At 32.9% G+C, this 66019-nt stretch overlaps 7 protein-coding genes, 1 long non-coding RNA gene and 1 other non-coding gene across 10 annotated transcripts in view; 7 read left to right on the top strand and 2 right to left on the bottom strand.

Annotated features, from left to right (window-relative positions):
* Positions 1–5674: 5674 nt before the first annotated feature.
* On the bottom strand, positions 5675–18011 carry LOC145584628 (crossover junction endonuclease MUS81-like). The gene is made up of 13 exons (XM_081641445.1): positions 17769–18011; positions 17097–17185; positions 16902–16980; positions 16016–16102; positions 15745–15870; positions 13792–14005; positions 10200–10342; positions 9207–9264; positions 8263–8421; positions 6969–7048; positions 6431–6668; positions 6204–6290; positions 5675–5953 (listed from the first exon to the last, which is right to left on the bottom strand). Exons 1-13 carry the CDS (start codon positions 17963–17965, stop codon positions 5843–5845), a joined length of 1668 nt encoding a protein of 555 aa, XP_081497571.1. The 5' UTR covers positions 17966–18011; the 3' UTR covers positions 5675–5842.
* A 156-nt stretch (positions 18012–18167) lies between these two features.
* TRNAV-CAC (transfer RNA valine (anticodon CAC)) lies at positions 18168–18241 on the top strand. The gene has a single exon. It is a non-coding gene; the product is annotated as a tRNA-Val (tRNA).
* Positions 18242–20297: 2056 nt separating this feature from the next.
* LOC145585988 (uncharacterized) lies at positions 20298–21074 on the top strand. Its single transcript, XM_081642681.1, has 3 exons — positions 20298–20303; positions 20424–20502; positions 20590–21074. The coding sequence occupies exons 1-3, from the start codon at positions 20298–20300 to the stop codon at positions 21072–21074; spliced, it is 570 nt and encodes a 189-aa protein (XP_081498807.1).
* Positions 21075–23050: 1976 nt separating this feature from the next.
* LOC145585985 (uncharacterized) lies at positions 23051–23712 on the top strand. The gene is made up of 2 exons (XM_081642677.1): positions 23051–23399; positions 23687–23712. Exons 1-2 carry the CDS (start codon positions 23051–23053, stop codon positions 23710–23712), a joined length of 375 nt encoding a protein of 124 aa, XP_081498803.1.
* A 1417-nt stretch (positions 23713–25129) lies between these two features.
* LOC145586039 (uncharacterized) lies at positions 25130–29476 on the top strand. 2 transcript variants are annotated; one of them, XM_081642753.1, is made up of 2 exons: positions 25130–25627; positions 29069–29476. In XM_081642753.1, exons 1-2 carry the CDS (start codon positions 25288–25290, stop codon positions 29083–29085), a joined length of 357 nt encoding a protein of 118 aa, XP_081498879.1. In that variant the 5' UTR covers positions 25130–25287; the 3' UTR covers positions 29086–29476. The 2 variants fall into 2 exon arrangements, with proteins under 2 accessions (XP_081498879.1, XP_081498880.1); XM_081642754.1 differs by lacking the exon at positions 25130–25627 and adding an exon at positions 27282–27904.
* A 365-nt stretch (positions 29477–29841) lies between these two features.
* Positions 29842–31139, top strand: LOC145586040 (uncharacterized). The gene is made up of 2 exons (XR_014100785.1): positions 29842–30292; positions 30898–31139. It is a non-coding gene; the product is annotated as an uncharacterized LOC145586040 (long non-coding RNA).
* Positions 31140–39370: 8231 nt separating this feature from the next.
* LOC145584627 (protein JINGUBANG-like) lies at positions 39371–41504 on the top strand. Its single transcript, XM_081641444.1, has one exon. It carries the CDS (start codon positions 39543–39545, stop codon positions 40830–40832), a length of 1290 nt encoding a protein of 429 aa, XP_081497570.1. The 5' UTR covers positions 39371–39542; the 3' UTR covers positions 40833–41504.
* Positions 41505–51438: 9934 nt separating this feature from the next.
* LOC145584626 (glycosyltransferase-like KOBITO 1) lies at positions 51439–58414 on the bottom strand. The gene is made up of 11 exons (XM_081641442.1): positions 57858–58414; positions 57150–57299; positions 56985–57037; positions 56336–56444; positions 56110–56244; positions 55952–55996; positions 55184–55371; positions 54275–54416; positions 52540–52586; positions 52337–52424; positions 51439–52129 (listed from the first exon to the last, which is right to left on the bottom strand). The coding sequence occupies exons 1-11, from the start codon at positions 58194–58196 to the stop codon at positions 51851–51853; spliced, it is 1575 nt and encodes a 524-aa protein (XP_081497568.1). The 5' UTR covers positions 58197–58414; the 3' UTR covers positions 51439–51850.
* A 4831-nt stretch (positions 58415–63245) lies between these two features.
* Positions 63246–66019, top strand: part of LOC145584625 (uncharacterized) — a 3081-nt gene continuing 307 nt past the window's right edge. The window contains exons 1-2 of the mRNA XM_081641441.1: positions 63246–63654; positions 65778–66019. The exon at positions 65778–66019 is cut by the window's right edge and continues 307 nt beyond it. Coding sequence (XP_081497567.1) covers positions 63379–63654; positions 65778–65903 — 402 coding nt within the window. The 5' untranslated portion in view covers positions 63246–63378 and the 3' untranslated portion in view covers positions 65904–66019. The remainder of the gene's footprint in view (positions 63655–65777) is intronic.

Below are 66019 nucleotides of genomic sequence, written 5' to 3'. Positions count from 1 at the left end.
TCTTTTGCACCCCATTTTTCTGCCCTCCTACTTATGTTGCTCCCGTGTGGAGCTTCAACATCATCATCATCATCAGCACCATCAACATCATCATCAACATCATCATCAGGTTGTTGTGAAACCCTTGGATTTTCGGGTGGCATTAACTTACTACTTCTTTCTCTCTCAGGATTCGTTGGACTATTTTGAATTATTTGATTCCCATCGTAATGTTGTGATGTTAGAAACATAAAACCAGATGGTAAATTTTGGGGAATTTGTTGTAAATTCTGGTTTGAAAATTGGTTTTGGAATTGTTGTGGGAAATTTTGGTTTGAAAATTGATTTGGAAATTGTTGTACAAATTGTTGGTTTGGATGCATTGGTTGGTTAGGAATGTTATAAAATAACATCCGTTGAGCATTTGGATTAGTAAGGTTACTTGGATCAAAATGAAAATTACTTTGAAAATTTGGAGAATTGGAAGTTCGGTAGTTTGAATTATTTTGAGATGAACCACTTCCATAATTAGGATTATTAAGATCTATAATCTGAAAATATTTTTGCAATAAAAAAAGAAGGGTAAAATTTTAAGTATGAAAAACTATATCAATATTAGGCTCTATTTATAGATAAAATAATAAGTATGTCATTGGTGCAATTATTTTTTGAAAAAAAATTAAAAGCCTTGTATATTTTACCGTTACAAATATTATCGTTGTAAAAATAAAAGTGCAAAAACTAGCCGTTGCACTCACCGTGAATAGCAAATTCAATTAATTCAAATATTGCTTTGAAGGTGACACTTGTCATGTTTTTATTGGATAATAGCAAAAAAAAAGGTAATTTGTGGGTCAGTTACTCATCAGTGGGGTGTTCTCTTACTATGGGTAACTTGTGAGTAGACCTGGCAAACGGGTCGTGTCGTCTCGTGTTCATGTTCGGGTCAATCATAAACGGGTTGAAGAACCCCAAACTCTAACACGACCTGTTTACTAAACGGGTCAGAGAGACTAGACACGAACACGACCTGTTTATTAAACGGGTAACACGAATTTAACACGTGTAACCCGTTTAGCTAAACGGGTCGTGTTCGTGTTAAAAAATTTGACCTGTTTAATAATGACCTGTTAAGTAAATAATTAAATATCACCTGATTAACTCAATTAAACCCACAAAATTAGCCTCACTTGGCCCAAATATTTTCAACATTACTAAACAAACCATAGTAGCCATGTTTGACCAAAAGGCCAAAATATTACAAACAAGAAAATAAAGTTAAGTAGCTAAGTTTGCCCAAAATATTAAAGACCACCTAACTTGATACAAGTTCAAAAATTACATGTCACTTAATTGTTAAAAAAAAAAAACCCAAAATTTTCATTCCATAATTTGATTTGTGACAAGGCTGACAACTTCCACTTGAATTCCAAATTTTATATGCTACCAATTCAAGCCACCTCCTCTTGCAAGGTTACCTAACAAAACAAATTTACAAGTTAAATAATAATAAATAAAGAGTGAAAAAACAGCAAGTAATGATCATGATTTATAAATAATAACAAAAAAAGGTATGAGATTGATCACCTAATCAAGAACATTAACATCAGTTTTGGAAGTTGAACAAGGAGTGCTCCCACTTCCACTAGCCGAAATAGGACTTGGTGTAGTGCTTGGACATGAAGTGTCATCAATATCAAGCTTTAAATTCATGATGTTGTCACATATATACTCCACCACAACAATATCATCAGCTAAATAGAAGAATAAACAAGATTAAGACCATTTGAAATCATAACTGAAACTATAATGTTGTTTATAAAAAAATAACAAGTTAAAAAAATCACCTTGCTTCCCATACAACAAATCTCTTAGACATATCAAAGCTTCCACAACAAATGGCTTTAAAGAGCTCCTAACAGGGTCTAAAACCCTCCCACCAATACTAAATGCAGATTCTGATGCGACAATTGAAATAGGCATACATAGGATATCTCTAGCCATAAGAGAAAGAATGGGGAAGCGAAATTGACTAGATTTCCAAAAATCAAGGATGTCCAATTCATTGACATGAGGAATTAAAGGCTCCTCCAAGAATACTTCAAGTTCAAATTTTGGAGTACTAGCAAATTCCCCTCCAGAGAAATCATCAAAGTCCTAATTAATAATATTTACAATAAGTAAAAAATAATTATAATAAATAATAATCATAATAATAATAATAAACAAAAAAGTAAATAGACAATATACCTTCATGAAGCCATCAATAGGAACAAATTTCACACCACCATGATTAGTTTTAGAAGGTGTGGAAGGCCCACCATTTGATCGTTTTGAAGAAGTTACATATGAATTAAACAATTCAAATAACTTATGTTTCAAACATGACACCTCAAAAGAGGCATTTGAATCATATACTTTGGCATATACAAAACTCACCAACTGAAATTTGTATCGAGGATCCATATCCGCAACAATAGCCATAATGGGAGAGAAACCAGACCAATATTTCTCAAACTTACCCCACATTCTTAATGCCATCTTTCTAACAAAGGAATCAACACTTTCCGTTTCATCTTTCAACAACAATCTTACCTTCATAATATTAGGAAAGTAGAGATTCGCAGTAGGGTATTTTGAACCAGAAAAAGCACAAGTAACATCATAAAAAACTTTCAAAAACTTGAAATTTTTCTCAAGCCTAGACCACTCCTCAGTTGTTGGACAAAGCACATAGTTAGTATCAATTTTCTAAAGATGAACAAAAGCCTTTCTGTAAAATATAGCACTCTCTAACATCATAAAAGTAGAATTCCATCGAGTTGGCACATCTTGCCTCAACCCTTTAGATGAACTCAATGAAACATAAGCAACGCAATCAAGAAATCTTTGTTTCCTAGACTGTGAACCCTTGCAATATTTCACAGTTTCTCTAACCTTACAAACAACCTCATCAACCTCCTTAAGTCCCTCTTGGACTACCAAATTCAGAATATGACAGCAATAAGGAATGTGAAAATATGTCCCATCACACAACAAATCAAGATTTCCTTTCAAACAATCAACAAAAACATCATTTGCAGAACCATTATCCAAAGTCATTGACATTATTTTTTTCTCAATTTTCCACTCCTTTAACAATGTGTAAATTTTTTCAGACATAGCAACACCAGTATGGGGTGGGGGCATGAAAGAGAATTTCAAAATCCTTTTCTGTAAAGTCCAAGACTCATCAACATAGTGTGCAGTAAGTGATATATATCCATCAGTGGTAAGAGATGACCAACAATCAGATGTTAAAGAAATTCTCCCAGAAACTTCATGCAAGGCAGCACCAAGTCTTACTTTCTCCATATTGTAAAGTTTAATTATATCATTTTTCGTGGTGTTTCTAGAAAACAATTTCACATCAGGTTACAAGTAAGAAAACACATTCCTAATCCCTTCATATTCAGCAAATTGAAAGGGAAACCCATGCTTAACAATAGCAACAGCAAGCAAATCACGAAAAACTTCAGTATTAAAGGTAGGATTTCTAGTTTTCAGACCATCACTACTAGATTGCAAAAGCGTTTGACCGATATCTCTACTATTTTTCTTCTTACAATTGTAGAATGTCGAAGCAAATTACCAATACCATACTTGCTATCAACACTATAAATTTGGCCACATTTCTTACACTTACACCACAAATTACCATCAGGGTCAGGTTCTAAAATGGTAAAATTCACCCACACACCAGAGGTAAGCTTTCTACAGCGCTTAAAATTCTTACGGGGCTTGTAAGTGTGCCCGATTTTCTTTCCCTTTTGTTTGTTAACCGACTTAGCCCGTGTCTCCTTAACAATTTCAAGCTCTGGGTCACCTTCTTCCCCATCAATTTGAGTGGATTTTGGTGCAGAATCCATCTATGAAACACCAGATTAAGGAAGCAAATTAGGAAAAAGATGTAGAAACTAATACATGAACATAAAACTAAAAAGTTGAATTATATAGATCTACATGAAATAAATAAACACAAAATAAATTGAAAATCATACACAAAAATGAGAAATTACCTTAAGTATATGAAGTATGATAGATTATTCCAGTGATCTAAAAAATAAATATTAAAATAAATTAGATGAAAAGGCAAAAAATAATACAATAATATATAAACAACGAAATGAAGAACATAATTTTTTTTTTTTAAAAAAAAATAAAAAAAAATAAAAAAATGAAATGAAGAAGAAGAAATGATGAACTCATGAAGAGATGAAGTCAGGAATTTACCTTGAGAGAGTGTGAGGTGTGACGGCTGTGAATAGAGAGAGTGAAATGTCAAAATAGGGAGGAAGTTAGGGTAATTTCATTTATATATGACGGCTGTAAAGAGAGATGAAGTTAGGTTAATTTCATTTGTTGGCCCATTTTATGTTTTTGGGCCATTTTATAATATTTGAATTTTTTCAGATTTTATAAACAGGTACGTACCTGTGTTATTTTCGTTTTACAATTTTCAACATTATCTCGACCCATTTAAGTAGTCGTGTCGTGTCGTGCCGTGTCAACCCATTTAACTAAACGGGTTGAAAAACCTCAACACTAACCCGCTTTTTTCGTGCCGGTTCGTGTCGTGTTATCGTATCGTGTCAGCTTTTTCCAGCTCTACTGGTGAGTCACTTTCCACAATGGTAAGTTAACTCACAAAAAGGAGAGAGAGTGTTGTGAGTAGAGTACTAACTCACCATTGCTCATGATCTAATACTCCACCCAAAATATTTAAGCATTTATCTCTCTTTCATGGTCCCCTCTTATATAATTATATAAATCAATCTCTCTCACATATTATCTACTTCATGACCCACATTGTACTTTTATCAAAATAAATTAATCACTCACTTGCTCCACTTGCACTATATAATATTAAAGCAAATAACTTTCCTAAAACTTCGTGTAAATGCAAGTGATGCATTAAAAAAAAAAAAAAAGTACTATATTAGCTCACATTTAACAATGTGCTATATTGTAAGTATACTTTTACCTTATCTCTCTTACTTCACTTTAATTTTCCAATGAAAAAAAAGTTGAAAAGGTGAGGCGACATATCAAAAAGCAAAATGGATTGTATCATAGTAGGACACGGTTTTTAAGTGTGTTCAAGACGTATCATTATGTGTCGAACAAGTGGTGATGTCGAACACAAACACGGCTTTTGGGTGAAGTGTTCATATATCCTAGCTTTGTGTCATAACTTAACAATTATGGTTTGTGGTTAAGGGTGCATTCTCTTGATTAAATCTAATTACCCTTGATTTTCATGTAATATGTAAAATTATCCACCCTTTATTTTTATTCAAGGGACCCAACTTGACCGACAAACTTGTTCATTTAAAACTTTGACTAATGATATCTTTAATTATCAATAAATTTAGATTTAAATTATAAAAAATTGTTTTTGTTTTTAAAATCATCCATTGAAAAGATTTTAGCAAGTAATCACATTATTATATTTAATCTCATGTATGACTCACAAACATTGATCGAAAAGGTGCATATAAATAGTGTCAAAGTCAATACTAGACACTTAAATAAAAATGAAGGGTGTGATTATGTAAGGCAAATAGGACTTACCCTAAAAACTACGAGTAATATTAATCACAAAATAACCAAGTTAGACTAATAATTTAGACATTCTAGGTCTACCCTTCCTAAACACAAACTAGTGTACTATAAAAGATGGAAGAATACAATACTAGAACTTCCAGTCATCATACCTAAGTACTAGATGACAACCTTCTCTGGGCATTGAGTTTCAACAGATATAAATACATAGTTAGCTTGAACTATCCCAGAATTTGTTTGCATCAAAAGGAGGTTCCAACTAATCTTCCCATACAAAGCGGTAGATATTTCTACTAGCAACAGCACTGACTGCACCCTCACTTTTCTTCATCAGCAACTCCTGCTGCGCAACAATATCCTTATCCTTATCCTTGTAGAACAGAGAAAGGCGAAAGTAATCCATTAACAAGTGTTGGTCTTAATCACCAATCATAAAGACATAAATTTAAGAAGTGCAGCTATCAGGCGTATCATAAATCAGTGTTTAGTGATAATGACAATATACTCACATGTATGCAATTGAATATGTTTATGGTTTCGAGTCTTTTAACTAGAACATATCATGCACAACATAATCGAACATGGATCACAATTAACAGAAACAAAGGAAAACTACTCACTAAAGCAGCATATGCATGAGCAAGAGAGAAGAGAGTAGGATAACATTCCAAGATAGCCATGGCAACCTCCTCAGTCACCTGAGGAACCTGCAAAACCATACAAGAGTAATTCTAGATGGTAGGGAGGGGCAGCTCAGTTGATAATATAGACAATCTACATTGCTGAAAACGAAAATTTGAACTTCTGAATTAAAAATAAAAAAGGTCTGAGCTACAGCTAAACCCACCTGCATGAGCTGTATGGCAAAAACATCACTAACTGTCAACTTATCAGCATCTTCACATGTTTTGATAAACTTGTTATACTTAGGACAAACACCCGCTGTTTTGCATCCTTCAGCTGATGAAATCAGTTTATAGTGATCAGTAATTGCCAGAGTTAAACAGCCATATCGGTGAAGAGTATCAACCAGGCTTGTTGTTCTTTGCACATCAAACCCCTCCAAGATCTCTGTAGTAAAGCAACTAAAGAAGACCACAAATAGGAAACAGTTGTCAGCACTTTCATAGATAATTTCGCTGTTAAACTTAGGAAATGTTACCTCCAGAAAATTATAATAAAGTAAAACATGAAAGAAAACTATAATCAAGCAAAACATGAAAGAAAATTATAGACCACATCGAACAACCAATGAGTAAAACAGTTCAAAGTCACTTCTTTTATTTGATATAAATGCAACTTTCACACTACAAAGGTGCAATTATAGATGCACATTCTAGGATATGCAGAAATGCACATAGAAATATAGAATGATAAATTCTTACGCAGTTTTAATGCTATCAGCTTCTTCACAAGCATTAGGATCACCTTCCACCAAATATATAATCTTCTTCATTCCAGTTCTCTGAAAGAACAGTTAAGTTCCAGAAGCATGAGAACAAGATCAAATAACCCTAAAACTGAAGAAAATATTTGCATAATTATGTATTCTAAAATAAATTGTTATGTTACGTGGCTTAGGGAATTATATAATACCAGGATAATCAGAGTTCTTAAAAAGAATCAAATGATGAATTCAGAAACCAAAGATAGGCAAAAGTGAAACAGAAAGAGAAGATTCTCATGAGATTGCAAACAAAAGAGAATCACCAGAAAATCAATAGACAGGTGGAATGGTTCTGATATTGATAGTTCCTATAGGTAGAATGCAGGATACCAAACAAAGCTTCTCTCTAAAGAAATTGCTCTCTTAAACATTCCAAAAATTCTTAAAACTGCCTATATTATTTTTATTTTTTTACAGGAAAAAAATAATGGAAGATTTTGAAAGGAAGAATATTAAAAACAAGCCACAGACCACCTTTTCAGGCCATTGATTATCATTATTTAGGTAAATAATTAGAGATCTCAAACTAATATAGAATAGACTACAACAGGATTCACATCATAAAGCCAATTTGGAAGACAGATTAAAGCATGGATTCAACTTCTGAATCACTCTCAAAGATACAAGAAAAAGGATCTAAATACAAAGTCACATTTTCTAAAATTCGTCAAGAGTTGATTGAAAAAAATGATACACAAGCATATATTTGGAGAAAGCATAATTTATCAACTTAACTTCACATGAATTCTAAAAACCACATTATATCTCAATTCTCATTAATAAACTTGACATATTTAAGACTCCTGCAAGGAAAAACACTTACAATTTATTTAAACTAAATAGCTGGATAACTATGTGACAAATCATTTATGATAAGGACCTCAAATTGTTACTTTGCCCCCTGTTCAACTCCTAAGATAAAAGCTGAACATATAATCAGCTCAGCTGCAGATTAAATCTAGTCATACACTTGAATAAAATATTATAATTACATCATTACAAAAATTAGACATTCAAAATTCCAAAACAAACCAAAATGCATAATGCCATTTAGTACACTCTGCACATTATGACCTAAATCAAGCACAATTGATCTGACTAAGAGGAAAGAGTTTTAATGACCTTAATGAAAACAGTGATTGGAAAATTTTACTAAGAACACATAGTTTCATAATCACAACCCACCACGGAATCATGAGAACCTTTAAGGGTTAGTTCTTTAGACTGAATACCTGAAGTCTCAACTTCTGATCCTTGTAGCGGTTATCTCTTATTGAACTACGTAGGTCATCAACATTTTTCCTCTCAACAATGAAATCAAGAACATATTCAGTGGAATCTTTTTTATGACGTGCAATCCAGATAGCATCTCCAACGGGCAAATGTCTGACCTGCAGGAATATCAGCAGCACCAGTCAAATGAACCAGCATCTTTGGGGCTTGCAAAGATCACTTCAAATATCTATGCATCTTACTTACAAATTATCTCTAAGGTCCATTAATGGGAGGTCAGAAAATTTTTGAGACATACCCAATTAAGAAAAATGTCCGAATCCATTTCAAGTGACTTTCAGCTAATTGTAGTAAAAGCTACAAGTTGACCTTGTGCTTTTTATTATACCCAAGAGCAATATAGAAATGAAAGAGGAAAAAAAAGATGCACCAAGAGTGGAAATTTACGTCCACTACATTCTCCAGAATTATCTAGCTAATAAGAAAATTTATCGGACCGCATTCGAGCATACTGACACAAGCTCAAACTACCACTTAATCACCTACCAATGGCATCATTTATAAACTTCCTTATTTACTTTTAAGTTTTGACTGCTCCACAATTCTTGTTCAATAAGACCCTATCAGCTCAATTACCAAGACGAGCAAAAAACTAGAAAAATACGATCATTACTTCATTTATTCCCATCTTTAAAAGTACTGCTTCTATAAAAAGATGCAAATCATGCAATTAGTACTGTTAAACTATCTTTGATAACTATTCATCACCAAGTCATAGATGACTAACAAGGTTAAATGGATAATAGTGAATTAAAAAACACAAACAATAAAAACGATGTAATTTTGTAAGAGGGTGTAATCTCAGAACATCTGAAGTGAGAAACAGACCAAGTTTTATGACAGTTGGACAAAAATACAGAAATATTAAGAAGCAAACATTTACCTCTATTTGAATTTTATATTCCTCAAAGATCTTTTCTTTAAGATTTCTTGACTTTGTCCTGAAACCAGAAAAGACAAATCAGACTAACAAGCAGCAAGTGCACAAATCATATCATTAAGAAATTAGGAAGACATCAGCAATGAGGCTACAGTATATATGCATGTCTACTACTAAATTATCCTCCCACAGAAGAAGAAGAAAGAAAAAAAAAACATTATGAAAAAAATAATTTACTTGAAAATTAAGTGTGTTCTCTTCATTTGAGTTTCACTTATCTTATAGACTTATACTTCATTTCTTTTTACTTGCAAGACTTCTCATTTCACGCTCACCAATGCATTATTTCATTCACGAATGAGGCAAATTTAACTAACTCCCACATGACTATTTTTCTTAAACTATAGATCATTCAAACAAGTTAAAGAAGAGTATATGAACAGTGCATAAGTCAAAGGGTTGCGAGTAAACAGAGATGGAGGAAGTATTGTCTCATCTGATTAGCCTTAAACTTATCTTATCTAAACTTATTAACCCCTATCTTATTTAAACTAATTAGTCCATACATATAATATTTGATCTTATACAGTATTATCTAACTCAACCTTATTAGACCTTATAATGAAGTTTTATTATACCTTATTGAACCTTATTAACCTTAAATTGATATTATCTGAACTTTCCAATTCTTGTCTAATTTTATTTTATCTGGATTTATTAGCCCTTATATTACCATATGTTATCTAAACTTATAGGCATTATCTTACAGAAACTTGTCTAAACTTAATAGATTTCAGATAAGTAAAACTAAGATGAGGAGAACGGAGCCTTAATATTAATGACTAATGACCAATAATTCCATCATGAAAGTACAACATACAATCAAAAGGGAGAAAGAAGCCAGAACCACCACGATGTGAAATTAAAACGAATTTGAGATGGTACAGGAATGCATACAGTCACAGCCCGAAGTATACAAAAGAGATAGTGACCCACTTGGCAAAGTGTTCTCGGTCATCCAAAATCAAGACAATTTCGTATGTATCTTCGAACTTCTGCAATACTTCAAGTGGTGGCAGTCTAAGATCAACTGGACTGGTTTGGCAAGCAGGTTGACTAGCCTTTTTTCCCTGAGAATCCTAAAACATTTTCAAATAGAAAAGGTGATGAAAACCAAATTCACAAAATTAGTATATCCAAAGTAGCAATAGAATTTCCATAGAGCCAATAGAAACCAAATGTAGCAAAAAAAAATATGCCTCCTCAAATTTTAATAATTCCAGACGTGTAGCCCATCCACTTCAAACAGACATAAACAAACTTTCCAAATAAAATCGAAAAATCAGAAGGAAAAACGCAGCATGAAGGATTAAGCTAGTTGCTTGCTTTTACTTTCTAATATTTTTTTAGAGATAAACATGCATGTGCAATTGGCAGCTTTCAGCAATCCTCTAAAAAAAAGGTAAATTCGTTGATTACTGACCAAGGTTGATGAGGAAGTAAGACCGTTTTGATTAACTACACCAGTCACCTTTTGTTCACCTTCAGCAAGAAAGAAAATGGAGGAAAAATATAAACAAAAATGACAGTGAAATTTGATTTCTGAATTAATAGGGATGCAAAAAAGATCAATGATATAAATTATCCAAAATCCAAGACTTATGATATGGCTTATTATGGCCCTTTACCCTCAACATATCTACAACTAGTGGATGCATCATCAGAATTTCTTCTTCCAGTTGGCTGAGGATCAGAGTGAAGACCATAAACTTCATTTTCTCTCAGTTGGCAAAGAACTGTGGGCCAGGGTGTGGATAATTCTTGGGTTGGCGAACATACAGAAACTTCAGCTAAAGCATGTAAAACTTGTTCACTTGTGTAGCCCAAGGTTGTGAACTACAAATGCAAGATTGCAGAAGAAATACACATTATTTCTTTTGCTGAAAACAAAAGGCAGCCAACCCTTTTTTTTTGGTAGGTGGAGGGAGGGGTTGTCAAGTATTATGCTTTACACTTGCATCCAAAAGTTCAATCATTAATTATCATATAACATAGCACATAAAACACAAAATCAAGATTCACAGAAAAAACAAAGCTATTGCTGGTGATCTTCAACCTTAGAGTCAATATGCAAAAATATAGCTAAGCCTCCATCACAAAATTATAGTAGTGACAAAAGAAGATTTTGACTTGTGAATTCATCAAATAGAAAATGAAGATACACAAAACAAATAGCATATCGACTTTCTGAGAAAATCATAAAACCATCAATCCTCCATGTTCATGAGCAAATAACAAAGTTATAATGCTCATTAATGAGCCTGAAAGTTGTTTTCACAGTCCATGTAAAATAATTTATGCAACTTTGCTTTCATAAGTTTAGATTTAAGGTACTCTTATGCAACTGTATATGAACATTCATTGAGCTTTTTACAGGTAATTATCATAAATTCATAAATCCTCTTTTATTTTTAGTTCAACCACTTTTCCTAGGCTACTTTATTAAGAACTTGTTCTTTTCAACTTATTTCATAAACTTATTATTTATACTTACAAGAACCAAACAAGATCAAATCAGACCAAAAAAAAATCAAACTAGAAGTTCTAATATTTGTTTACTTACACATTGGGACAAATCTAATGGGATACCTTGATGTAAAGATACAGTTAATGTTTATTCAGACCATGAAACAAGATCAAATCAGACCAAAAATCTGAAAATGATAGAACCAATGTCAAACATCCCTACAATATATGGTCAAACTAAAACAGAACACAGAAAGTACAAAAAAAACAAAGCAAATTATCTATCATCACAATAATTAGATTATTTACACACAATTGATAAACAAAGTCTTCTGATCAGGTTGGGTTAATTGTTGTCAGACATGACCTTATATAAGCAAATAAGAGATTTCTTGGAGAAGATTCTCAACTTTGATCACAAAACCTAGCAAAATATTGCTATAAGTTAAAGGGACCAAGTGCTTGATAAAGTTGCAAACTAAACTTCTCACAACCAATGAGTTACTTTGGAGCATTACAGACTCCCCCAATGTCAAAGACAAAAATCATCATTACAAGCCTAAAGCTCAATCCTCCAACAGCAGTGTAGATTATGTATGTGGCACGTATGGATCAAATATTGGTGTTAAGAAATATGACACCAATAGATTTAGATTAAGGTTATAGTTCAATGATAGAGTAATTTCAGTTAATGAGCTATTGGTAAGACTAATAATAACTAGGGTTTCAAAGCACTGTGACATTTACAAGTCCCCAAACAAAATGGAGAATCAATGAAAAGGAAAAGGGATGTATACAAGAAATTAGAATATCTATGTGCATTCGCAAAACTGTACCTTTTTCAACAATATATAAATATAATTTTCTAAGGCCTTTTTATTTCACCCTTAAAAAAATTGTGAAAAAATTAAAAACGTGAAAAATAAGTTCTAATAAGGACCAATAATGGCAATACGGGGTACCAAATTCATTTTACAACTAAACTTAAGCTCATTCAATTTGCTAGGATTTAGCACAGAACAGAGTAGTCAAAGCAAAGAAAACAGAGTAACAATGGCAGCCAAGGGATAGTTGTATTGCAAATCAAAGTAACTTACAATACGAGCCTTCTTTCGAGAGGAAGGTTCTCTCCACAACAAACTTCTTAACAAATTTTTGCATGCATTTCCCTTGACCCCAATTCCCTATTAATACCCAAAACTGAAGCAAGCAACCGACTCTAGAAGCTGCTAGCAAAAGGAATCAAATAACAAACTCCATAACTAATTTATTTATGGATTACTATTTTACCCTCTCCCATCCAAAACTGATTTTCTAACAAAATTCCCTTCTCAAGCATTGCTAACATTCTTGGGCCTCCTTGCATAAGTGAAGCGGATACTAGGCCTAGTCTGATTCCTTGCACAAGCCAATATATTATATCATATTTTTTCAAGTAAAAAGAATGTACTCCAAGACAATCAAAATAAAGCTAATTAATATAGAACTCCATGTGTCCTGCAATATATTTCATCATAGGAAATAGCAGAATTTTAAAGAGTTTCTTTCTTTGGTGGGAAATGTAATTGCTAGTGGAATAAAAAGGTACACAGATTGAAGATAGTGGATAATTTTATGTAGAGGAAAGAGAGAGTAAGAAAATGTTATTGGAAAGAGTGTGTAGATTTAAATTAAGGAGCATAATATGCAGCATGCAGGGAGTAGGTGCCTCCAAATGAATTTCAACTAATGCGCACAACCTAATATTCCACACGTTTGCAGTATCCTACATATAATGAACCTCAACTATGTTGACTGCAATTTCACCTCAAAAGACTTTTCACACTTTTACTGATGAGTCATGCAAAAAGATGCCACTGTATAAGTTATTACTGCCAAGAGTGCCAACATTATCACCATGACTACAACTAATTACATAATACTAACAAATCCAGACCAAAGAAAGTGATGAAAGGTAAAATATATGGAGGCAATGCACCAAAGACATTACAGTTATGAATGTGATATAATTTTGATATCTTTGAGTGAGAAGTAAAATCCAAATGAGATTAATAAAATGTACCCTCTCAAGAAACTCCAAAGGAATATCATCTTTCATGCCCTTGTTCAGATGAGGAGATGTGGGTGAAACAGTAGCTACAAGCTCCATAATCTCTTCTTCGTCATCTGAAATTGAAGCTTCTTCTGTGTTGCTAACATTTGCAGCAGAATCAAGCATACCTGATCGAGACAAACACTCGAGCGCTACTTCACGACCCTTGTCAGATAACATATATCTGTACAATAGAGATTTAAAAAAAAAAAAAAAAAAAAACAGCTTTAAGCATATACAACCACCAGCCCCTAACATACAAACAATACTAAAAATTCTCAGATTTAGTTTCAACCATTGTAGATCTCCATCCAAAATGAACAGTATAATGCATGAAATAAGTTCAATAATGGTGAGACAATATTTTATATGATGGACTCTTCCATCACAATTGATTATGAAACAGTTAACAAATATACAAAGAATCCACACACACGCACGGAGAACTCTCCTATCTCTCCATGACTCCAACCATTTAAGTAATCATTAACTCTCACATCTGTTGTCTCGCCCTTGAGTCACCCCCATACACACCGATGCTTACAACTTCTTAATCACACATACTTCAATAACCCAAATTATAACCCATATTTATAATTATATTTATTGATTAGCATTAACCTATTTCTCCAAGAATAGCAATTTCCAATATTACTAAGAACAAAGACAAACACACACACTCGTTTTTCAACACTTGCATCATTTCTTTAAGCACACACCGCCAATTGAGTGGAAAAAGGGGTATAATCTGACAGCAGTGCTTATGTACTATTTCTATTTCATATTATGTGCAACATTTACCAAAAATGGATGCTACACATTATGTGCAACAAATGTTTTCTTTCCTTTTTAAGTTGTCATTTCTCTCTATCTCTCTTCTCATCACATGCTTTCTATCTTTCTCTCTCCTTTAATACTCCCAAACAAATTATGCCTAGGAGTCCATGTCATGACCTTTATTGCACATAATATGAAATAGAGGTAGTAATAAAAAAAGAGTGTGTACAACAAAGTTACAAAAGTGAACAGTCCCCACTAATATAGTTAGTAGTAAAGTAATAAAGTAATTTCACCTTATAGATTTTCACTAAAGAAAAATGATGCATGTATTGTAAAACATCCTAAAACAAAATACTCGTATATTTCATGAATAGAGAAATGATAAATTATTTCCTTAATATACCCAAACTATTGTTTCAAATTTTTTAGTAATAACTAAAAATAATATTCGACATTCCTAATAAAAATAGGCAGCTAAAAAACCAAGAACCCAAGCAAGCCACGCCAATATGCTTTCCTAACAATTTAACATTGCCTTGTGCAAAAGTTCATAACATAGCCAGCTTACTTTGTGCTTCTTTCTCAGCTTTACTTCGTTCTTTCTTTGCATTATATTTTGCCCAGAACCTTCAGGGCCTAACTACTACATTCCTCACACTTAATCGAATTTCAGGTTTCAACTCTAACACAAGTACACATTAAGTTTAAATTGCATTTAAATGCCAATAATCACACTAATCATATTTTAGATGCCTATATCTAGAAAGAAAGTCAAGTGCCAAAGCAAAAGGGGCCATTCAACATTCAAGGCTAGACAGCTGCAAATGTGTGTGCAGCACAAGCATCAAGACAATTGCAACAATACATGTCATATTACAGTCTTATAGGATACAGTAAACACGATAGTATTGAAAAAATGCACAAGACTATCCATTTCCACAGGGACAACTACAAAAATGATGAATTATTTCCAAGACAAAAACATCATATACAACCAGAAGCTAGTTTTCTGCTTCATTACTAGAGCAATTAAAAAGAATTGACTAAGACCCTAAGAGAAGCTATGCAAATTCATATTTACAGAAAATAAGCATAGTATATACATATGACTAATTGCAAGGAATAAAAGAATAGAAGCCATACTTTGCCGGACAACTGTTCTTATATACAAGATTTTTGTCAACCAATGTCGTCATTGCACTCCATCCACTATACCAATCCCTAGGGGAACTACCAAATTGCTTCTGCTTACCTCTGCCAGCTTCTGGCCTAAGTACATACCAAATGAACCATAAGGTTAGATGTCTTTCATTAAAAAGCCATCCAAGAGTAAATTCAGCATAAACCAGACATAAGGAGTATCAATAGTGTACAAAACAAGAAAAACAGAAACAGGGTAATCAGATCATCGTACGCTATTGGAACTCGTGAGAGACCACTAGCTTCAGCTGCATCAATCAGCTCTTGCTTATGCATAAATTCTTTTCCATTAGTAGTTGCCCTGATGAGGAAAAACACAGGAAGTAAGTCTACTTTGCAATAATATACTAAAAGCTCAATAAATTCCACTTATCTCTTTAGTTTAGAATGAAAACCAAACAAATTTTAAGGCTACATTTTTAAAGAGGAAAATATTTTCTAGGAAAAAAATGTTTTCATTTTCCTTTGTTTTGTATTGTTAAGGGCCTGTTCACATTTACTTAATTTCAGTTCAGTTCAGTTCCGTTCAGCTCCAATCAGTTCAGTTCAGTTCCAATTAGTTCAGTTCAGTTCAGCTCTTAATTTCCCCTCTCTCATAAAATATTCAATTCAGTTCAGTTCAGTTCAGCTCCAATCAGTTCAGTTTAGCTCCAATCAGTTCAGTTCAGTTCAGCTCAATTCAGTAAATGTGAACGGACCCTAAGAGGTGGAACACAATTTTTCTAAACTTTTCCATGGTGGATAACATTTTCCTTTTGTAAAAAAGGAATGTTACATTCGGCTCCCTTACATCTTTTTTTGGCTCCTCACATCTATCCTCTCTTTTCCATTTTCATTTCCGTTTGCATTAACTTTTCTTTAACAAAACTAACAAAGCGAAACCCTTTTACAATTGTGTTTACTCTTGATCATTATTTTCCATGAAAAATGAATCTTGATTGAAAATGGTTTCCATTAGAACAAACGAAGCCTGAGAAGAAAATCAATCCTTTTCAACAACAATGTGAATATTATAGTATGGCTTGCAAAATCTAAGAAATCAAATAACTAACAAAGTTAGTTTTCAAGAGCATTCTAATATATCAAAAGTATGTCCATACCTATGTAAAAAGATCAACAATGCATAAGCAACAGAGTTTTTCTGCGGTATATACCTTTTGGGGGCTTTAGCCTTCTTACCTAGATCATTCAATAAAATTAATAAGCAATGACCTCTCTATATAGTTAGAAATTTATCAACAGAACTCACACTATTATTCAACAAAAATACAAAAGGCTAAAAAAGGATGTGGTACCTCCTTTCGCCAAATTATCATCCTGAGAAGCACTAGAATTACTGTTGAAAAATTCTTGCATCTCATTCGCAAGCCACTTCCCAATACCCCTAGCCAATTATTTTTACAAAAAATGACAACACAAGTATTAAGAGGGGAAAAGCAAACAAAGTATTGTCAAAAATTTAACTTCACACCCTTAATTTTTCCCTAACTAAACCATTCACGAAATTAAACTTCACACCTCACAAATTTCCTTTGGCTAAAATCCATTCATGAAATGAAACTAAACCCGCCTCAAAATCTCACCTAACTAAACCATTCATGAATGAAACTTAACCCGCCTTGAAATTTCACCCTAACCAAGACCATTCATGAAATGAAACTTAACCCTAACTCAAAATGCTCACCCTAACTAAAACCATTCATGAAATTAAACATCACCCACCTGCCACCTCCAAATTTTACCCTAACTAAAACCATTCATGAAATCATACATTTAAACAAAACCAAGTTCCAAAATTCACTCAAACTAACACCATTCATGAAATTATCCATCACCCACCTCCAAATTTCACCCAAACTAACAACCATTCTTAAAATTAAACTTCAATTATCAAAATTCCAGTAAGCAAACAGTAATTATAACAGAATTAGACAGATATTTGAGATTAACAAAAAGATAAAACTCACTTAATTGCTTTGAATTCCTTGAGAGTAGTGATGGGGGTTTTATGATCACAAACACTAGTGAGAGCTTTTTTAACAGTTTTCTCAATATTTTGGGTATGAGCTTGGGGATTATTCTCCATCCTTTCTGTCCGCCATTTTCGCATGTATGCAACCAGCGCGTCGTTCTCTTCACACACTGGTCTCTTCTCAATCGCCATTTTCGTCGAGGAGAGAGAAAGTTTAGTAGTGTTTGATCAGAAATTTGGTGGAATATTTGTAAATTGCTAGGGTTTTATGGAAATTAATTTGGGGTTTTTATATTCATGTTTGTTGTAGAGCGAAAAAACCCCGCTATCTTAATTTCAAATTAAAGAATTTATTTATTATAATTTTAATATCAATGGGAAATCAGACATGCAAGTCTGGGTGGTGTAGTCGGTTATCACGCTAGTCTCACACACTAGAGGTCCCCGGTTCGAACCCGGGCTCAGACAATTTTTAAAGTTTTTAAATATTATGTTAATTTTAATTTGTTCTACTTTTGATAAAAACTAGATTGTAGTTAGCACGGAATGTAAGATGTGAAAGTTATTAGAAAAAAAAATAATAAGGAAATGGAAGTTATTTAATTGGAGGATATAGCACAAAAAAAAAAAAAAAAATAAATAAAGCATGAGATTTGAAAATTGGCCTTTTGAAAAGTTGTGGTTAAATCACTCTACAATTATATAAAAGATTCCTTACACACCGTTCATGTCAAACAAAAAATAAATAAATAAAACAAATTTTTTTAATTAAACCGCGTGAAACCACTAATTTTATAATTTTAACATGATCTGAATTGTATTAAAATCTAAATTGAACAAATATATGTGTTCTATAGTTTTTTCTAAAAAGATTCTAAATTAAAGTAGGCCTAGTGAAAATGGAATAAGGTTATGTATGTGATGTTAGTTTATTTTCCATAAGTTAAACATTAGAATTTGTTTATTTTCTTATGATTTTCCAGTTCTCTCCTCTTTGTTATTGTACAATTTAAATGGAGTTTTTGTCCAATATATTTTGGGTCTATTCTACAAGATAAGGTATTCTTTGTTTAATTTACACTCTAATTCTAAATCAATATTTTCAATCTGTATTTTTTTTTTCAATGGACTATGAAATGAAGTTTAATTCGTATTTTCTATTGTTTACTTTTAGCTTACTATGTAGATAGATTCATCACTTAGTACTTTTTTTGTGTAATAATTTTATTACGGAGCAATTGATTTTATATTTTTTGACTTTGAGATTGCATGATATAATTATATTGTCCTTTTTTATCAATTAAGTTGTTGTCATTTTTATTAAGTTGTTGTCCATTGTACATTTTTGCATTATAATTAAAATTCATAGTTTATACTTCTTATAATTGTGCCTATCCTGTTTTAAAATCATGGATACTAGCACCAACTTGATAACACCCTAGTTTACCAAGTCACAATTCTTAAATTAGATTATTTTATAATAAAAGAAACATTCTAGATATTAATTACATCCTCCATAGTATGATAGTATCTTTTTTTTTTTTTTTTTTTTTTTTTGACATAATATGATAGTATCATAACCATTCAAAATAAATTTGTTTTCAATAAAGTCTACTAATGTACAACCAACATATAATAAGACAAAATAAATTATTAAAAGTCAATGCATTTGAACCTCAAGTGATAATACAATAAATTAACAACGTATGGCAAATCCACTTTTCTTACATTGGTATTCCATTTCCTTCATTCCAAGAATAAAGAATCAACTCTGTCAAAAAAAAAAAAATAAAAAATAAAAAATGAAGAATCAACAAGGGCAATTGAGCATTTATGTTTTTGCTATTCTTTAAGTAAACATCTTCTTAAACATGTCACTTCAAGCAAAATTGTAACTCAAAACGAGGAAGATTTTGAAATTCACCAACACGCTTAGTTCTCTATGTTTGAGTTATCTTATATGAATTATCTTATTTATTTATGAAACAATTGAATAACATAACAAGTACAGAGTATATACTTTCAAACGAACAAGGTAATTAGAAATAGACTCGATTAGAACTACAAGTCATTAGTGTGTATTGGTGAGCTATAAAAGAATATTGTAGTATATAATATCTTGGGTGTTGACTTCTTAATTCTTATTTACTTAGTCAATTGGCCTAGAAATATTAGAATATATAACATCTTAGCATGTTTGCTACTTGCCTCATTTACAGTTCATTTTACATCACTTCTTTATAAAAATACAATTTCCAAATTCCAATTAGTACAACAAAGTACATGCCATTATATAAAATAATGCTCCAAATCTCCAAAGTCTTCTATAGAACGTGGATAATTATGTTCTAGAACGCAAGTTAAATTCCACAACTTCACAACACGGCAAATGTTCATGCCAACATTGTTAATATATTGTACCCTAAAATTCTACTAATCTTAATTAGATCTAAACTTACAGAATTGAAGTTCCTAGCTAAATTTTCGACTCGAAGATTTATAAATTACAACATTACCATAAAAAATGAAGGTGAGTTATTAATTTCTTGTTCAGCTACTAATCGTTACAAGATGTGCGTGTTTACACATTTTTTTCCCTATTAATTTCGATAGAAGTTGATTCAATGATTGTCCACATGAATTTTTTCAGCAAAAGATTGTAGTTAAAGTACAAATGCGGTGTGGAAAATGCAGGAAAAAGGCGATGAAGATTGCTGCAAGTGCAGAAGGTACGATTTCTTACTTCGTCTAATGGTCTTATACGGTGGATCATGTAAAAATTTACCAAAAGAATTCTGCACTGTAATGTGATGCAGGGGTGATATCAGTAGCCATACAGGGCAACGACAAGGACGAGATCGTTGTGATAGGAAACCGGGTGGATTCAGCAGGTTTATGCACGGCGTTAAGGAAGAAACTAGGGGATGCTAACTTGGTGAGCGTAGAAGAAATCAAAGATCCAAAGCCGGAAGAAAAGAAGAAAGACGAAAAACCCGAAGAAAAGAAACCAGCAGCAGCAGCTGCAGAGGAGAAAAAAGTGGAGGAAAAGAAACCTGCAGAAGAACAGAAAAAACCAGCAGCAGCAGAAGGAGGAGGAGGAGATCATAAGAAGGACAGCAAAGACGGAGGAGCGAAACCGGAAGCAGCAGCAGCAGCAGCTGCAGAACCAACAGTTGTTAATTATCATCATTATCCTCCTAATTATTATCCACCTCCTAATTACTGCGGCGCAAATCAACCTCAATGTTACTTGTACACCACACATTATGAAGATAATCCTGCAGGTTGCATAATTATGTGAATAATGTGATTTTATTGTAATGGAAATTTCTTTAAACTTGCCATCCTAAAAACCAAAAAAAAAAAAAAAAGATGATCATGTTGTTTAATCCATTGACACTATTAGCATATAAGTTTTATTAGTTTTTTTTTTTTTTTTTTTTTTTTGTATTATTTTATTGTTTTGGTTGACCATGGTTATGCAATAATGAAGCAATTTCATGCTGTAAGTTTCTTGCTTGTTAATAATGCTTTTGTTTTTATGTAATTTTCAACTCATGATTTTCCTTTTGCGTCTTTTGAAGATATTTCTCCATCAACTTAATCATTTTTTTATTTGAAATTTCATAATTTCTTCATGTGCAAGATCTCTCATAGCATTATTAAGGTTAATGTATACATTATGCATGGTTGGACTTGATTAGCTTGGTAGGGTGTTTTGTGAGAAGTTTGGAATGTGATGATCGATAAAACTAACTAGTGAAGTATAAATTAAAGTTTGGCTACATTAGATATATTTAGAATTGACCATTTTGGAAATGTGACAGTGGAAGCATAGGTAAGATAGAATTATGCTATTTAAAGTACGTGTTATTAGAAGGGGGTTCACTTCAGAGAGGAAATAAGAGAAATCCTTCAAATAAGTCGTATGAGATTTGAACCCTAACCCTCAAAGAAATGAGGTGGGGAGCAATGTCACTACTCAACTACCTTAACATTTGTTATTTTCTCTCTATTTGAGTTGTGTCACACTTACATAACACAACTAGGATAGTATAAAAACTATAAATAATATGGAGTATGGAGTAATTAAAAAACTCCAATTGCCCGGCCTAGCTAGTTTCTACTTTGTGGCCGGCTGCCTTATTTCATATGGGCTTTGGGGTGCCTTTGATCAATACAATGCTTATTGTGTGATTTAGTGGATCTACTTATAATTAGTACTCCCTTCGTTTTATATTGACTTTGAAAATAAAATCTTTTTGTGAGTCAAAGTTGATCAAAGTGAAAAAATTGATATGAAACGGATAAAGTGACAAACATATTTAATTATCCATATTTGGATTCTAGCAGCATATTACGACCCGACATTCTTAGAATGAATTACAATAAGAGCAACTTTAATGGTTGTAGCTAGGGACTTGCTTGCAATATTAAATAATCCCTACCTACTAGCTTAACCATTGGAGCTAGAAAATGCAATTAGCTTGTCAAGCTAATTTGCTTGGAAAAAAATTTGCTAAAATAAAACAAATTAGAATAAATAAAATGAAATTTATCAACATAAATTAAGGAGGTATGATCCATTTAAATAGACAATTAGATTAAAAACTAATGTGGCATGACAAGCTAATTTGACAACTAACTTGCCACTAGAGTTGCTCTTATATCTCCAAACTCAATCTTCTTCTATATACCCATATTTCATTTTAAAATCTGTTTAATTATCTTATATATATATTTTTTTAAAACCTCTAAATTATCTTATATAGTCTGAACTTATTTTTTCTAATAAAAAAGATCAACTTTTTATATTTTCTTTTTTTACTCACGTCGGCATTTTATTTCATTTTATTTGTGATTGAGAGAAACAGTTAGTGTTTTGCCTCACATTTTCAAGATAAAATTATAATTCTCCTAAATGTAGCTGTAAGATAATTACAATAAAACTCACTATCTTTGACCATTAGATTAAAGCTGGCTTTTCCTATAATTTGGGCTCACAATGTTGTTACCTTGTAGATAGAGTATTATTCATAATAATAGAAAAGGAAAAGTACCTTAATTTGCTGTAAACTCGACAACGTTCATTTTTTATCCTTGCCAACCCCGTTAAACACGAGACATTCACAATTTCACATCCTCGAACATTATATATTAGTCATTCTTCCTAAAATCAAACCACGGCAAATTAATAAACTTTTATTTTATTATTTCTTTTAGTTTTTTTTATTTTTTATTTTGAGGGGGACAATCTCACAAACCTATAATATATCAATGGCATCATTAGTAGCTCCTACGGTGCGCTCTACCGCGGCTGCCCTTCTTATGATAGCTTATGTTATCGGGTTTATTGAAAGTCACAACTCTATGGTTTATGGCCAGTCATGCTACGGTTTTAGGCCCGATATGACGGGTCTAACTAGCTATTGTAACATGTACGTGAGAAAAGACGGCCCTAGTATCCAGCCCTCCGAAGATTGTTGTCGTGTGATAAGGAATGCTAATATGCATTGCTTATGCAAGTATGCTACCAAAAGTTTAGAAAGTATTATTAGCATTCCTAAAGCCGTTTATGTTGCTCAATATTGTGGTGTTGTCCTTCAACGTGGAGCAAAATGTGGAAGTAAGTATCTCAAATTTCTAATTTATATATCCTCTTAAATATGTATTATTGATGACCCTATGTTAGTTTCTTTCTCGTTTTAATTTATTTCAATTACTACATCCATCTGTTGATTTTTAGTTGCAACAAAGGAGTATTATTTGTAAAATATAAAAAATTCCTTTGTTGCAATTAAAAATTAACGGAGGTAGTTTAAAACTTATTAGATTTCACCTTTTTATCTTTTAATGCAAGACTGATACATCACATTGGCACTTCTCTAATAACATCCATACTTATTTTGGCAGGCTACACAGTTCCAAATACACCATGAATGCAATTCAATTGTGGTGTTACTATATAACTGGTTGTATCTTGTATGTTATGTATGCACTATGATGCTACTAATCACATACCAGAATAATGCATTATGATGCCAGAATGTAAATGGGATGTTATAATCTTTGTATTTGATTGATATTGAACTCCATCAAAAGTTTATTTGTAAAGTGATCTTCTAATTAATTGGAAATTTGCCAATAAATTTTTGTACTTAATGTTGAATAAAAAATTAATGTTCATAAACAAATTGCATCATTTGCATGTGTCAAAAAGTCAAGTTAGGAAATTGTATGATCCTTTTTATCTAAGATCAGTATGGAGCAAATAATACAATTACTTGAGTTTTCTAGATTGCATACCCAGGCCAGGCCACGCCTGATCAGTTATCAGAAATTTTAAAGATCGATCCGAAAAATCGAATATATATATAATAATAATAATAATAATAATAATAATAATAATAATAATAATAATAATAATAATAATAATACTTGGATTAGATTCAACTCTTATATAGATTTTTTTTATTACTATTGCCGACTTCACCGTTCCCTAATAATTGATGCAATCAAACTACCCATACACGTACTATTTTGACCTTACATATAAATAGTTAAACATCAATAAAAAAAAATTATTAAAAAAAAATAATATTATAAACGCATTTTGTGCGCAGTTGGCCACACTATGTGACCTTTTGTAAAAGACAAAGTAACCCGTATAACATTGACTGAGTAATCTCTATAATACTGAACGAGTAACCCTTGTAACACTAACCGCGAATAACCACTATAACACTAATAAAGTAACCCCATAATGACTGGCGGTGCAGCTAGTCACGTATAAGATTTGGTGTATAACTTTACATTAATATCTATTTGAATAACATTTTATATGATAATTTATTATTACTATACGTTAGTAGAAAACCAAAATCAAAATAAATACCACATACATAAATAGTAAAAAAAAAAAAAAAAGGTCAAGTGTGTCAATTATTATGGAAAGTGAAATGATAAGAAAGATAAATAAAATTGGAAAAAAAAAAATTCTCATAAAATTGTAACATAAGCTAAGTTACTCCGTATTATAAAGAAATAATTAAGAAAAACTTTACTATATAGTATACAAAATCGAGTTTGTATCTTAATGAGCTATTCTGAAATGACCTATAATTCAAAATTTTAAATGGATAGGAGTAATATTACCTCCGTTAATTTGTAGTTTTAATAAAATAACTTTTTATATCTCACAAATAAGGTCAAAAAGTAGCTTAAAGAAAAACGTAGTAAATAAGGAAATGCAAGTCAATTCCTTGCCAATGAAGTCCAAGTCAACACGCGCCAAACTCGTCAACGGTCGAACCTCAAAAGTCTCCAAACGACCAAACCTTATTCTTTTTTTTTTTTTTTTTTTGAAGAAACCAAACCTTATTCTTTCTCGCCAACAACCCCAACAGAACAAAAATATCATTTACAGTTTAATTCACATCATCAACTACAAGTTATTCACTCCCCCAAATTAAACCACAACATAATTAGATCCATAAACCATAGATTATATCAATATGGTACCATTAAAATCCCCAAGAGTACGATTTACCACTATTACCCTCTTAATGATCGTTTATGTTATCGGGTTTATTAATAATCACAACACTATGGTATACGGCCAGTCGTGCGCGGGAGATATCCCTAGCCTCGTTAGCCAATGCGCTAAGTATGTGCGGAAGGTGGGCGCGAAATCCCCACCTTCTGCGCAGTGTTGTGGTGTGGCAAGAAACGCGGATGTTGTATGCTTATGCAAGTATGTTACTCAAGGAGTCGAGAAGTTTGTAAGCGTTGATAAAGCGGTTTATATTGCTCAATATTGTGGGCTTCCATTTCAACATGGTGCTAAATGTGGAAGTAAGTTTTCGTATTTTCACTTATTCTATTTTAAGTATTTTATACGGAAGACTTTTCAATGACTACAATAAAAATGTAGTCATTGTAACTGTTTTCAATCTTGACCCTTTAAATTTAATGAATCAATCTAGTCCGTTCATATAGTTGTTTTTGACATAAAATATAACTGAAAAAAAAAAAAAAAAACTGTTTGTCTTTCATACTAAAAAAAAAATTGGATTGTCGCAATTTATGATTTCTCAACCTACAAATTAAAGGACATCTTCATCAAATATACATATAAGCTGATAGACATAATGTAAACACAGATGATTATACAATTAAGATTTAATAACTTGGATTGTTTCCCACCCAAATTAAACATTCATCATCATCATCATGTATGCCTTTAAAAAAATTAAAATCATCCAACTCCCATCATCCCATGTACTACGTGTGAGGAATTGTAATCTATTTTCATTAAAAAAAAAAATAAAAAATAAATAAATAAAAAGAGTAATTGCAAATAATAAATCCTTGATCCATAAGGTGGGATTGCTAAGGAGAACGGAGCAAAACAAAGTACAGAGTATGATTGAAGGATAAAAATTGTAAATAAAAACGTGTAGTTTGCTTTCTTTTTTTTCTTTTCTTTTTTTTTTTTTTTTAAAAAAAAAAAAGTCATCCCAATTAAAGGTTTAGATTAGTCAAATTTTAATTAATGGTTGAGATTTAATCTAGTATAATGACTACAATTTTATTGTAGCCATTTGAAAACTATCCATTTTATACCTTTTTGTTTATTTGTATGTTATGTATTGTCTATGATGTTCAACTGTTTTTCCTTTGCTTTTTGTGTCATGAGTTTCTTTATTTTCTTTTTTTGTGGTGTTTAGAAAGCCACAAGGACGGGGTGAGAATCGATTTCAGGTTATTCTGGAATCGGGAGGGAAAGTGTCATAAGTTTCTTAAATTAAAACATAGCCTTGTTTTATTTGGTGACGGTTAAAACTTTTGTTGGAATACTTTTGGATGGTTTGGTGTCCAATAAATCAAAATTAATAGGAGTAATTTTTTAATTATATTTAAAATTTTGTATGATTTTCTGAAATTAGCTATATATACAAGAATCATAAGGAGTTCTAGGTTCTTTAGTTTCAAAAAGGTTAGTATAAATGTTGTAAAGGTAGCCCATAAACTAGATGTATCTACTAGGAAGGGCATGTAATTTGCTTCCTTGGCTGTCAAAAAAAAAAAAAAAGGTGTCTTTATAAAAACTTGAGCGAAATAAACAATTAATACTTCAAACCCTTTAAAGCTGTACCGATATAATTTATCACAACTGAAACTTATTGTGTATTTAAAATTAAAAAGTGATCTACGAAGTTGAGAAATTAGTTATGGGGCAAAAATAGAGGGACATAGGGAGTATATCCTTAAATTAGTGAATACAAGCTATATGATCCACCTTCAAATTCAACGGTATTTTGTGTATATAGAAGGACAATCCATAATATTGTTTCAAGGTGTATCACATATATATGCACTACTATGTGAAGCACGCACGCGTTGTCTGGGAAATATCTACATAGATGATGATTTTATTATTACATGCAAAACGCATAGCATATATAGTCAAACATATGTAATTATGACTTCTAGAACAATATGAGAATGGAAGATTTTAAAAACCAAATTAAATGAAAATTTTTATGATTGATCTCTTGCAATATGGTGTTTCTGCATTTTAAAGTTGTTGTATCATTTTAAATTGACACGTTTGTTACACACCATAATTAGCAATTCTGGTTCTACTAGGGTCATTTTAATGAATTGCCAAACTAAAAAGGTAGTATAGTGGGACCCAAATTTGCCTATATATACTTCCTCAACCGTCATTCATTCTTCCATAGAGCAAATCAAATAAAGAAAAACAAAATAAAGAGAGACAAAAAAAAAGTGAGAATATGGCATTAGCAACTCCTACATTGCGTTTTACTACAATTACTATCCTTCTTATAGCTTGCATTTTTGCCTTTGGCAACGAAAACTTCATGGCTTATGGGCAATGCGAAGGGGATATTTCGGGCTTAATTAGCCAATGTGCTATGTATGTGAGGAAGGCGGGGCCGAAAACCCCGCCCTCCTCACAATGTTGTGCTGTAGCCAAAAAGGCTAATATTCCATGCTTATGCAATTATGTTACAAAGGATATTGAGCAATATGTTAGTGTTGAAAAGGCTGTCTATGTTGCTCAATATTGTGGTGTTAATTTTAAGCATGGCTCTAAATGTGGAAGTAAGTGTCTATAAACTCAATCTTTTTTATAATTAACTTAATTTTTTTTTTTTTTTGGTTTTATTTGCTTGAAATCATAGCATCTTCTTTTTAATAAGGACATGAACATGATACATACTATATCTAATATTACTATTACTTATATTGACATTATGTAAATGTTTGCTTAATTGTCTTTTTTAGGACACTCAAATATTACCTTCATCTTTAAAAGTTTTTCGCATTTTTTTATGAGATAATTACCGTTAATAGAAAAATGATTCTTATGAGATGGACTAGTAGAGGGAGTATTATTATTGTTACATAAAATTTGTGAAATAATAGTAGAGCATATAATATACAAGTAAAATACTATAAAGAAAAAGTTAAGAATTATTGATTTTCATACATTAAGGGATATAATAAAAGTAAAAAAATGATAGAAGACAGACCAACACGAGAAAATCGTCACATAAAAAATGAAACAGTGAAATTGTCTCCTACACTCCTACTACTGTCGGTTGCCATGAAATAATTAATTAGGAAAATATTGATGAGAGATTTGTATTTATGTAATGATTGTGAATTTGACAGTTTGGGATAAACGCATAAATATTATGTTGTTGGCTTCTTACTAATACTTGTATGTTAATGTTGTTCGTTGTTATTAGATGACCAAGTAAACAGGTATAGTATGATTGGGTAAGAGTTGAGTAAGTAGAAATTTAATTCAATCTTGTACACTTAGGAAATTGTCTACGTGCGTTTAATTTATGTCTATGTTAGAGACGGATTCGTGATTTAATGTTCGCAATATGCAATGCAATTTACTTGAACGTCTTAAGATGACAATATATAAAAAAAACGTTTGCCTCTTTTAGCTATCAAGAGAGGACCTTAATTGAGATTTGAGAGTCGTAATGACATTGTCTTCATATTATGGCAAAATGATTAATATATTTATACTATGTAATTATATTATTAAATAGAGGCTAAAGATTTAACGTGACCTCCTCTAATTTTTGGTCTAATATTTGCCTATGTGTAAGGTGTAACTAGCTTACTAGCTAGCTACCCATTCTTTATATGGCTCATCCATTTTTGGTATAAGAGTACCAAGTACTCCTTTTCGATGTTGTAAGATTTGTAACATTAACATTTCTAACTTAATACCTTTTTTGGCAGGTTACACAATTCCATGAGCACGTCGATGACAATTATGCCACCGAATACAATACAATACAATAAGCAAATGTTTAGATTATGTTATGTATGCACTACAAGCATATTGAGTTGTGGAGCAGTGGCATCGTTTTCACCTTATATTTCACTAAAATTTAGCTTGGATTGTGTGCATGGAGCATTGGAGCTACTTAATGCATACATGATACGACGGTCCATCAAATTAATTTTCTACTAAATTATGTGTTTCCTAATTATGATGCAATTGATGTTCAACATGAGATTTGAATAGAGTATTCTAGATTTCTATTCCGTTGTAGTTTTATATAAAGTAAACTTGTAACATGTATGTTCTTTCTGTTTTTTTAATGAATAAACTCTTTTTATTAATAAAGGAACACTTTTTATTTATCTGTTATAACTCGTGTTAGGGAACTCGTGTTAGGGAAAGAGCAAAGGCCTACTTATGATTATGAAAATAAAACAAGGGTACAAATTAAATGCAAATTTGAACAAGGTATCACTAGTAGAAAAATTGAAAAATACACCGCTCAATGGCCACCGGTTTTTGAAAACCGGTGGCTTAAAAAATGGGCGGGATTAGGCATATGTACATTGCCACCGGTTCGGCTTGAACCGGTGGCATAAATGATAAAGGCCACCGGTTCAAACCGGTGGCAATAATCAAATAGTAAAAAAAAAAAACCCACCATTCTCTTTTCCCCTTCCTTTATATACCCTAACCCTAATTCTCTCTCCTCTCTAGCCTCTCCTCTCCTCCTTCTCTCTATCTCCTTCGTTCTCCTCCTTCGTCCCCCATCAAATCCGTTCTATCTCCTTCGTCGTTCTTACTCCCCTCTCTCTCCGTCGTTGTTACTCCCCTCTCTCTCCTTCTCTCCCTCTTCGTCCTCTCTCCTCCGTTCTCCTCCTTCGTCCCCCATCAAATTCGCAACACAGCCACCACCAACCACGCCCAACTTCACCCCGAAATCACCACGAAATCACCCAACCTACGCCACCACCACACCAGCAACACCACCACGAAAATTAGAGAGCGAAAACACCACCAGCAATCACCCAATTTTCGCTCTCTAATTTTCGAATAATCTGTTCTCGATCTGTTCTTTCCCACCACCACCACCACTAACCACCGCCGCCACCAACTCCGACATCAACAACAACACCCTCGCTTAGTGCATGCAATGTTTCTGGGTTTAATTATTCGAGGTTAGGGTTTCTGGGTTTAATTATTTTTGTTTAATGTCTTGATTTTTTTGGGTTTGATTGTTGTAATATTGTTTGGAATTGATGGGTTTAATTGATTTTGGAATTTTCTTGGGTGATTTTGAAATTTTAATTCGATTTTTTTAATTTAGATCTATTTTGGAAATTTCTGGGGGTGATTTTGATCGATTTTGATTCGATTTTTTTGGTGTTAATCGATTTGAATTCGATTTAAATTCCGGGGTTATGTTTTCGATTTTGTCTTTTTTTTTTTTCCGAGTTGTTGAACATAAATTTGTTTTTTTTTTCTTGGGTTTTTGTTTTTATTTTTCTGGGGGTGATTTATTTTGATCTTTTTTTGCCTTAAATCGATTTTTTTTTTATTTTAATGTATTTTTGAATTTTCTGGGGGTGATTTTAATTTCTGGATTACTGTTCGAATTCTTGAACATAAATTTGGTTTTTTTTTCTGGGTTTTTGTTCGAATTCTTGAACATAAATTTGGTTTTTTTTTTTTTTTTTTTTTTTTTTTTTTTCTGTGTTTTTAAAACTGATTTTAAGGCTACATGCAGATCGATTTATTTTTTTTTTTGTTTTAATTGGTGCAGGTGTATTGAATTAAATCTTAAATCGAAGGATCAAGTCAAGAATCAAGTCGAAGAATATTGATTTAGATTGTAATTTTTTTTTTTATTATTATTGTAATTTTTTTTTTTGATTTTTATGTTGTAATTGATCGAATTTTTTTTTGGAAGAAATAATTGATCGATTTTATCGATCTATACTGTAAAATTTTTGGATTATATATTGTAAATTTTCGGTTATATTTATTGATATTGTTTGATTTTTATTTTGATGTTCTAATTCCATGATATTTCTTTTTGAAAAGGCAAAAAAAAAAAAAAATAATATATGTACATTGCCACCGGTTAACCGGTGGCATTTATATGTAAAACACAAAAAAAAAAAAAAAGCGGGAATAGTTTTTGCCACCGGTTAACCGGTGGCAATACTTGATTTTGCCACCGGTTTTGAACCGGTGGCCTTTTGTCCTACGTTTTGCCACCCCCTCACTGGCCAACGGTTCAAAACCGGTGGCAAAGGGGGGTTTTGAACCGGTGGCCAACCCCTTTTTTCGCCTTGTGTATGTATCTTGTGCCGTGTCAAGCTTGTGATGGGCTCCTTTTTTTAACAGGGGCCATTGTAGTGTCGACCTGACTTAAGACTAACTCTAATACATGCTACACAATTGCTCTAATAGAAACTCTTACTACATAAGGACTACCATGGCAAACACTACGACCAAATAATATTTACTTACAAAATACTTACTCCGTATTTAAATACTTGTTTCATTTCTCCATAAACTCCGCCAGTGGGTTTCCCGCTGCCAGTCCCAAGCCTGGATAAAGGAGGAGGGTTACGGTAGGCCAGTGACAGCCAGTATAAAACTTCGTCACATCCCATGACATGAGCCAAACAGATATTTTCGTGGGGGCGTTCCCTACTCAGCGACGCGCTGCACTTCCTAGACCCGGGTGTAGTGATAAGTATGCAAGGGTTGCTAGGTCGTCGCCCAGAAGCGACGCGCCACATTGCCCGAGTGTGGTGTCAAATGAGCAAGGGCGTGCCATTGGGGCGTTCCCTACTGAGCGACGCGCTGCACTTCCCAGACCCGGGTGCAGTGATAAGTATGTAAGGGTTGCTAGGTCGTCGCCCAGAAGCGACGCGCCATATTGCCCAATTGTGGTGTCAAATAATCAAGGACTTGGAGTTGGGATCAGGAGGGAGCGTGGGAGAAAAGAATTTAGTTTGCGGATTGGTTCTTGGAATGTGGGGTCTCTTACGGGAAAATCAGCAGAATTGGTAGAAGTAATGAAAAGACGACGCGTGAACATCATGTGCCTCCAAGAGACAAGATGGACAGGAGAAGGAGCTCGAGGCTTGGTTTTGGGGTATAAGGTATGGTATGTTGGGCAAGAAACGAGCCACAGAACAAGGAATGGTGGAGCTAGGAACGGAGTTGGTGTGGTTCTCGATGAGAGGTTGGCAAAAGAGGTGATCGAGGTCTATCGGAAGAACGATAGGTTGATAAGGCTGAAGTTGCTATGTGGCAAGGAGATTGTGAATGTTATCAGTGCTTATGCTCCCCAAGTGGGTTTAGATGCAGAAGAGAAACGACAATTTTGGGAGGACCTAGACGAGGTGGTGCAGGGTGTCCACCACTCAGAGAAGTTATATATTGGAGGGGATCTAAATGGGCACGTTGGGGCGAGCCGAGATGGCTATGAGAGTGTCCATGGAGGCTTTGGGTATGGGCAGAGGGACGCCGGTGGTGAAGCTATTATGGATTTTGCCCAATCATATGATTTAATTTTGGCTAATACTTGGTTTAAGAAGAGGGATTCACACTTGATAACTTTTCGGAATGGAGCAAATGCAACTCAAATAGACTTCCTGCTCACAAGGAGCATAGATAGACAAAGTTGCATAAACTGTAAGGTTATCCCAGGGGAGAGTGTGGTCACCCAACACCGGCTATTGGTAATGACTATTCGTCTGAAAGAGAAGGCGAAGAAAAAAGTTAGACAAGAAGAACCAAGGATAAGATGGTGGACCCTAAGGGATGCAAAAGCTAAGGTTTTTACAGAAAAGGTAATTGAAGAAGCGGATTGGGATGGAGAGGTGGATCCGGACATGACCTGGTTACGAATGAAGAACTGTTTCCTAAGAGTGGCCAAAGAGGTCTTAGGGGAAGTAAGGGGAAGAACTTCGGTACAGAGAGATACTTCGTGGTGGAATGAAGAGGTGAAAGCAGTAATTAAGCAAAAAAGGGAATGCTATCAAGCCTTAGGAAAATGTAGGAGTGATGAAACCTTTGCAGCGTATAAGGAGGCTAAGAGTAAGGCAAAGGCAGCTGTTCGCCAAGCAAAAGAAAAGGCATATCAGGAGGTTTATGAAAAGCTTGATTCCAAGGAGGGAGAAAGGATCATTTATAAGATGGCAAAGAGAAGACAAGAGGCAAGGAAGGATATTGACATGGTGAAGTGTGTCAAAGATAAGAACCAAATGGTCCTAGTGCAAGAGGAGGGCATCAAGGACAGGTGGAAGGGGTACTTCGATGAATTATTTAATGGAAGTAATGGAGTTGTGATAGGAGATACCTCTATGAGTGATGAAGAAATCAACATGGAGTATGTGCGAAGGATTAGGAGAGTAGAGGTGGAGATTGCACTGAGGAAGATGAAACCTAAGAAGGCGGTTGGCCCTGATGGGGTACCGATAGAGGTGTGGAGGTGTTTGGGTAAGATTGGTATTGATTGGTTAACAAACCTTTTCAACAAGATATGGACGGCTACAAGGATCCCACAAGATTGGAGGAAGAGCACCTTGGTCCCGGTTTATAAAAACAAAGGAGACGCTCAAGATTGTTCTAACTATCGAGGAATTAAGCTTATGAGCCATACTATGAAGTTGTGGGAAAGGGTGATTGAACAAAGGTTGAGGGCATGCACAAGCATTTCAGATAACCAATTTGGTTTTATGCCTGGGAGATCTACTATGGAGGCAATCCATTTGATAAGACAAATGATGGAGTTTTATAGGGTAAAGAAGAAAGATCTTCATATGGTCTTTATTGATTTAGAGAAGGCATATGACAAGGTGCCAAGAGAGATACTTTGGTGGGCAATGTTGAAGAAAGGTATCCCACGAAGGTATGTAGACCTAGTTAAGGATATGTATCGGGATGTGTCAACAAATGTGAGGACATGCGGAGGGTTGACAAAAGATTTCCCTATTACAATCGGATTGCATCAAGGGTCTGCATTAAGCCCTTTTCTTTTTGCAACGGTTCTAGACGAATTAACTAGACCAATTCAAGATGAGGTTCCATGGTGTATGCTGTTCGCAGATGATATCGTTTTGGTGGATGAGACTAAGGATGGGGTTAATGTCAAGTTGGAGCAATGGAGGCAAAGGTTGGAATCTAGAGGGTTTAAGCTAAGTCGGAGTAAGACTGAATATTTGGTATGTCGTTTTGGCACTCAGAGGGGGACAAGCAATGAAGTGGTGAGTTTGGATGGAAAGGATTTGACCATGAGTGAATGTTTTAAGTACCTAGGGTCGATCATCCAGAAGAATGGTGACATTGATCAAGACGTGACCCACAGGATTAAGTCAGGGTGGCTTAAATGGAGAGCGGCCACGGGAGTGCTATGCGACCGCAGCATTCCCTTAAAGTTGAAGGGAAAATTCTACAGGACTGCCATAAGACCAGTGTTGCTCTATGGTACAGAATGTTGGGCTTCTAAGAAAGAGCATATTAAAAAGATGGAGGTTACGGAAATGCGCATGTTAAGGTGGATGTGTGGAAACACTTTAAGAGATAGAATCAGAAATGAGGTTATTCGCAAGAAAGTAGGTGTGGCGGGCATTGTAGATAAATTAAGGGAAAATCGTCTGCGTTGGTTTGGACATGTAAGACGGAGACCCGAGGGTGCACCGGTGCGAAGAGTGGAAGAGTGGGACCATGGAGGGATTAAACGAGGAAGAGGGAGACCAAAGATGACTTGGTTGGAAGGAGTGAGGAAGGATATGAAGTGCATGGATTTACGTGAGGATGAAGTTTTGGATCGTAAGGGATGGAGGAGAAAGATTTATGTTGATGACTACACGGAATAATCAAATTTGGTTCATGTTAGCCGACCCCACTTTTGGGATTAAGGCTTTGATTGATTGATTGATTGATTGATTTCATTTCTCCATACGCGGAGTTTTAGGAGAAATGGAAGATAGCAATAAAATACTACGTATGAAAGTAGTGGGGTATGTGGAAGAATAAAAAATTGTAAAATGCAAAAATAGTGGAGAGAATGGAGGAAAGATAATATGAAAATAATAAAATATGATTTATGATAGGTCCACTAGGTGAGAGAAATTAATTTAATATTGTAAAAACTTTTCAAATAAGATAATGAAGCAAGTATTTAAAAACAGCCAGAAATAAATAGTGGAACAAGTATTTAAAAACGGCGAAAATACGAAGAAGTTCATATTTTTCGGGACTAACAATTAACAAAGGTACCGCCATGAATGAGTTGCACACAACTATATTTGTGAGTTGTGAATGAGTATTTAACATATGAATGAGTATGACTTGTGAGAAATTTGAGAATTATATGTACAATATTTTCATATTTTGGACTATGAAAAGGCCTCATCTTGTCATCTTTTATTCTCATGGGCCTATCTTGCACACTACATTCATTCTCTACGTGGCAACTTGCAAGTTATACCATGAGAAATAATCCAAACACTGAGAAGTCAAGCTAAGAACTACTCGTTCGTTCTTTAATTTCTAACATTCTATTGAAACAAGTTGTTTAGGTCTATTTTATTTACTCGGTCAAATGTATTAGTTTGAATGGATTTGTTTTGATCTAAACTAGTCTGATTTAATGTAATTGTCGGATTAAATTGATATTTTTACACTAATGTAAACAAAACATATTACTTCCATGTATTCAAAAGTCATAAACAACTTTAGATTTAATCTCTAGATTCTAACAAAAAATAAAGACATTTCCAATTCGAACATGAAAATTAAATAGTACACCCTGAATTAAACGATGTGTTGTATGATGTCAGCTTTTCAAATATTTTACAAAAATGTCAAAAAAAAAAAAAAAAAAATCAATCCTTTCCACAATTTATGGGACTCATGCGTGATATTCTCTGTATTACATAACTTCCAAAATTTAATTTACCTATTTTTTCATTTTTGAATTTAGAGGGAAGTTTATGGAGAATTTTATAGAAAAAGAAATATAGAGCAAAATAATGTCATACTATTCTAAGGGTCTGTTCACATTTACTTAATTTCAGTTCAGTTCAGTTCAATTCAATTCAGTTCAGCTCCAATCAGTTCAGTTCAGTTCCAATCAGTTCAGTTCAGTTCACCTCTTAATTTCCCTCTCTCATAAAATATTCATTTCAGCTCAGTTCACTTCAGTTCAGTTCAGTTCAGTTCAGCTCCAATCAGTTCAGTCCAGTTCAGAAAATGTGAACATGCCCTAAATTTCTCCATGATATACGAGATTTGTTAATGATGCTCAACATAGTGATGATATCCACAATAGTGGTGAATTTGAGGATATTATTGTAACCTAAAAGGTAATTTAATTTTTTTTATGTGATTTTCATTTCAGAATTTTGCTTATTATGCTAACTTAATTTCGTTATTGTTATTTTAAGATCTGAATTGAATCAGATTATGTTTATGTTTATGTTTATGTTTATGTTTATTGTATGTATTAATTTCTTATATTTAAGTATTTATGTTGTAGCTTTTTATTTACATTGGATTGAAGGTTGATGATGAAGTTCTTTTTACGTGACCCTTATGTTCGTTGCTTTTTTTTTTGTTGGCTTTGAAATGAATGTTGTGTTTTTTTTTTTTTTTTATATAGTATGTTCATTGATTGTATTAGTCACGTTCTTTTTAACGTAATTTTGAGGTAGTCACCTTTTCGTTGCAAAACACTAATGTAGTCACTTTATAAGGAAAATTTTGTAATTTATTGAAATTTTAATTGTTTGTTGATTTGTTTATTCATTAATGGACATAAAATATTTATTTTTTTATTTGAATGAAATATGTTTTTTGAATATGACAATATGTTATTTGAATATGAACTATATGTTCTTTACGTTACAACTTATGTTCTTTGAATTTTGCTAATTAAAATTGTTCTTTGGATCTCAATAATAATACGAATTATGATCTTTTTACTTGAATATTATGTTCTTTTATATTCAATTTTGTTTATTTTAACCCTTATGTTATTTGATTTCTTGTTCTTTTTGTTAATTTTGTATGTTTTTTAGGATCGATCCATTATATTCTTTGATTTTGATCCTTATGTTTTTCGAGGTATTGAGTGATGCAAATTTTTGTTATAAACATGTCATATTAAAATTAGTTATAAACTTCATTTTTAAATATTATGATATTCATCTTAAATATTATTTATTATTCATGTATTTTTTTATATATAAATTATTATCTAATAATTGTTTTTTTTTTTTTTTAAATTAGGATCATGAAGGTTGATGATCATATTCTTTTGGGAGCTCCCAATTGATGTTTGATTTTTAGATCCAAAAAACATCCATGATATTAATAAAGAACAAGATAATATTATGTAATGAACATCACTTAAATTTAACTAGCATGGTTCAAAGATAAAATTCAAAGGACATTACATAATAAGCAATGAACATTATATGACAACAAAAGTACATTATTATTATGATTTAAGAACATGATGGACATTTAAAATATAGTTTATCAAAAGATATACTCCATAATAATTATCATTGTATTATATAATACTGAACATATAGAATAAAAATAGTGTTAATAATTAATTGTACATTATAAACAAATACAGAGTATAAAATATATTATGTACTCAAAAAAAGAACATTGTTAATCATATAAATAACATCACAAGAAATATATATGACTATCCTTAGAACGAATAATATAAGTAAATATAAAGATATTTTTTTGTTAAAAGAATATGAATGATTTTTGTAGAGGTTTTTTAAAAGAGAAAATAATTTAAAATAAAATATCTTGGTAACTTATATTTTGAAAATAAAAATAACATTTTGAATTTGAATTTTAAAAATGAAATCTTGAATTAATTTTGGAAAAAATAATTTTAGATAGAGAAAAATATTTGGAAAACTAAACTTTAAATAGATTTGACAATTAATGCGAGGTAAAGATTATTCTTTAAGTATCTTTTTCTAAAATTAGGGGAATGAAGCTCGCGTTCTTCGTATTACTACTGATGTTCTTTTATGTGAGCATGTTCATTGCAACATATCTTGATGTACTATGTGTACATGTTCATTGCAACATATATTGATGTTCTTTTTGTGACCGGGTGTACCATGTGCATGGTACACTCGGGTGTACAGATTATGTATTAGAACAACTCGAGTACAATTTAATCTTATGCCAAGTAGATACAATTGTACTAATTAACTCAATTTTTGATCGAGTTAAACTCAATTAAATAACTTTTGAGTTTTATTTATTTATTTATTTATTTTTAAGGAGAAGGTCCATCTTAGGAAGGGGGATGTAAGGGAAATCCCTCCTAGAATGTGCTTGGTGAAATTCGATACCTAACTTCACACCTAAAAATTGGAGAATTAGCCAACTACTCTAGCATCCTATCTCAAATAATTTTCAAGTTGTCTCGAGTCTCTCGATTCAGGGCCTATTTTTTTCAGCTTATTTTCAGCTCAATTCAGTTCAGTTTAATTCAGCTTCAATCAGTTCAGTTCAGTTCCTAAATTTCTTCTCTTATAAAATATTCAATTCAATTCAGATTCAATCAATTCACTTCAGCTCAATTCAGTAAATTATAATAAACCCCCTGATTGGCACACATACACACAGCACACAAGCCCACAACTATCCTGATAATCTGACATTAGATTGTTCTACGCGTGCCAGGAAGCAACAATACATTAATCTAAAAAGTACTTGCTACCCACAACAAAGAACAAAAGAATGACGGCCGGCAAGCAAGGAACCAATGCAATACAAACCATTATCATATTAAGCTAATAATAAGACCAATTAAACGACTAAAAACACCACAATAAAGTTTTAATTTCAATTAAAAACACTCATATATGCAAACCTTGATACCAACTAACGTGACATGGAATACTAACATTGGTCCACAATCCCACATTTGGCCAAAAACCATGAAACCTTCTTCCAAAATACAAGTATATTCATCAAAAAAAATATAAATAATTTATATACATTAAAAAAAAATAACAAAAAAAATAAAATAAAAATTGCATTACAGCCAATACAATTAAAAAGCCGTTAAATCGGTCCCAATGTGGACCCCAAAAGCTACTAATAAAAAAATAAAGTTTTTATAAAGCCAAAATATTTATTTTTATTTTATGAAATCAAACTTTGCTTTATTTTTCCCTTAATATTCAAAATTAGCCGTTGCAGTTACACCCTCCCATTCACAACATTTAAATATTCTACCCCTTCAACAAAGCAACCTCCCCTCCCTCCCTCCCTTTAATTCCCTCACATTTTTCATCCGCTCCTCTACCACCAAATTTCCCTTCATTTTCCTCCCTCGATTTCGTAACTTTTCCTATTTTTCCAATTACACGGTAACAACATTATACGTTCTATACAATGTGTTCCATTCTCCTTAACCCGAAAAGATCACTATCTACCCCGCTACTATACCTATCTAGTAGCACTACGAATAGCAGTAGTAGTACTAGTAGTAATAGTAGCGAGGCAGCCGAGGATAACCCGAATAATATTATTGGTTATCCTCGGCCGTTTCAGATTGTGAAAAATGTGGAAAAGTTAATGGCAGGATCAACATCAAAATCGTACAAGCTCCTAGATGTACTTTCGGGTCATGTAGGTGCGATTTCGTGTTTAGCATTATGTGGCGAATTCGTGTTGAGTGCGTCCCAAGGAAAGGACATTATTGTATGGCAACAACCCGATTTACGGCTTTTTACTAAGTTTGGTGCGGGAGAAGGTTCGGTCAAGGCGCTTGTTACGGTAGGAAATAAAGTGTTTACGGCACATCAAGATAGCCGAATTCGGGTGTGGAAGGTGTCTAAGAGATCGGAGAACGTGTTTCGACTCGTGGATACGCTTCCTACGACCAAGGATTATCTAGGAAAGTGTATGAAACAGAGCAATTATGTACAAATTAGAAGGCATCATAAGAAGTTATGGATTGAACATGCTGATAGTATATCATGTTTAGCAGTTGAAAATGGGTTAATTTATTCTGGTTCTTGGGATAAGACTTTAAAGGTTTGGAGATTATCTGATTTAAGGTGTTTAGAGTCAATTAAAGCGCATGATGATGCAATTAATGGGTTAATTGCTAAAAATGGGGTTGTTTACTCTGCTTCAGCTGATGGTAAAATTAAGGTATGGGGTAAGGAGAGTGGTAAGAAAAACTCGAGCTCGGGCTCGAGTTTGCATAAGTTGGAGGGGGTCCTAGAGGGTCATAAGGATGTTTCAATGAATGCCGCGATCGTGTCCGATCACGGCAATGGGGATGGGAATGAGAATGAGAGGGTGTATGGAGGTGCATCAGATGGGTATTTGATGGGGTGGGAAAGAGGGAAAGAGGGGGAATGGAAGTTGGTTGTTGAGGTCAAAGCACATCAATTGTCAATTTTATGTTTAAGTTTTATGGGAGATATTTTGTGTAGTGGATCAGCTGATAAGAGTATTTGTTTATGGAAAAGAGATGATTATAATTTGAAAGATGGATTAAAAAGTGGGATTAGCAAAATTGGGGTGATTAGAGGGCATGATGGTCCAATTAAGTGTTTACAAGTATCACCTAATTGTGTTGGAGGTGGATTTTTGTTGTATAGTGGAAGTCTTGATAAAAGTTTAAGAGTTTGGTGGGTTTCTAAGGATATTAGTGATGAAGATAAACATTGATTTTCATACAAGATTTCATCAATTTTAATTTTTTGTTGGGTGTTTAGTTTTGGTTGATTAAGAAGCATTGGTCATTAATTTTTGAGAATGTCCAATGCTTACAAGTTGATTGATACATTTTTTATTATATTGTTTGGTTCTTTGATGTGTTCTTCTTGTATGGTTGTATAAGGTGTGGAGTTTGTAATTGGTTAGTTTGATTTGTAATATTTTTTTTCATATAAGGAGTTGTTGCTTAGGATAATATATGATGATGACAAGAGTTTTGGTGTACACTATCCATTAAGAAATGTTAATAGTGATGGATAGACTATTGTGTTGATGTGATGTATATGCTCATAAGTTGTCCATTATACTTTGTATTTCATTAGAGGTTGTAATGATTGTTTTAATAAATGAAAATTCGTTTTGTCTTGAATTAGTTGTTTTAATTATTTTTTTTTTTCTAGCAATTCTTTAAGATTTATTTGAACAGTTGACTGTGGAAATTGTCAAGACATATTTTTTAGATCACACTACAAAAATTGTTAATAAAGAGTGCAATTTGTTACATCTAAAGCAGGCGAGTTTATATATATATCGGTTTGTTAGGTCAAATAAACATGGTAAATTGAGTTGTATTTTTAGTGGTTCAACAATAAAAACAATAATTAAGGCGATGTCTTATTGAGAAGCAAGAAGGGCGAGAAGATGTCCTCTTTAAGTCCTCCCTATCCAAAGGTTCATCTCGTCTTGGCAAGGTCCTTCCTATGTAGAGGTTCAAATCTTGTATTGGCCACTTATTTACAAAATATTTGAATATTATGCAAGTATTAGTTGTCTTAATTTTTTTTTTTCCTAGCTATTCGTTATGATTTATTTGAACAGTTGATAGTGGAAAATGTCATGACATTTTTTTGATTGAGGTCACACTACAACAATTGTTAACAAAGAGGGCAAGATAGATATCCCCTTGTTAGGTTAAACAAACATGGCAAATAGAGTTGCGTATTGAGTGGTTCAACATTAATAACATTAATAATAATAATAATAATAATAATAATAATAATAAGGGTGGAGTCTTATTGAGAACTATGAGAAGCAAAAAGGGCAAGAAGATGTCCTCCTTAAATCCTCCCTGGCCAAAGGTTCATCTCGCCTTGTCAAGGTCCTGCCTAGTTTGGGGTTCAAATCTTGTATTGGCCATTTGTTTACAAAATATATGAATGTTATTAGCTAGAGGAATTAGTGAATCACCAAATAGTATTGTTATTTGGATTTATATATGTAGAGAAAAAGGACTTGTTTTTGTTGATTATATCCTAACTTCCATCAACAATTTGTTCAAGACTAAGGGCCTGTTTACATTTACTGATTGGAATTCAACTGGATTGAACTAATTGGAATTCAACTGAACTGAACTGAACTGATTGGAATTAAACTGAAGTGAAATTAAGTTGAAGTGAACCGGCCCAAAAGGAGGCAGAGGAGAAAGTGAGACATGAAAAGATAGACAAGGAGTGGTCATATGTTTGCAAATCAAACATGGTACTCAATGGTGATTTTAAATATAAAGTATATATCATAAAATAAGACCAAAATGGAGATATTAGTTCTATTTCATTTATTTTTAAACCTCAAAAGGTGTAACTACTACCTACAAAAGCACCATGTTAATGGATGCTTGCTTCAAGACTTCGAGTACTACGAGTACTAATCATGTTCTCCGTTCATTTTATAAGGGTTTGTGCAACTTTATAATAACTTTAGCTATATCAAAATGCAATTAATTTGCATTAGGACCAACCATATATGTCCATAATGGATTTGCTTAATTCTGATTAAACATAGATATAAGTCTATAACGTTTTAACTATTATACTGTCCCCGTTAATTTTTAGTTGTAATAAAGTAATTTTTTTATGTCTAACAAATAATATCTCTTTGTTGCAACTAAAATAAAGTTAACGAAAATAGTACTATTTTTGATGATTTATACATAATAATAATCATGTGAAATCTTGTTAGTTAGACTACAACTTTCTTAAATAAAAAAAAGTAATATCAATTCATATATTATTAACATATTATACATTCTATACAACATACTTCGTATTAAATTCAAAGTATAATGTACTTTACATTTCCTTATCAAACTTTACAGGTCAAAAAATATAATTGAATCATGTCGAAATAGTATATACCTTACAGATGGGACAATGTTACCTCTCATTTGTGACTTACAGTTTCATGTTCTAACTACTTGTGACCTTAAAGGTCTCGAATGAATCATTGCATTCAGCCAATTCTTGGGCTAAAGTGCCAATATTGTTCATTTTATATTTGTGGGGAAAGCTTGCAATCTACTTGTAGAAATTATGTGATTTATTATGAAAACTAGTGACATTATATCCGATAACAATTTGTTTTTTGGTAGTAATTGAAACTGAATCCATGTTTAGCTTAAATTTTCCAAATAAAGAGGTTTTTCTTAGGAAATTCCTTGTTTCTCATATTGAGAAACGAAATTTGTTTCTCATAGGGGCATTTTCGTGAACAAATCAACAACTTATTCATTATCGTGGGCTCCACTGTACAATTGAATAAAGTTGTCAGTTTATTTACGAAAATGACATGTGAGAAACAAATTTTGTTTCCCATTATGAGAAACTGGGGCATCCTCGTTTTTCTTTTTGGAGCTACTGTGGTTTTCTTGTAACTTCTTACTTTAAAATTTAATTTATCCGAGTGAATCTTGGATAGGAGATTTGAGTTTGTATAGGGTAAGACCTCGTTGGTTATCTGGTGAGCCTCTAGTTGAACTTTTCAAATTTAATATACCAGTAATTATTATGAACAAAAAATTTTGTACATTTTCAATCTCGGTTGTTAAGAGGAAGACAATGGCCCTTATACTTCATATAATAGCTATTTTGCCTATTTATATTATGTAATTAGAAATATAAACGATCAAAGATATGCATTAACAAACCTGCATAGTGAAAATGAAAACACCAAAAGGAAATAGTAGTAGTTTTTACTCTCGAGCGACACATATCTTAAAATGTTACTCCGAGTTAGAGGTGGGTAGCGTGTCATGCTGGGCCGCCGCGAGCCGTGCCTCGCTGTAGCTGGTGGTGGCTTGTATCGTGCCGTGCCTGCATCTTGGCGTGCCTAGCCATGCTGGGCCACCATTTGTCACACCCCAGCCCACGACACGCCCCACACGTGTCATGTCGTGCCGGGCACCGGACCGCCCATAATATTTTTAATTTTTTTTTTAAAAAAAACAATATATTTTTTTTTGAATAACTTTTAAAATGGATATATTATTTAAATAATTTTACTAATTTATTGTTTATGTATTATTATTATTATATTATTATTGTTTTTTTTCAAACGGGTTATATTATTATTATTCTTTTTATTATTATAGTTCTTTATTATTATTTATGTTATTTTTATGGTCGTGTCTAGCGTGTTGTGCTGGCGGGCCAAACTACCGTGCCGCCTGTGGGTTCGTGACGTGCTCGTACTGGATTTTCGAAATCGTGTTCACGACACGGCCCACTGCTCGGTCACTATGCCGTGTCGTACCGCTAGCGGGCTCGTGCCATGTCGGGCCCCATGGGCTGGCACGACCCATGCCAGCTCTACTTCGAGTACTACGGATTTCTTATTTGTCTTACCATTAATTAACGAAAATACTTCGTAAATTGGAATTACAAAGCACTATGAATCTATCAACAATAAATGTTCCCAACTATAGTGGTAAGATGTCACCTTTCAACCTTGAGGTTGGGGGTTCAATCGTTACTAGAGACACTATGAGGGTGGGGATCCCTTACCCTTCCCCCTCACTCTCAAAGTGTGTGAACAACAAATATCAAACTAAAAAAATCATGAGGGTCAAGGTACGATAAAGGTCTTTCTCCTTACCTTAAAAAAATAAAATTAAAAAAAAAAAAAAAAAAAAAAAAAAAAAAAAAAAAAAACCAAAAACCGGGAAACATGGCCTTGATCCCCAAGATCAGGCTTTGTTGGTCCACTAATTTGCTTTAGGCCTCAACTTTTAAAGTTTCTCATGTTTCGTCAAAAAAAAAAATAAAAAGTTTCTCATGTAGCACAAGCTATATAAGTGCACCACCTATAATCTTGATCAGGGGCGGAAGAGGGGGGGGGGGGGGGGGGGGGGGCCCGGTGGAGGCCCGGTCTTCCCAGTTCAGATTTGCAGTTTATGTTTTCAATGTTATGGACCCCCTAAAATTATACATATACTATTAAAGAGACATAAATTTTAGTAAACAAGGCTTGTTATGTTGGTTATAGAGTGGTGTTTTTTCATGAGGGAGTTGGGATTGTCCCAAACAATTTTATTTTTTATTTTTTTTTATTTTTTATTTTTTTATTAAGGCTTTGTTTATTCAACTTGGGCACGGATTTTTTTTTAAATAAAGATTAATATTTATATTACTTAATAAATTTGGCTAATTTTTTGTCAATTGAGTGGAACTTTAGGCTAATTGCTTACATTAATATGAAATATCAAACTTTTAGGGTTATATGCTAGTTGATTTGATAATTATTGTTTTTGTATAGATATCATGAAATCAAAAACACTAGATTTTATTTTTATATAGAAAAGTTGATAAGAGATTGAGGTAAATTTTAGTGTTGAAACTTTATTGATGATTTTTGCTTTTATGAAAAATCATGGAGTAAAATTTAACTCTTTTTTTTAGTAATAATAAAATATTAGTACATTTTAATTTTTTAAATTATCTATTAACAGTCCGGCCCCAGGACTTGAAAATCCTGTTCGCCCTTGATTTTGATGTTTTACTAATTTGAATATAGCACAAGCTATTAATCTATATACATATTAATTTATACCATGATTTTAAATTCATAATTAAGTGTTGCATTAACATTAATTATATATTGTAATTGACGTTTAATGGAATCGGATTCCCAAAAAAATATTGATTTTGTAGTGTAAGCATGTGACCATTTAGAACAAGCCAAAAGCTTTGTCCTGCAATAATCTCAATGATTGAATTAATCGACAAAAAACTTAGATAAAAACAAAAAGAAAGCAATAAAAATAGATCCATTCAAAGAATTAGAGTATCACAAGGTGCCTACACTACGTCTATGTATATCTAAGTAGTGAAACAATCGCCTCTCATCATATTGACCACCAGTTTCTGTACATAATACGCAACCCCGATTTCTAGACTCAGGCACAGGGTTGGTATTATAACTGAACTGAACTGATTGGAGCTGAATTGAACTAAACTGATTGGATCTGAATTGAAATGAACTGATTAGAGCTGATCTGAACTAAACTGAAATTAAACTAAAGTGAACAGCTCCTAATAAGTAACTCATATGATGGCTAGCCACACCGTGTGATCAGCCACATATAAGAATTTGTGCATGTTTTCACAGGAGAAGTCATTTTTGAATTGTTTCCTAAGATTGCATTAGTTTTCACTTGTTTCTTTGATTTGTGGTGACGTGGTGGTGGCTCGCGGCTTTGAGGTGAGGTAGTGGACATGTGAATGAGGTGATAATGAAGCCGCGGTGCATAAAACATTTAAGTGGTATGCATATCATTTTGAGGCAAATAATAACATTTAGAACAAACAGATAAAAGGATTACAATTATAGTTGATCAACAACGAACGAGTAACACAGACAATTAAAGATGAAAATGCTGCAATAACATAAAATCCACAACCAAAATCAATGTTTGGTTATTTTCAAGTTACAAATAAAAACAAGTCATCAATAGCGTCTTCCCAGATAGACATTATAGACTAAATCCAGATGCAAGCATCCGGATATCCCGCATCTTCTGGCAATGATGGGTCACAACATGTTCCGACATTGTCTATTTGATGATTCCGGCAAAGTAGCTCTCCACAACACCTCTCATCAGCTCTAAAATCTCCGCCGGGGCATGGCAAACCTTTTTCCAAGCACCATTCCCACTCCCACGGCCATTCGAAGCCCATTCGTCTTGCTAGCGCTCCATCCGCTGGCAACGACGTCCTTGCCATTGCATATTCTGTAATCATCAACACGTACGTACTACGAGTAATTTATATCAACTACTCGTACAATTTAACTAGTACAGTAACAAATTCATTACTAATCGATAGACACAACTCATACTTGTACTAAAAAGAGATCAAAGAAAAATTATCATGAGCAAAAGATGGGAGTAGTAATTAGTGGCTAACTCGTGATTGAGTGTAAGAAAAAGTGGTTGCGTTATAAAATGTATTACGTTGATAAAGTTGGAGAGATGGAGTGAAAACAAGTTGATGAAGTAAGGGGGTTTATTAAATAAATACACTATTTCCTTTATTCCTAATTTTTTTTGCCCCCATTATTAAAATATATCAAATTTTAAAATATTTTTAATTTATACTTCCTCCCTTTCTTTTTAGTTCCCACATTTCTGTAGTCACGTTTGCTAACACACAATTTCAACCATTCATATCTTTGATTCCCGATAAGCAAAAATTATGAAAATTTGATATTTTAAAAATATGTATCATGACGAATCTAACAAGATCCCACATGACTATATTTTTTCATTATGTAAAAACCACAAAACACGATCAAAGGGGGTGTGTAAATAGTGCTAAAGTCAAAACGTGTCAACTAAAAAAAAACAGAGGTAGTATGAGATTATATACTTATGTGGAACTTTTTGGATTCACTTTATTGTATATTTTATTAATATCTACTTTTTAATATTTTTACACATAAAAATAGAGATAAAAACGATCTTAAGACGCGTCTAGGAGACCTTACAAAGTTAAATGGGACAAAATATTAGGGACGGAAGGAATACCTTTTAACTATTGATATCCCGAGTTGTTATTATATATATATATATATATATATATATATATATTTCTTTTTTTTTTTTTTTGTCTAGAGGGAAAATTAACATCACGGTATAAAATATAAATGTATAATGAGTAATTGCATGGTATTTGAAACAAAAAAAAAATAATAATAATAATAATAATAAATTAATTAATTAATATAGGGATGAAGAAAATAGTTTAAATTAGTACAATATCTCTAGGATTTGGGGTAATTAATTAATAGACTTGTCTACAGTGTAAATAGTGTTATTGCCATAATAGTTTTAGAGATCTAACTACTTGCGCAAGTCTTTTAATGAGGTATATGCATGTACGACCAGTCGACCATACTTTTCATTTTGAAATACTTTCTCGGTTTTATTTTAATTGCAACATTAAAAATTTACAACTATTCATATTGAGACTAGGGATGTCAGTGGAGTGGGTCAAGTAAGAGACCCGTTCCATCTCCGCCCCAGTGGGGCGGGTTTCGGTTTGGCGGGTGGTGGGGCGGGAATGAGAATAAAACCATACCCGCCATGAGTGATGGAGCGGGGGTGGATATTAAGTTGTACCCGCTCCATCCCTACCCCGCCCCACCAGCCGCATTCCTACCTCATACCCACATGTATATATCTTTAAAAATAAAATTATATACTTTTACACTATTTTATAAAATAGTTATGTGAAATAAAATATTAATTATAATACTTTTTACTACACTTATATTATAAACAAAAACGTGTGTAATACAAAGATTTTTATTTTTATTTTTTTTTTTTTTTTTTTTTTACTGTTAGCCGTTTTAATTATATAGGATTGTGTATTTGAGAGGCAGAGATTATGCGAGTCTTTGGTGGGGATTAGGTGGGGGTGGGGCGGGGATGGTTTTGGAGTTATACTCGTCAAGACGAGGATGAGGATGAATTTTGAACCCGCCGCGTGGATTGGGATGGGGATGGAGATGAAAATGTTAGGTGGGGATGGGGATGGGAAGGTCAACATCCGTCCCGTCCCGCCCCGCCCCATTGACATCCCTAATTGAAACTATGCATAGTCATTGCATACATACACAACTCTGCAAAGTGTGTCATGCCCCTGCCACGTAAGGTTGAGAATAAGAGTTTTGCATAAGAGTTTCTTATACAAAAGTTGGTTAGAATATATATAAGGTTGAGATTTAGGCCTTGTTTAGTTCACCTTATTTTTACTTATTTCAGAAAAAAAAAAATAAAAAAAGTTCAGATCAGATCAGAAAAAATAAGTTCACATCAGATCATCGTTTTACATGCAATTTTTTATTGCTAAATATCTTTAATTTCGTAATGAATAAAATTATGAAAATTACATATTAATAAAATACGCATTATTACGAATCTAACAAGATCCCACTTGATGTATTTTTACCTTACAGATTATCGTACACTTAAGGTCAAAGATTGATCAAATCAGACAATAAGATCAGATCAGATCAGATAAGTAAATCAGGTGAACTAAACAAGGCCTTAATGAGAAGTTTTCTTAAAATGAGAAGGATGAGAAAGATTTGATCTACAAAAGTTTTTCACTAAATATGCATGCATATTTCTTCCATCCACTAAATGTGCAAAATTGATTTTTGGACTAATAAAAACTTTGACTTTTCTGGAAAAAAAAAAATGAAATTGTGCACATTATGTTCAAAATATATGCACATAAAATTAGAGTCAATTTTTTTTTTTTAAGCATATTAGTTCAAAAAATATGCACATTTAGTATAAATATTACATATAAAGTCCTCATTTTAAGGAACTTTTCTAATTTTATTTAGCTTTGCCTTCTCTCTAAATACATTTACAGAAAATTTCAATTCACATACTCATCTTTGACCTTCTATTTTGATTTATAAATAAGAAAAAACATACCTACAGAGTTAACTTCTTAAAGTGGAAGTACATAGGTAACATAGCTAGCTTAAAAAAATAAATAAATAAAAAATTTCAATGGAGTCCTAAGATAAGTAGAACTAACAAAAACGGAGATAGCAATCATACAAACCTGAAGATGATGCGAGGAGAAGGAGGAGTACTCCTAAAACAAAGGGCTTCCCCCACGCCATTTTCATGCTCGACAACACCGTACCTTCTGATTACGTAATTTGGTTTCGGTTGGTTTTACATATACATCTTCGTCATTTATACACAACTGAAATTAAGCTCCCCAATAATCTTTTAATTAACAAAGACTTAAAAAGATTAAGAATAATTTATAGAAGGTAGCTCAGAATCTTCCTTCACATAATTATGTAATCGTGCAATGTAATACGGCGTAAGATGTGCAATGTGATCGTCCTCAGATCAATTTATGAATCAAAAATGGACTCTTTTTTTTTTTTTATATTAATGGCTACGTTTTTCTTCATATTTAAAATCCACCATCTCAATATACAATTAAGTTTAAGGGTTTATTCTAATCACTTTATCTTACTTATTTATGTAAAATTAAATTCAAATAAATTACTACGTACTCTGTAGGTTGTTTAAATAGGTAAGTTCATAAATAAGGGCTATTTAAGTAGAATTTATAATTTAGTTTGATAGAAAACATGCTTTCTAAGTAGTTTAAAAGCCAACCTTTAGAAAAAAACCTAAATTCTCTCTGTTCTTTCTCTTCAATTCAAACCTAGCCACCATAGTAAAACTTAGGGGCTGCCAAGCCCCAAATTCTTCTTTAATTTAATGCTTTTAGCTATTAAAGATCACTAACATTATGGTGATTATAGTCAATCCTTTTATGTATGGTTTAGTGAGTTCTCTAATGGTGGGATGTTTAGTATTATTTTGTTTGTTTTCCGTATGTGCAGGGATACAAAATTGGAAGATTCGTCTTGCAAATTTGTGGACTTATGAGTCTGTTTGTGGACTTACGAGTCTATTTGTGGACTTGCAAGTCTGTTGGTAGAGGGGTACATATTTAGAATATTCGGCTTGCAAATTTGGATCTTGATGATCAATCAAGTTTTATCACTTTTGCGACTATACATCAATGGAGCTCCGTTAAGAACGATGCAAAGATATCTAAATTTATCCAGAGTAGTTCAAATGCCATTAGTTTAGGGGTGTTTAATTCTTGTATTGAGAATTTAGATCTCTTAAGGACCACCCCTCCCTATTCCATTCAAAAAAAAATTAAGAAAGAAGTGTTATATAAATTTTCAATCTTGATCCTAAGATAAAGAAATCAGAGCTTTGTACTTCGTATTATAATTACTTAAACTAGTGTGTAGCCCAGACGTTGCACCGGGTTGCTACTTTAATTATTCCTTGTGATTATTTGTATTTGATATTTATAATGTCTTTTTTTTTTTTTTTTAATTAGACCTTGTGATTATCAATTATATACATTTATTTTCAAGTTTATAACATAATTGATAATTGGGTTAGATGTTTAAATAATTATCCTTCTTATAAGAGGTTTGGTTTTAGAGTACTCCAAGATCTGGCTTTGTGGGTATTATTCTGCTTTATAACACAACTTTTTATAATTTTCTCATGTTAATTCCATCACCTATAAATTTAATTTACTAATTTGATAGCGCAAGCTATTATTCTCTAGCCTATAAATTTTCATCATAATTTTAGGTTCATAATTAGGAGTACATCAACAATAATTAAATATTGTAATTGACTTTTAATGGAATCCAAAAGCTTTGTCCTGCAATAATTTCAATGATTGAATTAATCGGACCAAAAACTTAGATAAAAACAAAAAGAAAGCAGTAAAAATAGATCCATTCAAAGAATTAAAGTATCACAAAGATGCCTACACTACGTCTATGTATATCTAAGTAGTGAAACAATCGCCTCTCATCATATTGACCACCAGTTTCTGTACATAATACGCGACCCCGATTTCTAGGCTCAGGCACAGGGCTGGTACTAGAAATGAACGGGCCAAAAAATGTTCCGCTACCACCCTCTCCCTCTCTTTCTCTCTCACTCTCTCTATGTGTACAAAGCGCTTGGGCAATGATCGGGAAGAACCATAAAGGTAAAACCTCTTCCCTCCTACTTCACCCCATTCTCTATACCAAACCATCTAATTATCGTTCAATCATGTGGTAACCTAACGGGCAGAAGAATAGGAAGCTGTAAAATGAATAAATCAGATCAATCATGATTCCTGCACATCATCATCATCTACACCTGGTGATGGCAATGGTGGAACAGCAGCTTCATGAATAGCTGCATCTGTAAACTGCAGAACCTTCCTCACAGTTGCCTGAGACTCTCTGACTTTACTCCTCTTCCTTGAGGAAGTGGCCAAATCATTAGGTCTTGTTGAATTAGAACTCACGATTGAAGATAAGAAATTATCCTTTGAAAGAGATGTTGAAGCAGACTCAATAATAGAAGTGAAAACACCAGATTCTCTCAAACCCTGAACAATCACCTGTTAAGTAGATGAAAGCACACAAGAATGAGAGATACAGGAAACAAATAAAAGTGAGAAACAGTAGCACAACACAACAAAATAGAGTGATCCCTCCTACTGAGTACTGAATAGACCATATTTTAGCTCAGCAGTATCACACATCCATATCTTTGTTATAAGCCTAGCAAGGTTTGATGATGTTTGGAAGGGAATAACAACACTTACCATGGGAGCATATATGCGAGTTAAAATGCCCTTCCTCAAAAGTTTCAGGTTTAGTGCTTTGTCTCCCCATACAACATGCTCTTGATACCTAAAATCAGTGACGCCACAACAAAAACAGTAATAATGAATCATATCCGTTGAAGTAACGTCTTTCCGTACCAACCAATAACAGACAAGAAGACCTCTTAGGCTCAATAACTTACCACTTCCTCATTTCTTCCTCAGTTGCAGTTGAAGCAATTATGAATGCCTGCCATTGGTAACATGTATTTAATCAACAATGAGAAATATATGCATAAGAAGGTAAAATAGAATAATCAACACCATCGTTCATATCTTTAGTACTTGTTTGGTTGATGACAAGATACGTGGGAAGTGGAAGCATTTAGAAAATGGAACAGAGCAAAACCAAAGGAAGAAGCACTTTCTAGTTCTTAAGAAGTTCCAATTAGGGAGTGGAACTTCCTATAGTAAACCAAACAAGTTCATGAACTTCCTAGAAAACTAGACTATATGAAAAAATAACTTCCTATGAAATTGTACTTTCTATACTCAACCAAACAAACAAAATGTTGGCTTCCATGACAGCACAAGCCGAAAGCACAATCAGGTGATAGCAATCAGATGTTGAATTTGAATTTAATCAAATACAAAATAGGTGGATAGACAGCTATTATATGAAAGGGCAGACATTGATACTTGTACTATCCCTATTAATGGTTCCTGAATCCCAAGCTTAAATGACTTTTAGTTGCAGGCTGTATGTTCAGCAAGTTGTGGACTGGATCAATTTTATGAAGAAAAAAAAAAAAAAAAAAAGAAGACCTTTTCTGTTGGTAAAATGTAAAAGTAGCATGGAGAAGTGTTATGTGCAAGGCAAGGCTATTCCAAAGAGTATATGTTTATAACTTGGCTATGCACAGCAGATAGGTTGGGCAAGTGGAGCATTGAATGTTCTGCTACCTGCATTCTGAACAGCCTGACAATGAGCAGCACCTCCTTTTTCAAATGTTCATTTCTGATGGGTGTAGGGAAGTATTATGTTGATCTTAAGGCGTAACAGAGTTTGTGCTGGGTTCAATGCAGAGCGAGAGAGAGCAGTGAAAATGAGTAGGAAGACCCGAAGACTAGGGTACAGTCAAAGCTGAAAATAACCATTTATAATCTTTGGCTAATAGGAATTACTTCGTATAATATTTCAGGAAGGGTGTGAAATCTACAGATGCTGTACATCATAAAAGTTTTGTTCAAAGTTTCTAGCAAACGTTCTAAAGAGCTTAAAGGGTTGATTTTGGTGTAAGTAGTGTTGCCTCTTGACCCTTATCATTCTGGCAATCGAGTTCCTTTGAGACCTTGGATTTTCTAATGATAATTTTCTACAAATTTGGGTAACATGTTTAGTTACAAAATCATATGGAGCCTTTACCCATGCATGTCCTATCTCATCTAAGATACAGCATCTGTAGTATTTTCTGAACAAAGAGGAGGATTCTATCATTAAACATTAATGACGGTATGCACCCAAAGCCTCTCTCATTTCAGATTTTCCTACATGTTAATTGTCTAAATCAGCTTATAGGGAAATTAGGTAATGACACTTGAGAAGATTATCTATTGCATGCTTGATTTGATAGACAGTCATAAAGCTTGACAAGGACAACAAACTTATAATCCAAGCACTGACAAGACTGTCATGCATCTTAGGAAAACCAACCCTATATTAATATCAAGCCCAATAAATAGCATAGATTATTTTAAGGGAATCAACTTCTAGCAACAAATTCCTTATCTGATACTAATATACTAAGCCAAGAAAACTACTTTTTCAGTCATAACAATAAAAGAAGATAGCCTTACTATCCAAAACACTTCACATCACAGAGAAAAGAAGAGGGAAAGAATGGATATAAAAAAAATGTGGTTAAAACTAAAACTTACTGCTCTATCAAATTCCAGCATAAAGCATCTCTTAACATCCTCTTTTGTTGGCTTGCATCCACATCGATCACGTCTAGAAGTCAAGTCTGAAAATTTTGAATATGTATAGTGCAGAACAGCGGCTTCTTCGAATTTGATCTCACTACAAATAAAAGTAGCAAATGACATAAATCACTAAAATCATAAGGGAAATGACATACTCCATAGATAATTTTGCATAAATAATGACAAGGGGGCTGGAACAATTAGAAATGGGCAACACTGAATCATGGCCTCTTGCTTTAGAAAAATTGACTATCTGAACATCTAACCCTCCCCCCACCCCATCTTTTTCCCTTCCGGAATTCACGCGGCTCTTCTCCTTCCATTAAGCCATTGATGACATTGCTCATCCTAAGCCATGATGTCCAAGAACATTGAGAGCAATCACCAAATGCCTTGGTTTGATCCCTTCAAATTTAAGCAAGCCCTTCCTACCCCATCTATGCCTTATAATACTCTGGAAACTTCATAGGAATTGTATCCCCTCTCCACTCATATTGTCCCAACAAACCTGACATTACATGATATACACCTCAACCTATATGCTCAGAGAACGCATTCCTTGTTGCCTTATTCAGTAATAACTAATAAGTGGTTATGGCATCTTTCTATACTGGAAAGGATCTTTACAGGTTCAAGGTTGATCTAAAGCGGAGACGCTGATACTTAACTAACACCTATATAAATTGGTAGCAGCCGTAGCACTCTTTCACTGTCTTTTAACAAACTTTTTTTTTTTTCCTTTATGATGACCCCCATGGCTACCAAATAATACCTATAAACTCCAAAGAGAAATATATAAAATAAAAACTTATTACATATTACTACAAAACTAATGTGCTTACAAGACAGAAAAAGTTGTCATACTTAGGAGTCTTCATATAGTTGTGCCACCGGTGGGCACCATTAGGACGCAGATGATCCTGTACTCGAGCAATCGATTTCCCATTACCATAGGTCAAGAAGTAATTGGGATTTCCACGAGTAGCTTCCTTGTACATGCCAAAGTACGTATCTTTTGGGAGATGATCATAATTCTTTTTAAACATAGATACCTATTGCAGGAAAGCAACACAAATCAGTGGATGAGCTGTAGGATATGAGAAGAAAATGATAGGAAAACTACTATGTCCCTAATTATTTGACACTAATAAAGTAGGGACCGTAGAATTATGCAATATGTGAAAAAAAAAATAAAAAAATAAAAAAAAAATAAAAAAAAATGATAAGAATAAAAATAGTAATAACCATTGTCTATGTATCCTATTTGCACAAACTGTGGTAAGATATTAACAGTTCAGCATTTTGGTATTAAAGAGTCTTAACAATAACTAACAAGATTATAACACTCCCATCTGTTCTTTAAAATTGGTATTAACCTTTAAGTTGCTAATTTGCCAGTAATAAAGAGCTGTGATATATGTTGAAATCTGAATGATCTGATTGTTTCAAGAATCAAGACAAATAACCTCTAAGGTATACATCTTATAATTATATTGACGGGAAAAGTCAGTTGCAAATGTCCTATAAAGTGTCTTAAGCTAGAAAGATTTTCAATATTATACTCCGTACTAATCATCAAATAAAGCACAAGTCAGGAAAATTTTATCAAAGATCTCCATTCAAAGAGCCTACCTCACTGAAAGGATCTTGGATATCATCACGTTCCACACTGCTTTCCTGAACAAGAAATGGTATTAAATTAGCACCATAACAATGTGTATAAAAAAAACATCTATACTAGAACAGATAACAATATAAAGCAGTTATTATGTTAGTGCATTTTTACTTACATAGTTTGGAAAAACAACCATATCCACATTCACAGGAACATCAAGCAGCAGTTGCCGCAATGAATACTCCCGAGTACCAGCCGGGTGTATTAGCTCATCAGTATCAAGATGAAGAATCCAGTCTGCACCATCACCCTAAAGATAGCAAGATCCATAGAAAAATCAGCCAAAAAAAAAGATTAATAAAATCTGTCAAGTGCTCAAAAACTAATTGGTATTTTCTTACCCTAGCCATAACAATTGCCATCTCCATGTTAAGTGACTGCTTCACAAATAACTCATAATTACAGGGCTTGTAAAAGAAACTTGCCAGCCATGTTTCATTCCAAATTCGGCTAAAGGAAAAAAAGAAAGGAACAGCAGTCAATCAATTGAACATACAAGTTTTCAAATCAAAAACAACAAAGCCTCATATCAGTCCATCCAAGGGATCTAAATTTTCAAAAATGAAGTGTAAGCCACTAGTACACACAGACAGCATCAAAAAAAGATCAGATCAGCTAAAGATGATGTAAAGGCTATATGGGTAGCCACAAGGCACGGTGCTAAGCAATTATACAGCTTATATACCAATAAGAAGAATCAACCATGGAACCGGAAAAGCCTTAACCCAATAAGCGGAAGGTCAAAAAAAATAAAAAAAATAAAAAAACTTCCAAGGATATAACTAGCTTTTACCAGAATCAAATTACCCTGCCTCCAAACACCCTAATAATTGGGAAGTGTGCGGCAGAGAGTCAAAAAAAAGATATAGGAAATGACAAAGAGAGCTCAAAATTGAACAAATAATTTCCCTAATCAATGCTGCAAATAGAAATACATGTTGGACACTGCCAGCTTAACATTTAAATTATCAAAATGCAGGATTAACACACCTTCTAGCTTGTTGATCCTCTAACTCTTTTGTTCTATAGATAACTTTAACACCCTGCACATAGAACAGATGTCAGCTATTCAGATAGTCTTAACAGAAACTACTGCAACTAAAGTAACCTAAATGTGGCAAAACGAAAAACTCGAAGGACAGCAGTTAAACTCACAGGAATAGATTCCAAAACCCTTGTAACTTTTGGTGTTGCAGCCTTCCCTTCCACAAAAAGGTAAAATGTAGTGACCCCAATAACCTTGTGGAAGAACATCCATGGAAGAATCTGTTCCAAACTTGCTGAGGTACTCGTCGTGATCGCAATCTAATCACAACAAAATTAGGTCTTTAGTTCAAATAAAGACACATCAAATCGACACAGAGTATTTAGCTCCCTGCATGTTAACTTTCTCAGTAAAGTTCTCATTTTTTGATTTCGAATCGATTCAGAATGTTAGATCTTAACTAAAACAGAAATTAAAAAGTTCAAAACATATCAATTAAAATCTTCCCAGCTATTATTAGCAATTAAAATGCACAGATACAAGAAATGACATTGAATCAGCAAAATGCCAATTAAACTCAATTAATCAATTGCACCCCACAATTCAAATTTTAAAAACTGATCCATTTACAATCAAATCAGCATCCAATTAAAAAATTACAACTAATTCACATAAACAATAAGAAATCATGCAATCAATTCAAATCAAAATCCAAACTGAATCATAAATTTAATAGCAGGTCAAGACAAAACCCCATCAATAATCAACCAAATCAAGCAATACCCATTTCGATTCAAATCAAAACAAACAAAACCCAGAATCAGATCAATCAAAAAAAACTCAAAAACCCAATCAATCACAATACAAAAACAAATTACCTTAGGCTTAAGATCGGTTTGATAATGAAACTTCCAATCACGATTATAAGGAAAAGAAGGCGATAAATGGCTTAAAAGGGGTCCACAATCAGAGCGCATAACCTTGGAAGTTGTAGTTGTAGTAGGAGGAGAACTATCCATGCCAGGAAACTTGTGCTCTTCGGCAGAGTAACGTGTAGAAGGGTCTGTAACACCTCCACGCCATTGAAGAACAAAGGCGAAAGCAGCAAGCGTAAAAGGGAGAAGAGTAAGAAGAAGGAGGATTCTATAAGTGAAAGAATTGTTTGATGAAGAAGATGAAGATGGTGGTCTTAAAGAAGAGTGAAGTCCACCCGCCATTGCTGATGAAGGAGAGAGAATTTTGGAGTTTTGAGATTTTGTAGAGGAAAATGAATTTATTTTTTGGTGGTATGTTTAATGATGAAGGTGGGAAATGTGTGAAAAATTAAAAAATGGGAAAGAATTGATGGTTTTGATAATTGAAAAAGTTGGGAAATTTTTGAGTTAAAAAATGGGTGAATGATTGAATGTTAGGTGTGAATCTTCACTTGATTAGGAAGCAATCACTTGATATGGAATTATAATATTTTGTGGTGATATGATGATCTCCATAATTATATTGAATTGTTATAAATAACATCATTGAATATTCAAATCACGATATGGAGTGATTGGAATTTGGCTATGTTCAATTCACTTTTGATTTACCAAATTTAATCTTAATAATTTTGATTTGGTTAAATTATAATCTGATTTGTACATAAGATATTGAGATATCATATTCGTAATGAGTGTTGTTCAAATAGAAAGTTTTTGTATTTTTATTGCAAAATCAAAGATATCTAGTGATAAGCAAATGCAAAGAAATAGGCCTACATGGTTTGATTTGATGTGGTAAATCTGTAAATGTTTAATGTTTGATTGTATAATTATATGTCAACTAAATTTTACATAATTCTGTATAATTTTTCATTTTAGAGACTGCTATTTTTAAACACCTTGTGGGAACTAGTGTGACATTTTCAACTAAAATTAAATAAATGCGCTTTAAAACCCTCTTTTTTTTTTAAGGAAAAATGCACTTTAAAATGTTAATCGAGAATCTCAGCTCAACATCAAAATCTTTTCAAAGAAGGAGAGCAACGTCGTCTGGGGTATAGTATGTGAACGACATAAATACTAAGAGTTTTGTGTGCCGGTTAAAAAGAAATTCCCCTCTTTCAATTTAACTTCTTCACTCTGTCAAAATCATTCATCTTCTTCTTCACATACCTTATTTCAATGTGGTGCATATAAAGAAGATTATCGACAATCTTGGATATGATGAGATTATCAAATATCATAAGTTCCAAGAAATTGTTGGCATGGTGTGGGTGAATATATGATCAAAATAGCAAGTGGTTGCTTTAACGGCTAGAATTAGAAGAAGGTTCAGCAAATCATCATATATAGGTGAATTAAGGAGCAATAATCTTTGTTGTATAGGTCTGCATTAGAAATCAAAGGATCAAATCCATTAAACACCATCTTAAGCTTACTATTTATGTAATTGGAAGGCTTTATATCTACTTTGATAGTTGTAAACTTTTCTTTGAGATTGATGGTTGTTTGTTGAAAGGGCCATTTGCAAGGTAATTGTTGGTGACTGTTGGAAAGGTTGGAAATAATCAATCCAAATTGCTTGGGCTTATGTAAAAGTGGATACTATATACTTCGTATATAGTAAGTTATCGTTGTTACAGCCACTAGCATATGACATAGCTAGGGACTTATGATGGTCATGGGTACCCAAGAATCGAGTTATGGTCCAATTCAACCTCCACCATTATTTAAAAGGTTGAAAAATATATAACCTATTATGAAAATAAAATCATCACTTGGAGAAACACAAGGCATGAATTTAATCATCAAGGATAGGTTAAGTTCGAAATTGTGAGAATATCAAAAGGAAGGCTAGTAAGGCTACAACAAAAGGAAGAGTCCAATGCCCCTAAACAACCCCAACCATACATAATGACCTAATGCATACAAGGTTCAATACCAATCACTAACCCGATTTCCAAATACTAAACAAACTCAATGATCAGAACACACCTCTAACTATGCATGACAGGGGTGTTGACCTGGAGTATATACCTACCTCAATGGTTATCAAAAACAAGTTGTGGACAGTTGTGGTAAGCAACTTCAACATATATTACAGTAATAATGTATGAAGTTCATCTATCAATTCAAGTAGCATTTCATTATCAAGAACATCAAATGCTGGGTTTTCATCGTATATTACATTGTTATCGTTGTTAGATGTTAAAATAAAATTAAAAAAAAAAAAAAAACCACTAATGATGATTGCAGTTTTATTATTTAACCACTATCATCATTAGCGGTTTATTATTTAAATCCTTGTCATTATTAGCATTTTTACTGCTTTGAATGAAAAATGCGTAAAATATATAAAATTAGTGTATGATCCTACCTTCCTATGTGAATTACTTTTGGAAAAAGTTTTTTAAAAAATGATACAAATGGAGAATTTTTTTTTATTCTTTTTGCAAATAAGTCTTTTTTTTTTTTTAAAGTGCCCTATAGTGACATGACACGTATGCCAATACAAAACTTTAACCAATAATATCTTTAATTATCAACAAACTATAATTTATAATTATTTAATATTAATAATCTAATTATTGAGACGATTCCAACGATTACCCACACGACTATATTTTATCTTATGTATAGTTCACAAACATGGATCAAAGTATATGTAATGATTAGTATTAAAATTCCCAATGGGGCATTCAAAATAAAACGGTGGGAGTGCAAACGTAATAGAGTGTACGATGCTAAGACCTCCAATCCCCAAATGGAGAATTAATTTCATTTAAGCAATTTCTAGAAAATTGTAATTTGATTTTCATAATACTCATGCTTTTTAATGTTTGCATCTTTAACTTATACATTATTCACGTATTCTCTTTGACTAAGATTTTTTACCATTACAAAATGAATAAATGTTACTCCGTATTATGTAAAATGTCATTGGGTTACTGACAATGCTTATTTGTAAAATTTATTTTACTTTTAAATTAATTATACTAATTCTGCCCCTTATTTTCGTGCCTATAATCCTTTTTTCGTGTCCCAAAATCTTTTATCTGTTTCCAGAATTATCACATAATTCTATCATACTCTCTTCGTGTTTTAATAAGTGTTACACTTTGATGACACATATTTTTAGGCAATTTAATTGATTTAAATAAAATAAGAAGTGAGAGGGGTAGCTAGAGAATTAAAAAAATTGTAAAAGAAAGATAATGAGGTTAATAATTTATTGAAAAGTAATGAATGTGAGATAAAGAAATAATTAAAAAAAAAAGTAGTAGTGGGTTTGGGTGAGGACCAACAGAGAAATATAATATTTAAGACCTTTTTTCACCTTATTTTCACTTATTTCAAGAAAAATTAGATTAGTACCCGTACGTGGTACAGTGATGATAAATAATTTAACCTAATTTATATCATACGAAATTAATCATTATCATATGTTTTTCATTTAGTGGGATTATAAAGTTTACTTGTTCTTTTATTTCTTTTAATGTATTTATTCCATAATCAAATTAATATAAAAATCAATTTAGTTTTGTATGTGGCTTAAGAATTTTTTTGAATATATTATCAATACCTCCATATAGAAATATCATCTCAATGCTATATATTATAGTCATTTATAAGCGTATTATTCATATCTTAATTGTCTTCAATGAACTCATATTTTTGTGCAAATATTTTCATATATCTGCAAGATGAAAAAAGTTACTACCGAATAATTATAATAATTGACATCAATATGGATAAACCCAAATTGCAAATTGAAGTGTGGAAGACAAACATTTTCATACCTTTAAATACATATGACATACAGTGATGAACAAAGGTAATGTTGAAAAAAAAAATGCAATGCACATACATATATTAAAACAAAACGTCAAGCACTTTGGATAATTATTGTTTTTTTTTTTACACCTATTATCACAATTAAATAGGAGGGAATTTTGGATAATATAACGTGAAAACAATTCACTTTAATATTGAGTCAAAAAGTCAGTCACTTTTCATTTTGATAGTTTCCGTATCCATAAGTTATAGCTTATTTTATGAATGGATATAGGTAATCTTATGAACTTTGATAGTTTCTGTATTTATAGGCAAACAACAGTATTAGAGTATGCATTATTATCTTATACATGTTATTATACATATTTAGGGCATGTTCTGATTTACTGAATTGAGCTGAAGTGAAATGAAATGAAATGAATTGTTTATGAGAGAAGGAAATTAAGAACTGAACTGAACTGAAATTAAACGGAAGAGAACATGCCCTTAGTGTTGTTTTTTTAAAAATAAAAAAATTATTAATGACATCATACAACAAAATGGCGAGAATTTTTTTAATGAGAAAGAGACACATAAGATAGGGAGGGGGTGTACGATGTCAGAAACATTTTGTTTTAGTAATAGTTAATAGATAAGTTCATATAAGAGTTAATAAGTTCAGATAAGATAAGTTTAGGAAAAATAAGGGCTTGTTTTCTTCAGCTTAATTTCAGTTCAGTTCAGTTTAGTTAAGCTCCTATCAGTTCAGTTTAGTTCTTAATTTTCTTCTCTCATAAACAATTCAGTTCAACTCACTTCAGTTCAGTTCAGCTCAATTCAGTAAATCAGAACAGTCCCTTAGTTTAGATAAGTTCAGATAAGTTGTGATAAGGGTTAACCAAGGCTATCCAAGTTCAATTTATAACTAAAATAAGTTCTAATAAGGGGCTAATAAGTTCATATAAGACTCTGTTCTGTTCACCTTATTTCAGGAAAAAAAAAGTTCAGATAAGGGTTAATAAGAGCTTGTTCTGATTGACTGAACTGATATGAACTGAACTGAAATGAATTGAACTGAACTTATTGGAGCTGAATTGAACTGAATATTTTATGAGAGAAGGAAATTAAGAACCGAACTGAACTGAACTTATTAGAGCTGAACTTAAATCAACTAAACTGAACTGAAAATAATCTGAAGAGAACAGACCCTAAGTTCAGGAAAAATAAGTTCAGATAAGTTGTGATAAGGGTTGACCAGGCTACCCAAATTCAATTTATAAATAAAATAAGTTTTAATAAGGTCTAATAAGTTCAGATAAGATGATAAGTTCAAATAAGTAAAAATCGAGTTAATAGAACGCACCCTAAATATAACTTTTTGCCAAAAAAAAAAAAATGCATAATACTATAAAAATAAAATACAGTACAATCGTATTTGTTAAGTGTACAAATAATACGGAGTAGTTATTAAATCACAGAGAGAATACAATCAACACACAAACCCAAATTTTTATTTTTTTATTTTTGATATCCATCAACGCACACGTTACAGGCATACAAAAAATTCCCTATACTCCATTTTGAAACCGCTACTATCCTGTTTCCTGTACATAACAGACACCATATCTATTTATCTATCCACTCAAAAATGGCAGCTTTCTCTACTATTCCCTCTAAATCTCTCCCTTCCTCACATCATCAGCCACTTCACGTCGCTTTTCCGACATCTCTCCGACCATCGTCGGTTCAATTTTCCGGCGAATTAGACCGCCGGCGAATGAGAGGCGTCAGTGTTGTTACTCGCGCTGGCCCAACTACCACTCAGTTCATCTTTGCTTTCGTCTTCCCATTCTCTCTTCTCGCCATTACTGTCTTCACTGCTTTTCGAATTGGTGATAGACTTGACCAGAAGTTCCTTGAGGAGGTATATAATTTTAATAATTTATATGTTTGTACAATTTTTGTATGTTAAATTTGCTGAATTCTGGCTTCTTATGCATTTTTAGCAGTGTTAATTGGTTTCTAGGAAATGGGTTTATGGTATAATTAAGTGGGGTTTTTGGGTTGTGGTTGATAGATATATTTAGATGAAATTTTATAGCAAATTGTTGTTTTTTTACAAAAGGTATGATTATGTGATGTAGACAGGATTTGATCTAAGGACTTTGGTACCTACTTCTGAGACTTTAATCGACTAAGCTAGTTCGCAAATTCTTAATTTCCATGTTGGCCATACAATTTTGTACTTCATGACACCAGGTTGCTGTATTGAACTATTGATGGGTCTGATTAAGTTCTCAGAGGCTTTGTTGAAGTAGTGGGAGGGTTTTTGTTAAAAGTCGTATGCGTTATATGGTAAGGTTTTCAAGAAAAAAAAAAATCCTGTGAAAAATTAATTTGAGTGAAAAAGATTGCAATCTTTGATTTCTGTACTACGGAGTATTCACTGTGTAGATTGTTTCGCTACAAAATAGTCAGAGAGAGGTTTTAATAGAGAAAGAAAAACGAATCAAGGCGAGGAGAAAGGTGTTTTTGAAGTTGGTCTTGCTTGCATAATACAACATATCTTCATTGAGGTATTAGTACATAGTTTGTTCTGCTTTGCAACTGACAGTATCTAATTACTTGGTCCATATTGGTCTCTTGCTAATTTCTGGTCAATTTTATAAGGGTAACATAACAGATTAAACTTCTTCCAAATATAATTAATAACCTGGAAAAGGGTTCTTTGTGGCTATGGAAACGAGAGGGTTGAAGTGTATATACATAGCAGGGTAAAGATGAATTTTGAAGTAGTGGTTTGCCTGGTTGTTTGATAGATTAGCATGCAAAACTGTTGAGGAAGTAGCACGATTCTAGTACTAAAAATATCAGTGAGGATTTTACATGTTGGTTTGTAAGTGACCAGTAACACTATTCTAGTCATGTCATTCTGTACCAAGTTATCTTTGAAAAATGATTGCTTATCTTGTATCCTGTTGCTGAAGTGTTGATAAAAAGTGTTGTGTTTTAACAAAATAAATTTGGCTCGGGAGAAGTCGATACCAGGAGCCTAATGCCTTCTCTTGATTGCATGGACCTATAGAGCTACAATGGAATGTTTGAGGAATGTGATGAGACGATTAGAATTAAGTTGAGGGTAAGTACTGCGTAGGGTCACTTTATTTGTATAGATTCAGACCTTCCTATGTTTGGAGTCTGTTGGATTTCGTGATATGTATCATTGTATCTTTACTTACTCGGTAGAGCTGAAAAAAAAAAAAGAAAAAAGAAAAAAAAAAAACAGAATTCTTTGTTTAAGCTGTGTTATGAAAACTTGGGATGAAAAAATGGGTCTCTCAAAAAAAAAAAACAAAAACGAAAACAATAAAAAAAAAAAAAAAAAAAAAAGGGGGATGAAAAAGTGGGTATTGATGATTGGCAGTTGACGTGATTGGGTTTTTGCTACGTAAAAACTAAAAATAAAAACTGCTAGAACTGCTCAACTAAGACCATCATTTGCATTGATTTATACAGTGTGTTGGAAGAACAGCTGACTGTGGCTTACTTTGCATAATGATGTTAAGTGTTGTTCAGTTCTTGCTGTAAAAGACAGCAAAGTTGCAAGTTGAAATAATTTAGAGAAACCTGCTTAAATCAGCTGATTGTGATTACAAGACAGAATACAAATATTTTCCTTGTGATTTTGCATTGACTAGCTCAGAGTCCATGGATATCACCCCTTCTTTATACATAGAAAGTTGTCATTTTATGCATTGTATGCTCCAAGCCCTAGTTTTCCTACTGGAGGTATATTTCCTAAATATGAACTATTAAGCATGTTGGATATCTAGTGGCTTCTGATGTCCGTTCTTACCATTTTAAGAGAAATAAAAGCAAGACATTGGAATCAAGTACAATTGTCATGGAAAGTTGGAAACTCTACGGATAGTTGATGTATATTCTTTTATGTGGCTCTTGTAGTCAATGATGATATTGTGATTTCGGTGACTTGTCCTGTAATCCTGTTAGCATTCTAATTTGTTCCTAATTGTGCATGTGTGACAGCTTGCCATGAATGAAGCAATTAGAGAAGCAGAGGAAGAGATCGATGATGCCTCTGAAGTAGTCATCCCTAAGAAAGAGGAACCTGCACTTTCCCGAGCTCGCAATAGGCCAAAGCGTGAAGTTTGAATTCCAACATTCTACTTGGGATTGCTATTACATATTTTTAGGGTAGATCTTATTTAGGCATCTTCACCACTGTAATTGCACCAATCTTTCATGAGATGAACTGAATACACCTCAGT

This window comes from Chenopodium album, chromosome 16 (genome assembly GCF_948465745.1).
Source record: "Chenopodium album chromosome 16, dcCheAlbu1.1, whole genome shotgun sequence".
Lineage (NCBI taxonomy): Eukaryota > Viridiplantae > Streptophyta > Magnoliopsida > Caryophyllales > Amaranthaceae > Chenopodium > Chenopodium album.
Note: the sequence above shows the minus strand (reverse complement) of the source record. Positions and strands in the feature narration are given on the sequence as shown.

Coding starts and splice junctions, on each gene's coding strand:
- LOC145584628 (XM_081641445.1), bottom strand. CDS start 17,965: ATGGCGATTGAGAAGAGACCAGTGTGTGAAGAGAACGACGCGCTGGTT. Junction 17,186..17,768: donor AAGGAATTCAAAGCAATTAA/GTGAGTTTTATC, acceptor ATAATTGGCTAG/GGGTATTGGGAAGTGGCTTG. Junction 15,871..16,015: donor CTCTCACGAGTTCCAATAGC/GTACGATGATCT, acceptor GTATGTACTTAG/GCCAGAAGCTGGCAGAGGTA.
- LOC145585988 (XM_081642681.1), top strand. Junction 20,503..20,589: donor GATTGCTGCAAGTGCAGAAG/GTACGATTTCTT, acceptor AATGTGATGCAG/GGGTGATATCAGTAGCCATA.
- LOC145585985 (XM_081642677.1), top strand. CDS start 23,051: ATGGCATCATTAGTAGCTCCTACGGTGCGCTCTACCGCGGCTGCCCTT. Junction 23,400..23,686: donor ACGTGGAGCAAAATGTGGAA/GTAAGTATCTCA, acceptor TTATTTTGGCAG/GCTACACAGTTCCAAATACA.
- LOC145586039 (XM_081642753.1), top strand. CDS start 25,288: ATGGTACCATTAAAATCCCCAAGAGTACGATTTACCACTATTACCCTC.
- LOC145584627 (XM_081641444.1), top strand. CDS start 39,543: ATGTGTTCCATTCTCCTTAACCCGAAAAGATCACTATCTACCCCGCTA.
- LOC145584626 (XM_081641442.1), bottom strand. CDS start 58,196: ATGGCGGGTGGACTTCACTCTTCTTTAAGACCACCATCTTCATCTTCT. Junction 56,445..56,984: donor GAGGATCAACAAGCTAGAAG/GTGTGTTAATCC, acceptor TTTTTCCTTTAG/CCGAATTTGGAATGAAACAT. Junction 54,417..55,183: donor AACTATATGAAGACTCCTAA/GTATGACAACTT, acceptor TTTTATTTGTAG/TGAGATCAAATTCGAAGAAG.